This window comes from Mytilus trossulus, chromosome 12 (genome assembly GCF_036588685.1).
Source record: "Mytilus trossulus isolate FHL-02 chromosome 12, PNRI_Mtr1.1.1.hap1, whole genome shotgun sequence".
Lineage (NCBI taxonomy): Eukaryota > Metazoa > Mollusca > Bivalvia > Mytilida > Mytilidae > Mytilus > Mytilus trossulus.
The window spans coordinates 59,086,370-59,147,317 of NC_086384.1; the positions used below are offsets into that span (position 1 = coordinate 59,086,370).

Here is a 60,948-nt window from a genome sequence, read left to right on the forward strand (position 1 = left end):
TGAGGGTGGCTTTTGCTCATTATTAAAGACCGTACAGATACCAACAGTTGATAATGTCTCTTTCATTTGGGCACATGTGGAGAGTTGTCTGATTCGCAATCTATCACATCTTGTTTATATTTTATAAAACTTCATGGTAAGAAAATATCAGAGGCACGTTGACAGCATTAGTTATATGATTAGTACATAATTACCTCTACAAATGTTAGAAACGAGTGGTATGATTAGTTAAATTCAGTATTTTTGTGATTTTACTTTTTCATGAACTTATTACAGGAAAGAATAAATTCATTGTCCAATAAATAATTTCTCACGCATGAGAAACAACAACATATGTCTTTTGATAATTGGCATTTTTACAAGTACTTAATAGCCTTTGTTCGTCTTTTCCTTGATAACTGTATAAAACTGTATAAAATGGTATCTATATGCTTCATTATAGCATTGCTTGTTAATATTCGATGAGATTTTCAATACAAAAAAATGGTATTTGTATGCCCCTGTCTTTACTCAGAATTACATCTTCTTATTTATGTAAGAGAGAAACTTATAATTATAATACGGATAATTTGTGCAATAAAGAACTCGACAACAAACACAATAACACATTAAATATTAATACCAGTAGCAATAGTAAATAAAGGACATTTACTGAGATCTTGTAGAAGTAAAGAGATTTAATTTACAAAGATACAAATATTGATATATGGGCAGTTTTGCGTCTTTACGCAATTGTACATTTAAGTTTCGTATCTATTGTAAAATTGTTAATTGCTATTCGAGAAAATTTCCCAAAAAATGTGGGATAATTAAGATATATAATTTTTAACACGTTGGTTTTGAGCCAACAAGAACTTAACTATCACAAAACCACAAACGTAGAATAGAGATTAACTGATGACTTTAATAGGTACCAAGATATAAATTAACAAAGAATATTAATTAAAGTGTCTTATACTAGATTATTTGTAAACTTAGCTGATTGAATTATTGTGAGTCTTTTCTTTAATTTAAGTTTGTGATGATATGCACTGATGATTGATATATTAGTTTTGTTATTAAAACACAGATCGTTCTCTATGATTGTCAATCGGCATTCAAAGGTCGGTTGCAAACCGATAAAATATTTAAAGTACATAATAATTTATAAACCATATTTTTGTACACTATTGATTAAGCTCAATTGAAAACAAATGGAGTACATCTTCGCCAATGAGTGATTACCACGTTCTTTGGTCTCTAATGAATGGTTGCAACATTTGCAATTACATCGTTTATATGTTTACTTATATTCATATAATATCACAGATACATACTTTAAACCCTTTCTTAAAAACAACACACTACGAAGAAGATTTTAGAAAAATGGTTGAATTTGTCACCTTTGATACAATGTATTTATTCATTGATTGTTTGTTGTGAACGCCATTTGCAGCACTGTTCGGTTCATTGTGGCGGTCTGATGTTATTTGGGAAGAAGCCAAGTTGCCATGGATCCAACATGTTCGTCGAATGTTGTGCATAAGTGTATTGAACACAAACTTGCTTTTAAAAATATTACTAGTTGTACCTCACTTCTGACCAGCTTATTGTTATATCTGTATAAAGATGCAAAATGTGTATTTCTTTCAGATAAAAACGCATCTTTTTAATATCGCACCTGCTCTATCCCAAAAAGATTTATACAGTATAGTGATCTACTTTGGGACTTTTTTTCAAAATTAAAGGAACGTCTAACGACTTTAACTCACATTATGGACAATTTTATGTAGCGGGGTCTGTTATTAGTTTGACAGATTCAGACATACAAATTTATTAAATTTTCGAACAGGACAAAATCATGTATGTGCCTTAAAAAAATGACATAACTGTTTTACATGTAATTTCACTCCACTTACTATTGTATCCATAAAATATATAGAATGTGGAGTTTGTATTAAAAATATTGCAAATTTTACACTGACTCTTTTTGTAGACAACACCAATCAAAGGATGTTAACTGTGTCCCCCTACCATACGGGGTGAGTATAGCAAATTTGTATCAACCGACCTGGACATATGTTGACTCATCATTCATGCATACAAATTTACAAATATGATTATTTCGTTTAAACAAATACAAATATTAGTGTTTCGTATCTATTGTAACATTATATTTTGTAAATTATTCGAAAGCCATTTTCAATTATAAAAAAACAAGGTGGGATTGAAAAAATGATTTTCAAACGATGAACCTGTGCCAGAAAAACCTGATTACGACAAAACCATCAATCAAAAAACCAATAATAATCTAGAATAGATAATTACTGACGACTTTAAACAGTTAAAAGATTTAATTTAGTAAGAATGTTTAATTAAAGTGTCTTATTTCTCGATCATATGTTAATGTGGTTGATTGGATTATTGTGATTATTTTGTCTAATTAAAGTTTATAATAGTATTAACTGATGATTGATAAACATGCATTGCCATTAGACATGTTACGAAAAGGTCTATTCTCGACGATGAGGTTGACAATTAGACTTTAAATTTTGGGACGGTGTCAAAATATTGATTATAGATTTAAATAGGTAAAATTTAATTCCTGTGCGTCTTGGTAAATTCAAATCACATTTATCTACAACATCATTATGCAACATCCTATACGACAATTGCTTTTGTGATAACATTATTATTGGTGGCTAAAACCTGTCATAAGACATAAAAGGTGTACGCGCGCAGGAGTGGGTGGTCTAGAAAAAAATGGGACTGAGGATTATTCTAGATTGATAATATATACATAGTAAGCAAGTTAAATTTTAGGGTTAAGTTACTCATTCTGCCTTTTCGTTATTTCTGTCCTTCCCTGTTCAAATTTAATCATTATGTATGATCATCAATTGACATTCAGAGTTAAGTTGCAGAGCCATTGAACCGTGTATAATAAAGGATATTTGATATATCATATGCGTGTACCCTCTGTTACTATCGGTCTACTGAAGACAAAAATGACTACACTATTTCTCGTCAAATAGTGCTTATTATTTCCTTTAGTCTAAATGAAAGCTCATGGTCAAAAGTATATCGCATTGTGTACACTCATTCACAGTTGTTGGACCATACACTAGGAGACAGGACATCGAAATGATCGTTAAACTGATATGTACCGGTGGTAATGCAACTTTATATGAAATATCATGACCTATCACAAGTAGTTCCCATCAAACTAACTTAATACAAAAATCTGTTGACGCCACCACCAACGCCGTCGCCGGAAAAGAGTATATGTGTCTATCTTTCCACGACTTTAGTCGCAGGCAAAACGAAATAAAATCAAACTTTTTATCTACTATAATCATCAATGTTGAAGATGAATAGAAGGGATTTAAAACGTAATACCTTCCGGAATATATGAACAGATGTTGCCTAATCATTCAGACATTCAAATCAAAAAGATACAAATATAGTTATGACGTCCAAAAAAGCTGTTCCGACTACTTACATGTTCTATTTTACTTTTTTATAACTTGGTCTTGGCTCTTTGATCACATCTTCTGACATCAGACTCTGACTTCTCTTGAACTGAATTTTAATGTGCGTATTGTTATGCGTTTACTTTTCTGCATTGGTTAAAGGTATAGGGGGAGGGTTGGGATATCACAAACATGTTTAACCCCGCCGCATTTTTGCGCCTGTCCTAAGTCAAAAGCCTCTTGCCTTTGTTAGTCTTGTAGTATTTTAATTTTAGTTTCTTGTGTACAATTTGGAAATTAGTATGGCGTTCATTATCACTGGACTAGTATATATTTGTTTAGGGATCAGCTGAAGGACGCCTCCGGGTGCGGGAATTGAAGACCTGTTGGGGTCCTTCTGCTGTTGTTTTTTTTATTTGGTCGGGTTGTTGTCTCTTTGACACATTCCCCATTTCCATTCTCAATTTTATTCTTGTTAATATAATACATCTATATTATAGTGGTAAGGTTGCAATACACAGTTTAGTTTCGTATTTTGTCCCCGGTGGATTTTTCAAATATGAAGGTTATTGTTTAATAAAATTAATTTTTAGACAGCTGAGTACTAATCATTATCTGTTGCCATTGATACAACCAAAATAAACTATATTTACCATTGTTTTTAATGGATATAAAATAGATAAAAGAGTCTGATTAAATACATATTCACATATTTGACACAAATAGTAAGCTCAATATTGTAAGAAAGCAATGAAAATGGGATGGTAAAATTTATAAGGGCACATCTTGACATTTTTTCCTAACTGTATATTGCTACCTTACATCAAGTTACATCGTATATTATAAGTTATTATAACATACGTTCAAAACCGTAGATATGGATATTTAAACACCCTGCGACGAAGCCGAAATGTGTACAGGGTACTGAAGGGTGTTAAAATATCCATATCTACGGATACGAACGTAGATAACGAATTTATCCCCGTTCTTAGTCCAAATTGGGTGATTTTCAGGTACTGGTTGTACAATCAAATTGATATTTAGATACTTGAAGAATAACATAGCCTTCTTAGTGGGTTTATATGAACATTTAGATTGTTTTAGCATGTTTTGTAGAGTTTTTATCTGCTTGACAGGCAGTATTTTCCTATCCGTACCGCCCGCAGGTCCATAAATTATTGTAGTATTTATCAACAACGATTTGACGCTCGATCTTTTCAATTCAATTTCATGAAAAAACGAGCAGAAATGCATATAATTTTTTCGACCTCTTAATAGGTATAAGCCTATAGTTTCAGAAAAGGTATCACTGCAATTGATTGAAATTTTTCTTTGGGTCAAATTTTGGAAACTTTTGTGACATGTTCATCCCCTTTTTTGCAATATTTTGTATCAAATAAATGCAGATTGTTGTCATGGTTGCACCAAAAAGAGATTATATTTCATCATTATACCATTAGATATCAAATCTATGGAAGATTATCATTCTATAAATATACACATGCATAACATATATAAATATGAAGCCTTATTTGTAAGAAAAGAAGATAAAGAGGGTTTTTAAAAATTGTGAGTGTTAGTTTTTAAGTTTTTGTCCTAGGTGTGTATTGCTACCTTAGAAAAATTATACCGCAAAGAGTAACGTGAAAGTTATGGGTTTTTTTGGTTTCATTTTTAAATCTTTTATTGTAATTTAGGAATTTGACATATTTCTAATAGGGTATAGGGACAACCAAAGCACTTAAAAAAACACGTGTCCAATTTTCCGGTTTAATGGGTAGCAACGTCCGGGTTCATGGGTTAGCAACAACTCGGGCTATGGGTTTTGTAACGACGTGAGTTTACTATTCCAAATCCTAGTAATATACTTAACCGGGGATAATGTTGTTGAAATACACTCGCAAATATAAATCATTTAAGTTGGACAACTTTAATTATAATGTGGTTAGTTTATACCAACAAGAACATGACTATATACATGATATTTATTCGACGAGCACGTGTCGTGATAATAAAAAAGCAAACAACTAGAAACAGACTTATACTGAGGTTTCTTAGACCCCTTATACAATAGGACATATTTATTGATTTAATCTAGACCGGTTCACTTTAGATGGGTTTAAGGGCCAATGAAAAGCTCTTTTGGTCTATCTTCAATCGGTCTAAACTAAAACTCCCAAAATGATAGTTAAGTTTGAATCGATCTAAAGTAAACCGATCTTACTTTTAATGTGAACGCAGATATTGGTTATAAATAGTACGATTGAATCTATAATAACGTATGCGCATGTAAAGTGGCAAAAATATCTCGGTGGATCTTTTTTTAAACCATATTTTTCTGTAAACAAACCTTTTAAACATATGAAATCTTCGCCGTAGCATATTAAGTAGATTTGCAAAATCTTTGTATTCTTTTTTAATGTTGATTTTTTTTTTTTGGAACCGCAGTATTTGGTCATATTCTAACTTGGTTGCTACAGTTATTTGTTTGTGATTTAAAAAAAAACTGCAGTAAGAACAGTATCAAAATTTTGAGATTCAAGAGAAACAATAACTGTATCCATTTTTTTAAGTGTGTTTACAATGTATTAGTGTATCAACACATTAATTTGATCAATCAGTTCAATTTATATACACAATAGTAACAGTTTTACGGGTTAAAAGGTTCGATCGATTGCGTTTGGTTTTTTTTTTTATTTTAAGTGTGAACGCAGAAGTTCATATTAGACCGTGATCGTTATGGTTAAAGATAATGTGCATGTAAACTGGTTTAATTTAGATCGATTAAAGTAAACAAAATGCTAGAGTGATATGAACGGAGTCTTTTAGGTTAAAAGATGCAAATAACAAATAACATATGATAAAAGTGCCTTATGTGTCAATAAGGTGTTTATTAAGTTGATAAGATTATTGTAACTCTTTTGTTCATTCAACATTTGATAGATTATTAATAATTTTTATGTTAATGACTGATTAAATAATATTGTTATTAAATATACATTTTTTGTTATAAATGCCAATCTTCATTTATATTTTCGCCGTAAAAAGATAAAATAGGTTTTGATACAGTATGGTTTGTACTAAATTTTTATATCAAATAGTATAGCTGAGTACTTTTGACCATTAATCTACGTCATCGCGAATATCTTTTTTTATACCGATTCTCCCTATTTTTTTTAATTTTTACAAACAGGAAAACAATAGATCCATATTCTTGTATTTTGTCACAAAAAGCCCTACACTGTTAAAAAATTGAAAAGAGCACGTTTAATAATAACTTGCGTCTGAAGCGCTTTTCTGTGTAGTTTCAACATATGTTATTGTCTAAATATACAATAGGATTGGATACAAGTTATAACAACTTAAGATAATCTTCTCCATATAAGTAAAATATACAAAATTTCAAGATGACAGCAATTATATATTTCAGTACAATATGAAAAATATATAGTATAGATATATTATGTTTAAACAGTATAACAGTTGGATACGAGTAAGTTTTAAGATACAGAAATATTAATCAAAGAATTATTTTTTATGGCGTATATAACTGTGTAAATTTCTGAAAAGGATTGTGTTTTGTTCAACAGTTATTTCGTGTGTTCCAAATAAAATATGTTCTATGGAGATATCAGCTAAGAGTTAAATGTTTTTAAAGAGCTGATTTCTAAAGTTAATGAAAAGTGGACATTCTAAGAAAAAATAAATCGAATCTTCTAATGAACACGCACATTCACAACTTGGGTCATTAACTAAATTAACTCTGTATAAATCAGCTTTTAAAGGACTACATCTGTGTCGTACTTTTTCATGTAGTATTTTCCATCGTGTTTCCAATGAAATACTATGCAGGTACCAAAAACAAAATATCATTTCTCCGGATGGTGTTTTTGAAATTTGGAGATGATTGTATGGATCTAGTATATAATGCTATAAATTCCATGCTCGAATTGAAGAAGGGAAAAAAGATTAAGAAAACATGTCCAATCTACATTTCGGTACTCTATAGTGAGAACGGTTTCTAGTATTATAATAATTATCATCTGTATCATTCGAGATACAATCCATAAGATTTTTTGGAACATTATTGCTGTGTATTTTATGAAATAAACATAATCTACATCTATTTCTTCTAGAATTTCCTATTCTATTCACTTAGATTAGGGATTCTATACTTCCAAATTGTGGAAGCCAAGTAATAAGTATGTCTGCCTCAAACTGCAAGCGCACATTTTTTTCAATAATTTCTAACAAGACATCCATCCCGTAGCTCGCATGCATATTCGCAAAATGAATATGTATGCAAGATATATCTGATTAAGATTGTTTTGGTTAAGAATATAATTCAATTTTCTCAGAACAAAAAATTGTTTAGTGGCACTACAGCAAATGTTATTCATATGTACTGACCACTTGCAATTATTAGAAAAAAGTAACACCCAAATGTTTGTGGTCATCAACCTTTTTTATAAATTGTCCATACAATTTTAAATAAATAGGCTGTGAATCCTAACGGAAATTAAAAAAAAAAACATTTATTCTGTTTTCTGTATTTACCTTCATCAGGAATGCTCAAAGCCAAACATTTGAAATCCGAAGATGTGTAAGTACCGAAACCGTTGAAGATCTATATGTCACAAAATATCTAAAATAAATACCCAAATTCATCTAAAGACAACTTTGTCTGAGGGACTTGAAACCTTAGTTGATTAATAATTTCAAAATTTATAAAAGGGCATTTTTAATAAAGTTTGCTAATTCATGTCAAAACCGAAGCACTGACTACTAAACTGATGATACCCTCGGGGACTGATAAAAGAACAGCGTTGTTCAAATAACAGAAAAACTTATAATGAAATAAGCAAAATGGTTCATTGATGGTTTAATTATTGGTTGATTAATATGCAGTTGCAGATACATCAATACATAGACACGATGAGTCAGTACACGGACCTAAACGTCAATACACAGACTCGATGGAACAGCACACGGACCTTAACATCGATACACAGACACGATTAGTCAGTACACGGACCTAAACGTCAATACACAGACTCGATGGAACAGTACACGGACCGTCACATCGATACACCGACACGATTAGTCAGTACACGGACCTAAACGTCAATACACAGACTCGATTGAACAGCACACGGACCTTAACATCGATACACCGACACGATGAGTCAGTACACGGACCTAAACGTCAATACACAGACTCGATGGAACAGTACACGGACCGTCACATCGATACACCGACACGATGAGTCAGTACACGGACCTAAACGTCAATACACAGACTCGATGGAACAGTACACGGACCTTAACATCGATACACCGACACGATGAGTCAGTACACGGACCTAAACGTCAATACACAGACTCGATGGAACAGCACACGGACCTTAACATCGATACACAGACACGATTAGTCAGTACACGGACCTAAACGTCAATACACAGACTCGATGGAACAGCACACGGACCTTAACATCGATACACCGACACGATGAGTCAGTACACGGATCTAAACGTCAATACACAGACTCGATGGAACAGTACACGGACCTTAACATCGATACACCGACACGATGAGTCAGTACACGGACCTAAACGTCAATACACAGACTCGATGGAACAGTACACGGACCTTAACATCGATACACCGACACGATGAGTCAGTACACGGACCGTCACATCAATACACCGACACGATGAGTCAGTACACGGACCGTAACATCAATACACCGACACGATGAGTCAGTACACGGACCGTCACATCAATACACCGACACGATGAGTCAGTACACGGACCGTCACATCAATACACCGACACGATGAGTCAGTACACGGACCTAAACGTCAATACACAGACTCGATGGAACAGTACACGGACCTTAACATCGATACACAGACACGATTAGTCAGTACACGGACCGTCACATCAATACACCGACACGATGAGTCAGTACACGGACCGTCACATCAATACACCGACACGATGAGTCAGTACACGGGCCTAAACGTCAATACACAGACTCGATGGAACAATACACGGACCGTCGCATCGATACACCGACACGATGAGTCAGTACACGGACCTTAACATCGATACACAGTCACGATTAGTCAGTACACGGACCGTCACATCGATACACCGACACGATGAGTCAGTACACGGACCTAAACGTCAATACACAGACTCGATGGAACAGTACACGGACCGTCACATCGATACACAGACACGATGAGTCAGTACATGGACCTTAACATCGATACACAGACACGATTAGTCAGTACACGGACAGTCACATCGATACACCGACACGATGAGTCAGTACACGGACCTAAACGTCAATACACAGACTCGATGGAACAGTACACGGACCGTCACATCGATACACAGACACGATTAGTCAGTACACGGACCGTCACATCGATACACAGACACGATGAGTCAGTACACGGACCGTCACATCAAAACACCGACACGATGAGTCAGTACACGGACCTAAACGTCAATACACAGACTCGATGGAACAGTACACGGACCGTCACATCGATACACAGACACGATTAGTCAGTACACGGACCTTAACATCGATACACAGACACGATTAGTCAGTACACGGACCTTTAATAAATTCACTTACCGTTATCTTGATGATATTTTTTTCGTTAAAAACTCAAGAATTTTCAATATACTGCTAAAATCTACCCCAAGGAACTTACTTTAAATAATTCAAATGTATACGGTAACAACTGTTCTTTCCTGTATTAAGATATTTCGGATTTAATTGAGGAACTTCACAACGAATAGTACGACAAAAGGGACGATTTTTCGTTTACTATTGTCAAGTTTCAATTTTTAGATGGTGATGTTCTTTTGGAACCATCTTCCGGTGCTTATATTTTTCAGCTCGTTTGCCATGCCCGTGTTTGTTGTGACGTCTTTGATTTTAACTAATGTAATCTATGTATTACTGGTAAATTATAAAGCTAGGGATATCGTTACCATAAATTACTTAAACGCTTTACTAAATTTTTCCATAGATTTGAAGATTTGGTTTTGAAGTTTGTTTGTTATTTCAAACGATGTAACACATCCTCAATTTTACGGAAATGTTGTTAACCGTGCACGGAAATTTAGAAATGATCCTTGTAAACGTATCGCTCCTTAAAATAAACTTACTCTAAAAGGTTACCAATTCAATACTGTAATAAGATCATTGAATATTGTGTTTATTGGTATAAATATTAATTTTGTTATCAGTAAATTAAAAACAAACTTAATATTACTAGTATGCTATACACATATACACATTCATGGATCTACATTAACCTGTCGATATCTGTACCTTGGTATGTCACAAGTCACAAGGTCATGTTTTTCTCTGACTGTTTAGAAATGACGTCTTTACACTAAATCCAAGTTGACCTTATTATTTATACACAGGTTCGATAAAGCAGTACACAGACCTCAACATCAATACATTTACTCGACTTTATACACTACAAACTGCTCAGAGTCTGAATCGACCAGTGTTTGTGCTCGACAAGTAAAATCGAGCACACATTTTACTTGACTAGTCTCGACATTGTCTCGACTGGACTTAACTGTACTTAAGTGTACTTGACTAGGTCTCGACTTTACCTAATTAGTCTGAAATGGTCTTGACCAAGGCTCGACCTTTCTCTTTAGTTTTGACTGGTATAAAGAAGCCCGTCTAACTAAATTAAATATTGATCTTACAAAATTCAAGCTTATTAGGTAGTTTAATTACTGGCTGTGAAATAAAAAAACAAGTTTACAATAGGTAAAAATGAAAATTATTATATAATTCAGATAGGAATCTTTAATGTTTTTAATAATGTTTTCAAATCAACTTGGATTTTGATCAAACTATGCAGCTATCTTAGATATATATCAAGCTTACATAATCTCATTTCATTTACTTTTTTGTTGTAAAGCTGTAAAATTAAAGTATTTAAGTAGTGTAGGTAAAAAAAAAGCTAGAATTTGCAATTCGGACGAAATAGAGGTTGTACATTTTAACTTTTTTAATAACTTTTTCAAATCAACTTGGATTGTCATCAAACTATGCAGCTATCTTAGATATATATATCAAGCTTACTGAATCCTATTTCATTTACTTTTTTGTTGTATTGCTGTAAAATTTAAGAATAAACATATTCTAGGTAAAAAAGCTAGGATTTGCAGTTTTAACAAAATAGAGATAGTGCACTTTAATTGTTTCGTAACTTTTTGAAATCAACTTAGATTTTCGTCAAACTCTATAACTATCTTTGCAATATTCTTGCTAAATATCTTACTAAACCATAAGTTGTTATTTATTTTGGTGTATTTCTGTCAAATTTATGAATTTAATAAATCTACATGTAGGTCAAAAAGCTTTGATATTGGAAATATATCTTTCCTTAAATAAAAATAATACTAAATTTTTGTTTTAACAAAAAATAGGTGTCTTCTTTAAAACTTCATAATTTTTTCAAATCAGCTGAAACAAAATAAACATATATAAATATTTATCAAAAGGAATAAAACATTAAAGGAATTATATAACCAATTTATATATACTTTTTCCAAAATTATGAGGAAAGATATATTTCTAATATTGAAGCTTTTTGACCTACATGTAGATTAATTAAATTCTTAAATTTGACGGAAATACACCAAACTAAAAAACAACCTATGGTTCAGTAAGATTGATACATCACCAAGGTAGCTATATAGTTTGAATAAATCCAAGTTGATTTGAAAAAATTATTAAAATATTTAAGTGTACTATCTCTATTTTGTTTGAACTGCAAATTCTAGCTTTTTTGACCTAGATTAATTAAATTCTTAAATTTGACAGCAATTCAACAAAAACAAAATAACCTGGTATTCAGTAAGCTTGATGTTTATCTAAGATAGCTGCATAGTTTGATGAAAATCCAAGTTGATTTGAAAAAGTTATTTAAAAAATTAAAGTGTACTATTTCTATTTTGTCCGAGTTGCAAATCCTAGCATTTTTTACCAACATTACTCTAATTCTTCAATTTAACAGCAAAACAACGAAAACGTAAATGAAATAGGATTCAGTAAGCTTGATATATATATCTAAGATAGGTGCATAGTTTGATCAAAATCCAAGTTGATTTGAAAAAATTATAAAAAGAATTAAAGATGCCTATCTGAATTTATATAATAATTTCCATTTTTACTTATTGTAAAATTATTCTTTATTATTTCACAGCCAGTAATCAAACTACCTAATAAGCTTTAATTTTGTAAGATCAATATTTAAATTAGTTAGATGGGCTTCTTTATACCAGTCAAAACTAAATTTGAAGGTCAAGAATAGTCGAGACAGGTCGAGACTGGTTCAGACTGAGTCGGGACAGGTCGAGACTAGTCAAGACAGGTCGAGGCAGGTCGAGCCTTGATTAGACCATTTCAGACTAATTAAGTAAAGTTGAGACCTAGTCGAGTACACTTAAGTACAGTTAAGTCCAGTCGAGACAATGTCGAGTCTAGTCGATTAAAATGTGTGCTCGATTTTACTTGTCGAGCACAAAAACTGGTCAATTCAGACTCTGAGCAGTGTGTAGTGATATTTTTTTTGAATGAATCTTTATTGCATTAGCAACAACATTGCTTTAGCATAAAACAAGGTATATACAAATATGACAAATATGACAGAATACAGAGAACAATTATGAAAATAGGTTAAATAATGCAGAGATAACTTATAATAATATTAATTATATGATATTAATACACATACTCAATGGGTCAGTAGCGGGACCTAAACATCAATACACACACTCAATAGGTCAGTGCAGAGACCTAAACATAAGTACACAGTGTCTACTTGACAGCGTGTTATTATACAAAGACGTTAAAACGAAAGTGAATCTTGAAAAATTCTTAAGTTTCTGTTTGCATTTTGATTATGCAAGTGAAAATATGAATTTTCTTCTGTCATGTTTTTGCTTATTAAAATGACAAAAACGAACGAATTCACACTCAGATCAAGGCATGCTAAATGTGACGATATCAATCAAACATCAAAATCGCAGTAATTAATAATCCTCTAGGTAGCGTATAATTAGCATACATTTACACATAATACTGAAAAGATTAATTGTAAATTTAAATCACTTAAAAAAATTGTTGTATCTACAATATTAACCTATGTGGTAGAAGAAAAGAGTGGTTAGCAAACTATAATACCTATCATATAATAGTATATGACTCAAAGTTCATTCATTTAAATCTAGATACAGATATAATACTGACGTTCAAAAAAAACATATCTTTATCGACTACTCACATGTTCTTTTCTACTTTGTCTTTCAATATGTCCTTTGCCCTTGGGAATTGAACACTTCTATGTCACAATGGTAGCTTCATGTAACATTATATTGTTTATTTGTTAAACACTCGCAATTAACGAACCTTTGCTAGTATATGCCATCAAGAACATGACTACTGCAATTACACATTTGTCATGAAAATACCAATAGCAACAATGAATAGGCTATACATTAGGGCAGATAATAAGCAAACAGATTCCTTAAACAAAGAACATTCGATAGAACTGACTTATTTCTTAATTAAGTGTTAATTAAGATAATAATATCATTGTGATGGTTTTGTTCATTCAACATGTTCAGATCTGATTACTGATAAATGACTATTGCTATTAAAACATACATTGTTCGTTATGATTGTCAATGCATATGGTCATTTAAATTTATGTCGTAAAAAGATTAAATCATACTTTGTCAGTATAATTTGTAATCAATGCACATTATTCATATTAGGTATCGTAGAGTTTTTTACACGCATTTTCCTCTTTCTCATTTTGTATAAGTTGACAACAATTAGTCATTTATTAATGCACTTTCCGTCCTGGTGAATGCAACTCTCTAGCCATTTTGTTTGACCTGAATGGAAAGAATAGATACGCCTTTTTTGTAAATTGTCTCACTTTGTATCGATCTTATTATTAGATACACAGAAATCGCGTTTCGTCTACATAAGAATCATCAGGGACGCTCTGATCAAAATAGTTGGAAAGCCAAAGTGCAAAGGTGAAGAGCACGAATGTCCCAAAATTCCAAAAAATTGTTCCAAATACGACTAAGTTTATATATGCCGAGGAACAATTTTTTTCGGAGACACTGATAATAATTTTTAAAAAATGTTTGATAAATGTTTAGATAAATGGTTGCTTTATGCCCAGTAGCTAATACTTCATGTGTATTCTGCACATCATAAGGTTAACAGTAAATACATGAGATAGATCATGTAGTTTGAGTTTATCCTCTTTTGTTTCATAAAAACGAATGGCAAAATTAATGTAAATACAAGTTTTTACGGAAGGGCATAAAATATCTGTGTCTTCAGGGTGAATAGACGTATAAACGGGCGTGTAATAACATGAACAAAACGACGAGTGACGCGTGTGGAACAGTATATGCTTCCCATTTATGAGCACCTGAGATCACTCCAAGTTTAAGTTGGATATTATGTTGTCTTTAAATCTCTTAATTGTGTTTTGTGTATTTTTATTTTAGTCATGGCTTTATCAGTTAACTTTCAACTAATGTGTTTCAATGTCCCTCCGGTATCTTACCATCTTCTTTTAACAATACGACAATTGGTACCACGTTCATTCATAAGGAAGGATTTCATACAAAAACTGGCATCATGTTCGTTATTAAGAGAATTAGTTGAGCGGCAGAGAGGACAATTTTAGAAATTTAAATTACCTAAATACCTCATGCGATTTTAATAGCTCATTGGAAAGCTGAAATCTTGTACTTTTTGAAAATATGTGTCGCTAATATCAAATCTGGTACAATAATATCGAAAATCAAGGTCAAAGGTCATCACTTAAAAAAATTATACTTTCGTCTAGAGAAACAATACCATTGATATTTTTCAAAATTAATAATCTATTCAATAAATTATATGAGTAGTATTATGTAGAAAAACGTTAGTTCATACAAAATCTTTTTCATATTTGCATATGACGTCAGAACAACGTTTAATTTAACGTTTTTGAAGGTAGTCCATGGTATGCAAATTGTAATGCCTAATGGAAAACAGGAACATATTAACATTGATAATTGACATCGACAAATAGCATTTCTTGAATACTTTGATAGTTAAAAAGTTTTTCAAAGAGTATCTGAAATGCATAGTTAATAAATCAAACCAAATATGCAGCCGTGAAAAATTGTTTCAGTTTTCAAGGATTCGACGGGTCACTGAGTTTTCTTGAAATGAATTCAAACTATCTCAATACAAGATACCTTTTTATATAATATAGTTATTTGAGTTTGATATATTACTCAATTAGAGCAAGCGTGTTGTAGAACAAATTCCTGTAATTGACCGTTATGGTTTCTGTGATGAGTTTATTTTCATACCAAATGAAACGTCAAAAACATTATAGCAAATTAAAATAAAGTTACCAAATATTACAAGAACTATGTTCATGATATTTCATTACAACTACCTACATTTTGACAAAAACATAAATCAGTGCAAGGAAGATCCTGCTCCTTTCAACACGTGCTGCCTGGCATGTTTTTCCCCTTACATGAACAAATTAGATCTTATAGAAAATCCGTTGTCATTTGTCCCTCAAAGAAAACTGGCTCTAACTTGTCATTTTGCGCAGTTTTCCAACAAAGGCACATTGGGAGCCATTATTTCGGTTGGCTAGATTTGCCGACAACCAAACTTGGCTTTGCCACATTGTACGTAGTACGTGTTGCTTAAATACGAATTCACATGCCGAAAGCTTTTCGTTTGAATTATTTTACATTGTCTTATCGGGGCCTTTTATAGCTGACTGCGGTATGGCCATTTGGGCTTTGCTCATTGCTGAAAGCCGTAAGGTGACCTAAAGTTGTTAATGTCTGTGTCATTTTGGTCTTTTGTGGACAGTTGTCTCATCTGCAATCATACCACATCTTCTTTTTTTATATTATAAGACTTTTATCTTTATTTATAGCCAAGTGATTGTATTTCGAGTCGTATGAAGCAGCTTCAATCACTCTAGCAGCAACTACAGCACTATCAACATCATAGTGCGTTAAGGCTACAAGATAACCGAAACGGCTTGGTTTTGTCCTAAAGAGGTTGAATACCGACTTTTAACCGATTCCAAAACAAACTTGAAGTGGAGTCTCACCCACCCAGAGCATGAACGACCGGCATAAAAGGACTTTAAATGGAGTAGTTATGTTATTACAATTTGACACCAGGCACTCTGCGAGAGTAGCACATTTTCTCCGAATGTCATGCGAAATATCCATTGATACTGAAGAAAATGTTTCAAAAGACTTTGTCAAGAGACAAGTAACAAAACTTATCAAACAGGTTGACAACATTGATTCTGATATTTCCAACGATATGCATTTGCACTTGGTTATTTGCACGATAATATTCCCTAGATATATAAACATTTTCCATTTTTGTCATACAATTGAGGCTGCTTCATAAAGTACATGCATACCGATTTGTTCGTTGGTTTTTTATGGAGCTACATGTACTTAAGTCGCCTTTCATCTCAAGCGTTTCTAATTCTGCTTAGATGTTATTCGCTGTATTAACAGCGTCTCCAATGGAAATATCGCTAGCAAATACAATGCTAGATTTATATTGTCCTTGTTGAGCAAAAAAGGCAATGGCATCCCTGTAGTACCTCTCAAGTTTAGCCTTATGTTTAGAGGAAGCAGCATCTATAAGATTGACTAACCTTTCAGCAGATGAAATTGTATGTAATGTTTTCACCCTTTGATGAGATTTTTTATGCAAATAATACACTTGTATGTATTGTGGTCATTTTTTCAGGCACCTAACAATTAGATAAATCGGAATCTATATCTGGTGATTCCTTTTCAGCTGATACTGATTTTGAATTTTGCTTACTTGTGTAGCTTTTATAACATCACCTATGATATCTAAATACGGGTAATTCACTTGCTGTTTCATTGCAGAATTCGTTCAAATAACTGAACACTATCATCACGTCTCTTTGATGCAGCAGTAATCAGACTTTTTCTTCCAGATTCTGTTGATGTTATTAATATTTCATCAACAACATAATTGCATTTGTCAATACAATATTCCACTTTCCTTTTTTTTTGCATCTTGCGGTTCCAGTTTTTACGAGATTGTTAAATTGTCCATGTGATTGAATAAAAAAAAACCAAATCAAACACACCTCTAAACCAAACGAACCCTAAAATGAAATTCACTTTCCCAGTTCAATTCAACAAAAACGAGTATACAACAATACCAAACAACATAAATTAATCACACGGTTTTGGAAATTATAAAATGAACAAGAAATATGCTTGAAAATGACTTCAAATGACCTTCGCTAAATCGCTGAATGTGGGACTATAACTAGAAACCACAACAATATCGGTAAATCTGTGACAAATATTCGGACTTGAAATCTGGATTAAAATCAGATATTTAGCAAAATATTTATATTATTAGGAATTAACTTCAAAAGGTAAATCGGGTCGATTGAAGTATTATACGGCGGCTTCACTGATGTGTCTTTAAAATACACCTATACTGCACGTGCAAATAATGCTAGATGAAAAACGATGATTTTTACAGTGTTATTTTCAACCATTTTCAGATGCATTAAGCATTAAATTTAGGACTATTTGGAAATGCCCTTACATTGTATGAAGTTCACGAATAACTGTATTTACCAATTTCATTCACAAATTATTTTTTAGAACGGGTTTGTTGTGAAATTTGACTACCGAATCAGCAGTGGGGTATTCGATGCAAGTTGGGTAACGTCAGCAAAGGCTATTTTTAACGTCATTTGTACCACATTTGATATTGACGACAAATATTTTTCTAAAGCTGAATAATCGATAAACAATTTAAGACTTTAAAATTCCATGAGGTATTTAGGTAATTTAAAATCGTTAACTAAGCGACTTTTTCAACATTCGCAGCTCCACTAAATGGTTGTATACGAGAACTAGTATCACGGTCATTCGTAACGAAATGGTTTCATACGACTGTCAATAACCTTTTTATTGCCAACCGGATAATGATTTCATATAACAATTGGCATGATGATCATCCGTGAAATATAAAAAATGAATATTTGATTTGATTGCCAATAAGACAACTTTCCACAAGAGATCAAATGACACAGACATTAACAACTGTGGGTCACCGTATGGTTTTCAACAATGACCAAAGCCTATACTGCTTCATCAGTAACCAAAGGCTCAGAAAGAACAAATGAAAAACAATTGAAATGAGAAAATTATGGCCTATTTTTGTTTTTCGGCTTAATCTATTTTCCAAAAAATGTGACGTTTTCAGTTTATTATCGAATTATTGTATTAGTGAATGTCTTTCTGGTTTCTTTCGCTCATCTTTTCTCAATACGATAATCATGTTCTTTCGTAAAATAATCGTTTCATACTACAATTGGCATTTCTTACATTGGTTAGAGGATGGGTTCATACAACACATGACATCATGGTCTGTTGGAAGTTACGCACATAAGAGAACGTTAACGTAACGAGGCATTATTGTATATCGAACGTCGTGTTCTTATGATGTATCTTGTACTTTAGTCATCAATACCAATTCATACAGTTTAGACGTCTTTGTTATTACATTCTGTTTTTAGTAAAATCACTTTACGATATTGGTGCCGTGACCAGGATAAGATGACTTCAAAGCTGAAATCTATACGAGCGGGACACAAAAGTGCAGTTTCAAGGATTTTAAGAAGATTTGAGGAGAGAAGTGAAACAGAAGATAAACCGAAAGAGGACGAATTAGAAACAATTTTGGATACATTAAAGGAAAAGCACGATATATTCTAAAGGATTTTATATAGTGTACAAGAGGAGGATATAGAGCAAGAGATAATTGACACAGATGAGTATGAATTTAATTTAGAGACGAAAATACGCAAAATTAGTAATTTATTCATGCTCAAACATCAAATTTAAATGCAGCCGCTAGAAGTTTTTCGCCGCGCAATATTAATGAGACACTGCAACTCATTGAAAATGTTGGCCCCGTATATAACATGAGAGATTACTCACAAAATACTGGCCTCAATTTCACGTCTTTACGTTCAAATTCAAGCGTTAATAGCAGCAACTTTCATATAAACTACCGAAATTGAATTTACATACATTTGATGGAAACGTACTTGAATGGCAATCCTTTTGGGATTCTTTTGATTCCGCAATCCACAACAACAACACACTAACAGAAGTTCAAAAGTTTAATTACCTTAATTCTTTACTAGAGGGAGAAGCGTCATATACCATTGCCGGATTTGCTCTTACGCACACAAACTACAACAAAGCTATTGAACTCATACATGAAAGATTTGGACAAAAACATAAAATCCTTCACTCGTACATGCAAGCACTACTAGACATACCCGCACCAAAGAATACGCTAACGCACCTTAGAAGCTACTACGACAGGACAGAAACATACATACGTGGCCTTGAATCTCTCAGACAGGCTCAAGACTCATACGGCTCGTTATTAGTACCAGTCATACTCAACAAAATGCCTGGTGAAATAAGAAAAAAACTTAACACGTGAGCACGGTTCAACAGATTGGTTTCTCGGGGATCTTAGAAGATCTATCTTTAAGGAGCTTGCCATTTTAGAATCTGGTAAAAAAACAGAAACAATTGAAAGTCCGACCACTACCGCTACGTTTCATACAAATACAAAATCACGTAAAATCTGTCCAAAAAACAATTCAATCAATTCAACACAGAAATCTCATACCATAAGCTGTGCATACTGCAAGGAATCCCACTAATCGTCAGAATGTACTAAATATACTGATCCAAACGACCGCATAACAATTGTAAAAAAAAAAGAAAGATTATGCCTTTATTGTTAAGGGCGATACAGTGTAGCAGTTTGTAAATCAAAATCAAACTGCAAGAAATATAAAAGAACTTGTTTTTGAACAAGATGGACTCATAAGGTCAGTTATGTTGAGAACGAAAAACGGAATAACATCAAGGCCAATAAAGAAACTTTACCCTTTGATAATAAGTACGAATGAAGTCAATATGTGCGACATTAAGGAACAAGACAATGAGTCGAACACACCGAAAGATCGCAGAGCAAAACGTGTAGCAGTAGAACAAATCAGGACTTGGACTACAGGGAGAACATGAACAGATAATCGAACGTTACATGTAATTCAAAGTGACATTATATTAGGAACCGTGGTAAAAGTTTTGATTTTAATGATGAACTTTAAAGTTAATTTCATTTTATTATTTTAACAGAGAGACTTTAATTATTTTACAAGTTTTAAATTTTCACTTTTCGTGGGCCGGAGAATGTTGGAAATTACGCACAGAAGAGAACGTTATTGTAACGCGGCATTATTGTATATCGAACGTCGTGTTCTTATGACGTTAATATTGTACCGTTAGTCTTCAATACAAATTCATATAGTTTAGACGTCTTTGTTATTACATGCAGTTTTTAGTAAAAACCACTTTACGATATGGTCATTCTTAGAGCAAAAATGTATATGTCAAATACAGAAACATAAACACTTTCATAACTTCTCAGTTTATCGATTTAACATCTCAATTCGTAATAGATATGCTCATTGAGACTAGATTGACCAAATCACCTGATATGACGAAAGTTTTTACATTTCCAGATGATGGACAATTTGCGATGCATAAATGAAAGTCTAAAACACGATTCTCTAAAAATGATATAGATTGATCATAGTGTAATGTGTAATGTATTTGATCTGAATTATTTACTCAAAGTAACTATATATTCAGAGTACAATTTAGGGATTTTGAATGAGGGATTATATAGCATGTCTCTTAACTGAGGATTGATTTAATTAATGATTTTAAAGTATCGGATCTGTTTTCCCGTAATTTATCATACCGAATTGCTTTATAGTATTTGATCTTACAGTTAAAAAGCAAAAAATGTTATTTTCAACTGTAAATCTATTGCTACTATTGTAAACTTTGGATACAACACTGCTGGTTTTTTTCAACTCTCTTTCATCTTAAAATCCCCAACTAAGAAAAGGTATAAAAAGAAACGCCATTCAAGGGCAAAAAATCCTATAGGATAGCAATGAAGTGTATCTCTTTTTCATACTAAAATCGGTAGGGAATTGAATAACGTGGATCTCTTTTTTATTCCTAAATCAGTCGGAAATCAAATCAAAATTAAAAGGGAAATACATTTTTCCAGTAATTATAGTGTATCTACTATAATGAAAATCAATCAGTTTTTAAGTTCAAGATTAACGGGTTTCTTAAACGTGTTAAAGAACGACTAAACATTTGATATTTAAAATTGAAATTTGAAATTGGGAGTGTGTCAAAGAGACAATAACCCGACCATAGAGCAGAAAATAGCACAAGGTCACCAATAGGTCGTAAACACAGCGAGAACAAAAATCCTCTTATGGGTTTATCTAATGTACGCAATACGTTACATGTACAATGTACAACTAAACATAGATTATAACTGTTCACGGTGGTCGAAATACAATTTTAGATTCAGTTCATATAGTCCAAATATACATTGTTTTCAAGTCCAAATGTACATGCTAATCAGAAACACATTTCTGTGTGTGTTGCGTTTCGGTGTTGTGTCGTTATTCTCCTCTTATATTTAATTTCCCTCGGTTTTCGTTTGATACCCCGATTTTGTTTTTTGTCCATGGAGTTATGAGTTTTGAACAGCGGTATACTACTGTTGCCTTGGCTATACACTCTTTTTTTTTAGGACAGCTAAATGATATAAACGCTGTTCTAGAAGTTAAGTTATTCACTCTTTTGTTGAGAAGGCTCGCGGGGATAAGATTTTCAGAAAAAAAATAAACATTAATTTTTCATTACAAATTTTATTTATTACCTTTATTAGTTGTTACTTTATCATATGGTACAAAAATCGCTCCAAAAAAAATAAATTTGTGTTTGCCCCGGGTAACTTTTAAAATGTAGATATAATTTGAAAAACCGTCAAATTACCTGCCTTTGGTGCAAAAATACCATTTTTGGCATTAAAATTGAAATATCTTTTTTAACTCATCGGTTACCTATATTTTTATTGTTGTTTTCGAACAAGCTGTACATAAACTAAATAATTGTAAAATTTAATAGATTTCTGTAATTTAGATCTTTTTTTATTTCGATATTACCGCCATTTCTCCTATTAGTTTAACATAATAATAGAACGTTAACAAAAATGTAGGCCTCTTTCGAAGGGAGATTGTGAGCGTAAATGAACGGTATCCCATTTTTTTTATTCATTTTTCTATTAAAAATAAGATAGACTTCATTTATTAAAAAATATAGAAAAATCCTATATTGAATAAAAAAAAATATTTAGACCCGCTAGCCCCCTTAAGTAAAATTTCCTCCCGGATGTTATCATCAGCCAACATTTATGTGTTGAGCATTTTTGTGTGACATGATTTATCATGGGCATAATAATTTTTAAAACTTTCATATTTGCCTAATACTAGAGAGTTTCTTCCCTACGTATAAATTACCCTCGCTCTTTGTGGCAAAAAGCTTTCAAAAGTTAGGTTCTAGATGCCCGTTCATTTATTATTGTTTATGACATTTTTATTTTCAATTGAGCGAAAAGAACAAAAAGTTCCTCTGGCAAAAAATAGACAAGCAAGTCATCTTTCATAAGTTAATTTCTTTCCACTTTAGAAGTAAATATAGCTTTTTACTTCTAATGTGCCTTTTGCAATATGAATCTGATAACTAAATATAAAACGAACAGAAGCCACTTTATATATGAGAACATAGTTGCTTGAGTCAGCTACACAACTATCAAATTAACATAAGTAGGCTTGTTTTATTATGAACAATGTAAATTTTACACCAAGCAAACACCACGATATATACAAAATAAAACTTACTATATGATTTGCAAGTCACAAACAAATAGAAAACTAAACAATTAGTTTACTTTAAGATAATAAGACATCAAAAAACGACATCGGATTTACATACGGTGAACTTAGTTTCTTATTTAATCTAAAAAAAATAATTAAGAAAACAGCAAGAAGCAATTACATCATTCAATGGACATGAATCCGACATAATTCATGTAGCTAAGGAAGATGTGCAAATAGATCGTATACATGACATTCAATGTAAAAGAAATATGTCAATATTAAACATTGTTAGACTGAATAACTAAACTCTTCTGAAATACTGTAAACCAACTTATTTTCGCGGATACTTTATTTTGCGTTTAGCCCTTTCTAGCCCACTTCGCGGCGATTTATTTTCACGATTTTCTAATTCTCTTTATGTGTAAGATAAGGAAATAAATTTTCACGACGATTTATATTCGCGTTTTTACTATTCGCGAAAGTCACAAAATTAAATCGCGAAAATAAGTTGGTTCAAAGTATACGTCACGTTTCTTATTTTAGCCACTAAACTAGGAATAAACTAAGAAATATATTTAATAATCAGTAATACATTTTGTTAATAATCAAATATTGATTAATAAAATCCAGATAACACTGTATACAACAACAAAAAACTATCACTTTAACTTTTCACAGTTCTGTTTACTCATTGGACTTGACAAGGATCTTCAAGAACAATCCGTCTTCCTTCTGTTAAAAATATCAAAAACAATTAATTAAAATACTTATTTTTAGTTTAATTGATTGCTACTAGTTGTTAAAAAAGATGAAAGAAAAGTAGTGGACATTACATCAGACAACATTCACCACAAACACCCTTCTCTTCCGAAAATGCATAGACAAGGGTTAATATGTGCAATCAGTTTTGCTCATTTTGCTGTGTGGTTACCTATAGTTACTTTTACGTCATATGTTCTTTTTTGGACTGTTGTTTTATTGGCAATCATTTAACATCTTTTTATGTTAAACAAACAATTACGAAAATCACTTAGTTCAGATAACTGGTTTTTAACTGTACGTGTTTTTTTGATATATTTTTGTCTTTCTTTATCTGAGTTATTCGGAAAATATTTCAACAATTGTTTTATATATACAATATATAAGCATGATTAACCTTCTTAAACAGATAAGGGAATTAATCATTCAGTTCAATTTGAATACCAATTGCGAGTCAGTGGTCGCAGATTAGAATCAGAACAATGATAATTATGATGATAAACAAATGTCAAAAGTAAACATCAATTTAATGATTTATCTCACGATAATCAATTATACGACGGATGCGACATGTGGAGCAGGATCTGCTTACCCTTCCGGAGCACCTGAGATCACTCCAGTTTTTTTTGTGCAGTTCGTGTTGTTTATTTTTTAGTTTTCTATGTTGTGTCATGTGTACTATTGTTTGTCTATTTGTCTTTTTCATTTTTAGCCATGGCGTGGTCAGTTTGCTTTAGATTTATGAGTTTGGCTGCCCCTCTTGTATTTTTTTCCCTTTTTTATTAAAACACGTTATAAATTTCATGCATCCGAAGCGCTTTTCTGAATTAACCTTTATCAACAATGCTCAGAGCGAAATGCTGAAAAGCCGAGGAAATATATAATGCCTAAAACAGTTGACGAGCTATATGACCAAAACGGAATCTAACAATAGCCAGATTTATCTAAGTCAACTTGACAATGTGTTAACCTTATTGCAAAAGCCTTCTAGTCAAATCACAACATAACACAGTGTATATGCATCTATAAATACCAATATAAAGCGAAACTTACGATTATCAAGCCTTGCTTGTACTGGTGACCTACACTGTGGACACACATTAAATCTCAGACTGCACTCTTCGCATACTATTTTGTGTCCGCATGGTACAAACTTTGCATTAGCAACATTCTCTCTACAATTTGCACACGGCTTAACTAGCAATGCCGCCAGTAAGTCTACAAATGGATCTCCCGTTGCTCCCCGTGTAGTGGCTGGTTTCTGTTGTTGCGGTTGCCTTTAAATGACAAACAATAGATTTGGTAAGTTTAAATAAGGTGAAATATCAGAAAACATGTGACGAGTCATACAATTTTACTTTCAATCTAAAAGTTGAAGACTTTGTCAAAAATAAGATACCAATACTTGGTCTTTTTATCATTTAATTTTGATCAATATTCTTATTATCTTGTTTTGTCCGGTTGCTTGTCATCTGATGTTTACTCCACGAGTACATCGGTTTGTTGGTATCTTGATGTTTAACCGACGGTACATCAGTTTGTTGGTTTATTATTACTTATCAAACGGGTACAGTTGTTTTTTGGTGTCTTGATGTTTAACCGACGGGTACATCGGGTTGTTGGTTTATTGTTATTTATCAAACGGGAACATTTGTTTGTTGGTATCTTGATGTTTAACCGACGGGTACATCGGTTTGTTGGTGTATTGATAATTGCCCAATTTGCCGTTTAAGAATCTAGTGCATTCTGAGAAGCGTACACCGAAACGTTGTGAGTGGTTTTAAACGTAATAATCAATAAAAAATCCACTTATGACGTAACGATATTTTCATTTTGTATGTATTTTAATATTTATGAATGGTAAAACAACAGTACTTCAAATACTTGAAATACCTTTGATAAAAATGAATCACATGAAGTAATGTATATCTGTATAAACCGTTGTTAGATTAAAAAAATATATAAAGTAAATCCTATCTGAATATAACTGATAATGTAAACCCAGAAGAGATTTTTGGATGCACGAAAACTATAGTTCTTGCATTTCCCATTAAGGTTGACAAATATGACAATTATAGTTCAAAATAATTACTTTTGTCGTAGGTAGTTTTCAACTGCATTCTTTACTCTTTGGCTTCGACAAACTTGAAGAGGTGTTTTACCGTTGTTGTTGGTCGTTTGGATATTTGCTTTATTTTCCATTAATAAACAGGCTATTTTGAAACGATCATTGTCATCATTTGGCTGGGCCATCAGCATTAAACCAAGAAGCTATATATATATATATAAAATAGTGTTACTTCCTTTCTACGGAATTATATTCATCCAGTTTTACACATCAAGATCAAATAGCCGTATATGGCTTCTTTAAATAAGCATGCAAACTTAACAGTAGCAATATAACTCTCTTGTTTATATGATACGGCTTTTTTGTTAAAAAAAATTGTGATGGTTAACAAAAACAAACTATATATAAATATATATATGAATATAATTATTTTCTGTGACTGTATCTTACATTAATTTGTAGGATCCTTTACTATAGATAATTTAGCTGATCTGTAACAATAACATCTTCATGCCTTATATATCATGTACTGTAGTACGCCGTTAGATTAAAACTGACGTGGAAAGGTAACACATGGCCAGCGAAAGTTCTTTTTATGAGAGCCCAGGTGGTCGTGTGGTCTAGCGGGACGGCTGCAGTGCAGGCGATTTGGTGTCACGATATCACAGTAGCATGGGTTCGAATCCCGGCGAGGGAAGAACCAAAAATTTGCGAAAGCAAATTTACAGATCTAACATTGTTGGGTTGATGTTATGACGAGTTGTATATATATATATATATATATATATACATTGTTGGGTTGATGTCTAGACAAGTTATATATATATATTCCTTTTTAAACTTTATTTACATTTGTGTATATATAACATACCCCAGTCACCGGTGGTCTCTGTTGAATACCAAGAATAAGATGTAAAGGTGTATCACCATCATTATCCTTTATATTAACATCAGCTCCTGTAAGATATTTTATATTTCCTTTCTATAATTAGCCACTGTAAATTCATTGGAGGTGTTCTGCGGTTAATATGTACTATAATATTATTTGTTTTTTGTATTTCTTTGTGCAGAGTGTTATTGTGTTTGCTCGGCTGTTTTCATGTCACATAGTATTGTCAAATTAGCGGTGTATTTTGCATTTCCACATAAGCAGCAGGCTTTGCTAGCCATAAACCCAGATTCAACCCAGCTATGTTTTTTTCTCAAAATGTCCTCTAACTGTCAGGAATATGACAGCTGTTATTTACGCTTTTTATCAATGTATGTTAGCGTTTGCTTTTGTTGTTGTGTAGGATTAATGTTTTCCGGTTTCTTTTTCTTCTTATACTTGATGTTTCCCTCCATTTTAGTGTAACCCAGATTTGATTTGGCTTAAACGATTTCTTACTATTGAACAGCGGTATTATATTGCGACTTTATTTCAACAGTACGTGTTAAATCATTCGATAACATTGTAGTCATAATAGACTGATTTCTGACACATCCATATATGTATATTGTTGTTCCTGTTTGACTATTTATCTAGCTGTTTCTTTCCCCAGAATCCCTAACCATATTTGGAACATTTGTTTCGTTAACTTTACATTTGATTGGTTCGTTTTAGACCTTCTTCGATTCGATTTGTTTTATACTCTTTTCAAATCTACAAATGACCGATCAAACAAGTAGGTCTAAAATTAAATAGATAGAGAATATCATTTTTTTCTCAATATCACGTCCGTATTAACCCAAGACATCAATATTCTATGCTTGAGATTATTTTGGTTGAGCGTTGTGTGATATTGAAAAATCCATAGTATATACACTTCATAATATAAATCAACATGTAGATACATGTATGTGACATGACACGGGGTGAGGGAAGGGACAGAGGATAGGAGGAGTTTTCACGAACTGATTTTTTTCATCTGTTTCTACGCATTTTATTTTACATTTGACAAATGTTTGATTCTGGTCTTTCGTTTTGGAGAATAACCAGTTTCATTCTGTCAATAACAAAGTTATTATTTTCAGTTTTTTCCAGGCACCGCAAAACAAACAAAAAAAAAACAAATCAAAGATGATCAAATAAATGGCTCAAATTAAAATATATATTTCATTTATTTTTTATCACACCTTTTTAATTTATAACAATATCAATTAATCAATTAGTAATGACATTTCAATGATCTAAATAAAATCATCTTTATTTTTAATGACTTACCGTTCTGCATCAACAACTTGACCATATCAAAGTAAGCTTCATGGCAAGCTAAATGGAGAGGTGTCAATCCTTGTTTATCCTTAAAGTTCACATTTGCTTTACCCTGAAAGTTCATATATTGATTTGACATTTTTTTGTTTTCAAGTATATCTATTTATCGGTTAAAGCGTTTCGTAATGGAAGTTCGGCGCTACTGCTAGCGGTCGAGTTGGATGGAAGATGAATACAATATGATGAGGGGACCATCTCAATGAGCACAAAAACTAAATATGTGTGTTACCTGTTACATGTACGTGTTTGATACCGCTGTGATAAATCATAAACAATAATTAGAGTACACAGAAGACCAAATTAGTTTTTAAGGACCGGAAAAGTCTTGTGAATAATTCATCTCGTGTTAACATCGCGTAAAAATATAATAAAATGGTGTAAATTTTTTACATAAATCATTTATGCAAGTTTTAAATACGCTAAAAATTATAAAGCCACTTTTAATATGTGTTTCCTCTTCAATTTTTTTTTTATTACCTTATAATGACTGGTGGATGTTTCACACTGGACCGGGAGAGAAAACAATAAGTGAATTTCTGTTTGTGGATAAAAAAACACTGAGGATTTTTTCTTCCAGATAAGGTACATTATCGGAATCAAAACACGGTTACCTAGTCGTATATATAAGAAAGTCATAAAGGGACACACACAAAAATGTATTTCAATCGTCCATTTCATGTATCAATTGCTTTGTCTGTTGAATCCTTTCATATTTTTTGTTTGTATTGAAAGGGAAGTTACTCCGTTATGCAAACAATAATAACTTGTAAGCTTTAATTAGGTTTTATGAACTTATTTTAACCTTTCATTATTTGTAATGTCTTCGTCTTTCAAATTATTCCTCAACACCGTGTTTATTATTATTAAGGGTTATGGCATCTTTTGAAAGGGAAGCAACTCATTACTAACCCTTTTTGGTAACTAACCATGTATGGTAGCTAACCATATTTTTTTTAGGACCCCTATATCAAATATAAATAGTCACCACTTGAATCCTTTAACCAATCATTTCTCTATAAATCTATAGGAGGTAAGATGAAGTAATATATATATTCAGTTTGTAGCGGGAAATCATGTCTTCTGTTTTTCCTGGTTTTGGTCCTGATCGTCAACATATCGCACACTAAACCAGCATTTTACAACAAATCAACTGAACCGGTTGTAAACTAAAGCAATGTTTACCATTTACCCTTTATATTATGTTTTCAATGCACTTATTTATCTCTACAGTTGTTATAAACAAACCTTTAATATAAGAATAGACGCAACCTGTCGATGATCATTGAATGCAGCAATATGCAGTGCTGATTTCCCGTCTGACTTTGTCATCTTCATTAAACTTTGAGACTTTTCCAGAATCTTTTCTACCGCACTGTCGATATATTTGATAATAATTTGTCATCAAATTTATTTTTTAAGCTATAACTCTACTGTAAAAGTTACTGTAAGTTATAATCAAAAGTTTATATGAAAATAGTTTCGATGAAGTATTAACCCTTGATTGGAGGCTATCTTCCTCCTTACTTGTTACTACTATGAGACACGAATACAGGTTACAACGATAAAATTACCATTCACAATCGTCACGCTCAACAAAGGCGTCCTACAAAGAGCGTTGAATTGCAACTACTATAACAGCAGGCAAAGTATCGCACTCAGAATCAAATGTTTACTGAAGCTGTAATGAACTTGCAGTTGGAAGAGAACGCATAACATATTGGTACTGTTGGTCAGCTTTTGATGCCGAAGTGAACATATTACAAATAGGGATCAATTTACATTTTTGAAAACATGTTTAATGTTAAATCTTTCAATATGACTGTTCAAAATGCCAACTTGGTAATATTGCATCAATTGTTCCGTTGATTGATAGCGTTGTTTTTTGTCAGTTTCAATGAACTCTATCATTTAGTATTTTGCCTTAGGGTCAAGTATTTGTCATGTTTGTGTTATTTTTTGTTGTACTTTGCTATGGTAAATCAACTCACAATTCATTTTCTTTGAGAGCAGCAAACATAAGTGGATGACAATCTTTCTTGTTTACAAGGGTCATGTCGATATTCGGATGACTCAGTAGAATGTTGACTGCTCTATCGTGTCCTTTAGCAATGGCGTCGTGAAGAGCAGTATCACCCTCAATATCCTGAAATATTATTATTCTAGTACCTCACCACACACATTCATAATAAACTTTTAATGATTGATATATTCCAATTGTCAAAACCCATTCCCGTTCTCGTCCACTTTTCATCGCATGCAACATAACAAATAAGACTTATCACCGATCTTGTGGACAAGACGCGTTTTTGGCGTATTGAATTTTAAACCTGATGCCTGTTGTTATCTATTAATCATGTTTTTCTTTGTCTAATGTATTCTCCTATTTATTTGTATTGTAGTCCTGTAATATCATGTTGTCATTTCAATGTTATATTTAACTTTGCCATTAAAGTGCGAGGTTTGGCATGCCATAAAACCAGGTTCAACCCACCACTTTTATTCCACTGTAAAAGTGTCCTGTACCAAGTCAGGAAGATGGGCATTGTTTTAATATTGTTCGTTGCTGTGTGTGTTGCATTCTAACGTTGAGTCGTTTGTGTTTTCTCTTATTTTTGAGATATTGAGATAAGACGTGGCACGGTACTTGTCTATCCCAAATTCACGTATTTGGTTTTGATATTATATTTGTTATTATCGTGGTGTTTTGTCTATGCTTGGTCCGTTTTTGTGTGTGTTGCGTTTCGATGTTGTGTCGTTGTTCTCCTCTTATATTTAATGCGTTTCCCTCGGTTTTAGTTTGTTACCCCGATTTTGTTTTTTGTCCATGGATTTATGAGTTTTGAACAGCGGTATACTACTGTTGCCTTTATTTAAACCCATAGGCCAGATGTATTCTGGGTTCGTGTTGCTTAGTCTTTAGCTTCTATGTTGTGTTGTATAGATTGTTTTGTTTCATTTATTGTTTCGAGTTATGATATTGGCTAGCCCTTCTGTCGCTCTTTTATAAATATTCGTCATTTTATTTTTTCTATTGTCCTATCTTTTAAGCTTTAAATTAGGTCTCACATGAAATCTTGCAAATAAAAACCCGTTAAATCAAAGATATTTTGTATATCAAATCTGATTTAAATACAGATCATTTTGCATGTTCCAGGATCTGCAAATGCTGCATTTTCTATTCTGATATTAACTATTTCAAGACAAATGGTTTAATAATTTGATTTAAGTCATAATACATTACAACAAAATAAAGAGCCCTGACAAATTAATCAATTAGATTGTTAACTAACCTGCACGTTGGGATCACACCCTTTTTCTAAAACAGCTTTCAAAAGAGCAAACATTCCACAATAACTGGCGTGATGAGCAAGACTTCTTCCATTTTTAGCAATTTCTGTAACAGTTGCCCCTTGGGAAACCAAATACAATGCCAGCATTTCTTTCTTACTGCAAATAAAGGCAACAGTAGTATACTGCTGTTCGAAATTCATAAATCGTTATAGGAAAATCAAATCCGAGTTGCAAACTAACACTGAGGGAATCATATCAAATATAAGAATGCTACGACACAACAGAACACACAACATTAAAATGTAACACACACAGAGACGAACAATGATATAATGATGGCCATTTTTTCTGACTTGGTACACGGCATTTTTAGAAAACAAATGGTTGGTTGCAAAATATGTTGTGCATATCAGGTTTTTTAAAACAATTTCACAAACTGAAAGCATCGGATAATAATATTTTTTTTAAATACAAGACCTTTATTTTTTTTGGTACATAAATTTTTTTTTTTTTTGTTAACTGCATGCTGTATTGTGTAGCGGTTCTTAGTTAAATAGATGTTACACGATATTTTACGTTGAGATTGTTACGAAACATTGACGGTGGTTCGTTAGAAGTTTCCCTTTGCATCTAAGGCCGATTAAATTTAAACAAATACTTATAATTTGACATGAGCTGTCATACCAATACCAGAATCTGTGGCGATTTTTGATTTTGAAATTATTAATTTCCCCCACCTTAGTAGCAATACACAAACTTCACCTTTTTATAACAAAAATATCGAACTCTAATAATAATTCTAATCGGAAAGTCCCTTTAACGAATGACTGCAATATTTTTTCTGTCTATGAAGAAATAGCATAAACAATTTAGTGCACATTGAATAACACATTTAACAGTGTGCACTAATTTTTGTATGTTATTTCGAATAGACAGAAAAAATATAAGAGTCGTTTCTTATAATTTAATTTTAAATTCCATTTTAAAAGAGGGACGAAAGATACCAAAGGGACAGTCAAACTCAGTTAAACCGTAGAAAACCATGAAAAAACGTTGATGACGTCAGGGTCAAATGACTAAATAATGTATATGGGCTAATAACGAAATATCGTCAGCCAATCAGAAGACGCGTTACATCCAAAATTAAATCTTTATCAAATGGCAAAATCAAAAACTCAATATATTTTTTCTGTCTATGAAGAAATAACATAAAAAATGTGGTGCACACTGAATAACGCGCGTATGTTATTTCGAATAGACAAAAAAAATATTACAGTCATTTCTTATAATTTAATTCTTAATTCCAATTATCAAATGGCAAAATCAAATACTCAAACATACCACACGAATGGAAAACAACTGTCATACATGTATGCATTGGTACAGGCATTTCCTTGTGTAGAAAATGGTTGCTTAAACTATGTGTTATACCTAGCTTTACCTCTCACTTGTTTGACAATTTGAGCAGTGCTGACTGCTGTACCCTATGTTTGGCATACATTGTTATCAATATAATGGAGTTTTATGTGACTGTCTTACAAGTGAGACGTTTAGCTAGCTATAAAACCAGGTTTAATCCAACATTTTCTACATAAAGTTACGGCTGTATCAAGTCAGCTTTTAATTCTTCCATTTGAAAAATGACTTTTCGTTTAGAATTTTTCTTGAACTCGTTTTCATTTTACTTTTTACTTTGAATATGTCCATCGTATCCCTCATGTGGCGAAATCGACAAGTTAATATTGGATAAGACATACTCACCCTGCTGCAGCTGTAAGTAGTGCTGTATTATTTTCGCTAGTCTTTGTGTTGATGGTAGCACCATTGGCTAATAATAATTTAGCAATATCCATATGTCCTTCATGACTTGCTATCATTAATGGCGTCAAATCCTTAAACTTACAATTGACCTTTAATCAAAAATATACATAAAAATACAGATGACATTTATAACAACGAAAACAATAAGCTTTCGTAATACACTAAAGTATCACTGTAATTTGTATGTATGTTCTCTTTGTCTTTTTAATCGATGTTACTACTAGTATATGGATGTAGTTGGTGAAATGATGCATGTATTACATTTTTGTTTATTCAACGAGTGAAATCGAACATTAATTCCCGTTTTCTGATACACTTCCTGATTTTACCAATTACAAATGTACAAAATATAATATCCTATAGCAGGTACTGCTTTGATAGCTAGAGAAGCAACCAGTCTAGTTTGATTTAAGATTGAACTACTTGTATTTCCTTATACTCTGTTTATAATCTTGTTTTGTGTATTCTTATTAGATTAACGGTACCAATATTTCCACACAAGATACGCATATCAATGTATAAAGAACATGTGTGACCTATTGTTGCTTGTTAATTATAGTAAATATATCCTTTGTATCACCTTCACGGGCTTTTATGTATATACAGATTTAAGTGTTTACCAAATCTTTCTTCATTTTTATAAGTTGTTGCACTGATGCAACATCGCCTTTAGCACACGCCTGTATCATTTGCTCTGGACCAATTGTTTGGAGTCTTTGTTGATGACCTAACACCACCAGGTTAGCTACCAACCGAGCAAGGCTATCTGCAAGGTCATCTTGAACATTCTCTTAAAGAAAAAAGAATTTATGAGAGCGTTGGTTGATATTACTTTTCTTACAATTGTTTTTTTTTAATTGGTTGGGTTTTTGTCAAGGTCACTTTAACAGTAAAATACCACGATAGTTTTATAGCTGACTATGCGGTATTGTCCGTACAGTGACCTAAAGTTGTTAATTTATATGTCAATTGGTCTATTTTGGAGTGTTGTCTATTGGGGAGTGTGGAGTCACGACGGGTGCCGCATGTGGAGCACCTGAGATCATCCCTAGTTTTTGGGGGGTCGTGTTGTTTATTCTTTAGTTTTCTATGTTGTGTCATGTGTACTATTGTTTTTCTGTTTGTCTTTATCATTTTTAGCCATGACGTTGTCAGTTTGTTTTAGATTTATGATTTTGACTGTCCCTTTGGTATCTTTCGTCCCTCGTTTGTCTCATTGGCAATCATAACACATCTTCTTTTCTTTTATATCTATTGTAGATTATTAGACACCTCTTCATCAAAAACGTCTGTGGGATATTGTTGGTTTGTTTATGTAAGTGATGCACTATAGGTTGGACCCAGCAATGACTTAATAACACACACATTTACATTGACTAAATATGAATAAGTATGAAATATTGATGCAATTGATCAATGAAATATTCGCTGTTCGTTTTAAACCCCTTCGCTTTTGATAAGTAGGTATAAATTTAACAATTATGCGAATTGAAGGCCTCACAATGATTTGAAATTAACCACGTTACTTTGTAATTTGTCCTTTAAATATGTGTTTCTAGAAAATCCTAAAATTGATTTTCAGCTTATATAATACTTATGTTATTAATAAAATCATTTGTGCATTATGTATGTTATGTTTGTTTTTTTTTATAAAAAACAGACAATATTTTTTTTTTATAAAACGATACACGATTTCTACTTTGCCATTTTCCCGATACACTATTTTTTCGGTAAGTGGAATCATATTTAAAACAATATACTAGTCTGGTGTAGAGTGATGGTATATTATCTACATGTTTACTCCATATTATAAGTTACTTCATACCAGCACCACGTCTTGAAGTTGCAAAAGATGTTTCTTGTTTGCCTTCAAGTGTATCGACTTTCTTTCCTGGAGCAGGTATCATAGAAGCGGGGCTATAGACCCAGACTTGCTGACCAAACTGTACAACAACATCACCATCACTGTCTATCTTCTCGACCTTTCCAACCTTCCCACATGCCTGATATATAAGTATAGTAAACAAGAAGGACACCAATGTATGTGTTGTCGGTGTATTGGGAACGAATTTAAAACAAATACATACAATTAATGGTATGAAAGAGAAGGATAGTATGCAAAAATAACAAAGATATTTTTTTACTAAAAAATTTAGCCGACAGATTGTTAATATACATTTCATTTAAATATGTTTGATTTTAAGAGAAAAGTCGACCGTAAGTCATTTTTAGTCCCATGAAAGAGTCAATTTCAAGGATCTTCTACATACACACGGATTACAATTTTAAAGACATGGTTGTGATTTGGTTAAAGAGAACTACAACACACCAAAAAAAACAAAGGCTTCAATTTTCAATTGTTAGAAGACTAATAATCATATTGTGAAAATCAAATGGAAATACAATATTACCAAGAAAACATTGTGCCTTACCTTTATCATTGCATCTTCCCACCCACCATGACCTTTCTGTAACAATTCTACAGTATTTGGTTCACTAAGGATTTTTACTGTGTCTCCCGGTTTAATGTCATAAACCTACAAAAAAATACATAAATTATATATATCGACAGATGATTGAGTACGTTGTTTGTTTTGTTGTTTATATCGACAGATGATTGAGTACGTTGTTTGTTTTGTAGTTTATATCGACAGATGATTGAGTACGTTGTTTGTTTTGTTGTTTATATCGACAGATGATTGAGTACGTTGTGTGTTTTGTTGTTTATATCGACAGATGATTGAGTACGTTGTTTGTTTTGTTGTTTATATCGACAGATGATTGAGTAAGTTTATATCGACAGATGATTGAGTACGTTGTTTGTTTTGTTGTTTATATCGACAGATGATTGAGTACGTTGTTTGTTTTGTTGTTTATATCGACAGATGATTGAGTACGTTGTTTGTTTTGTTGTTTATATCGACAGATGATTGAGTACGTTGTTTGTTTTGTTGTTTATATCGACAGATGATTGAGTACGTTGTTTGTTTTGTTGTTTATATCGACAGATGATTGAGTACGTTGTTTGTTTTGTTGTTTATATCGACAGATGATTGAGTACGTTGTTTGTTATGTTGTTTATATCGACAGATCATTGAGTATGTTGTTTGTTATGTTGTTTATATCGACGGATCATTGAGTACGTTGTTTGTTTTGTAGTTTATATCGACGGATGATTGAGTACGTTGTTTGTTTTGTTGTTTATATCGACGGATGATTGAGTACGTTGTTTGTTTTGTTGTTTATATCGACAGATGATTGAGTATGTTGTTTGTTTTGTAGTTTATATCGACAGATGATTGAGTATGTTGTTTGTTTTGTTGTTTATATCGACAGATGATTGAGTACGTTGTTTGTTTTGTAGTTTATATCGACAGATGATTGAGTATGTTGTTTGTTATGTTGTTTATATCGACAGATGATTGAGTACGTTGTTTGTTTTGTTGTTTATATCGACAGATGATTGAGTACGTTGTTTGTTTTGTTGTTTATATCGACAGATGATTGAGTACGTTGTTTGTTATGTTGTTTATATCGACAGATGATTGAGTACGTTGTATGTTTTGTTGTTTATATCGACAGATGATTGAGTACGTTGTTTGTTATGTTGTTTATATCGACAGATCATTGAGTATGTTGTTTGTTTTGTTGTTTATATCGACAGATCATTGAGTACGTTGTTTGTTTTGTTGTTTATATCGACAGATGAGAGTACGTTGTTTGTTTTGTTGTTTATATCGACAGATGATTGAGTATGTTGTTTGTTTTGTAGTTTATATCGACAGATGATTGAGTACGTTGTTTGTTTTGTTGTTTATATCGACAGATGATTGAGTACGTTGTTTGTTTTGTTGTTTATATCGACAGATGATTGAGTATGTTGTTTGTTTTGTAGTTTATATCGACAGATGATTGAGTACGTTGTTTGTTTTGTTGTTTATATCGACAGATGATTGAGTACGTTGTTTGTTTTGTAGTTTATATCGACAGATGATTGAGTACGTTGTTTGTTTTGTTGTTTATATCGACAGATGATTGAGTACGTTGTGTGTTTTGTTGTTTATATCGACAGATGATTGAGTACGTTGTTTGTTTTGTTGTTTATATCGACAGATGATTGAGTAAGTTTATATCGACAGATGATTGAGTACGTTGTTTGTTTTGTTGTTTATATCGACAGATGATTGAGTACGTTGTTTGTTTTGTTGTTTATATCGACAGATGATTGAGAACGTTGTTTGTTTTGTTGTTTATATCGACAGATGATTGAGTACGTTGTTTGTTTTGTTGTTTATATCGACAGATGATTGAGTACGTTGTTTGTTTTGTTGTTTATATCGACGGATGATTGAGTACGTTGTTTGTTTTGTTGTTTATATCGACGGATGATTGAGTACGTTGTTTGTTTTGTTGTTTATATCGACGGGTGATTGAGTACGTTGTTTGTTTTGTTGTTTATATCGACGGGTGATTGAGTACGTTGTTTGTTTTGTTGTTTATATCGACAGATGATTGAGTACGTTGTTTGTTTTGTTGTTTATATCGACAGATGATTGAGTACGTTGTTTGTTTTGTTGTTTATATCGACAGATGATTGAGTATGTTGTTTGTTTTGTTGTTTATATCGACAGATCATTGAGTACGTTGTTTGTTTTGTTGTTTATATCGACAGATGATTGAGTACGTTGTTTGTTTTGTAGTTTATATCGACAGATGATTGAGTACGTTGTTTGTTTTGTTGTTTATATCGACAGATGATTGAGTACGTTGTTTGTTTTGTTGTTTATATCGACAGATGATTGAGTACGTTGTTTGTTTTGTTGTTTATATCGACAGATGATTGAGTACGTTGTTTGTTTTGTTGTTTATATCGACAGATGATTGAGTATGTTGTTTGTTTTGTAGTTTATATCGACAGATGATTGAGTATGTTGTTTGTTTTGTTGTTTATATCGACAGATGATTGAGTACGTTGTTTGTTTTGTTGTTTATATCGACAGATGATTGAGTACGTTGTTTGTTTTGTTGTTTATATCGACAGATGATTGAGTACGTTGTTTGTTTTGTTGTTTATATCGACAGATGATTGAGTACGTTGTTTGTTTTGTTGTTTATATCGACAGATGATTGAGTACGTTGTTTGTTTTGTTGTTTATATCGACAGATGATTGAGTACGTTGTTTGTTTTGTTGTTTATATCGACGGATGATTGAGTACGTTGTTTGTTTTGTTGTTTATATCGACAGATGATTGAGTACGTTGTTTGTTTTGTTGTTTATATCGACAGATGATTGAGTACGTTGTTTGTTTTGTTGTTTATATCGACGGATGATTGAGTACGTTGTTTGTTTTGTTGTTTATATCGACAGATGATTGAGTACGTTGTTTGTTTTGTTGTTTATATCGACGGATGATTGAGTACGTTGTTTGTTTTGTTGTTTATATCGACAGATGATTGAGTACGTTGTTTGTTTTGTTGTTTATATCGACAGATGATTGAGTACGTTGTTTGTTTTGTTGTTTATATCGACGGATGATTGAGTACGTTGTTTGTTTTGTTGTTTATATCGACAGATGATTGAGTACGTTGTTTGTTTTGTTGTTTATATCGACGGATGATTGAGTACGTTGTTTGTTTTGTTGTTTTTTTCGTTACATTTAAATGTACATTGTATATTTTTTTGTCATCTGAGACAGATTACAGCTGTAGATTGTGATTACAACAACAGACACATTAGATCGATGTTAGTCCTTCTATTATTATTTGGCAAGATATAGAGTTACATGTACCATGTATCTTTGATAAACTACTATGTGTTTCAATCTAATTAAATAGTTAGTGAGCCTTGGTAGAATTGTCATGAGCTCCATCATAATCTCTTTTTAAGGGATTCATATTTGAACTGCAACTTGGTGCTGTCATACTGACTTTTCTTAAATTCTTAATTGTAGAGTTGCCATGGGTAACCATCATACTAACTTTTCTAAGTGCTCCTTGGTAGAATTGCCATGTATTGCCATCATATTCAACTTCGATGATTTCGTCTGATTCTATATTCTTCACTTTTCCTATCCGTCCGATACACTGCAAAAGACAAATATACTAATTTAGGTCAACACTCAACTTAACTGATACGTACTATTGAACTATATAGTATTAATGTTGATTATTGTCAAAGGCCTTACGGTGACCAACAATTGTGCACATACTTAACTTATGTCTTTCTTGTTAGTTGTCTCATTGACAATCATACCACATTTCTTTTTTATACAAATGATCAACCATCGCTGCAGTTACAAGAAGATAAGACACTGCAAACATTAACCACTAAAAAGTATTAAAAAAGGGAAACGTCATATATAACCAACTGCTTACTCGAGAGAGAAAACAACATGAAGAAAATTAAAATTGAAGTAGCTCAATGCTCAGAATATCCTCTCAGAGTGTTGACTTTACTTAATGTCCCGCATCGTAACAATAATGAAAGCACAAAATTTGCTTGTTGTTAAAGGTCGTATAATGACATCAAAATTCAGTTTTGGAACCATTTATAGCTTGATGTTCGATGTGAGCTAATGTTCCATGTTGAAGGCCGTGTCTTCCCCTGTAATGGTTTACTTTTACAAATTGTGACTTGGATGAAGAGATGCATCATTTAACCCTTTTGTCAATTTGCAAGACTTACATCCGAAGTGTGCCTGTAATGCAATGTCTCTATGTGAATGTCACCTAGTACGTCTGCGTACGCAGAGTGCAAAGGCTTTCAACGTTTGTCTCTAGATACTGAATCCTTATATTCTAACAGTACATGGAACTTAGGGAATAAAGATAGATCACTTTGTATCGTTTGTGATTTAATCTTTGTTGCTTAATTCGGGTCTGATTTAGCAACAATATCATGCTATATACCTCAGTCATACGCATGCTCCATCCACCACGTCCACGCTGCACTTGTTTTAAGTCTTCAGCAGGAATGAAAACGCACACCCGATCTCCTACGTGTAACACTGTGTCTACAGAAGATGTCTCCGCTTCTTCAGTGCTACTCTCGTTCCCCTCAAACGTACTTGTCTCCCTTGTTATTCTGGCGGACGAATCTGTAAGTTAAATCTACTAAGTTCATACTTTTTCAATGCAAAGTTCGAACAATATGTAGCATTATCGTTTAAATAGATTTCTAATTGACAGATGTACCAAAACGCACTGCGAAACAAATGTGAAGTATTAAATCTGAATTAAATTTCTACTAGAGATTTGTTGGTTGACGTTGTTTTGTTTATCAGCTCATAGACATAATTTTGTCATCCACGTTTTTTCATGATTTACCCCGGTTTAAAATGGAATTAAGAATTATATTATAAGAAATGACTGAAATATCTTTCGGCCTATTCAAACTAGTATGCAAAATGTTGAGCACACTTTAAAATTATGCGGGTTATTGAGTATGCACAATACTTTTATATTATTTCTTCATAGACAGAAAAAATATTACAGTCATTCCTAAAAGAGTACCTAAACAGCAATACATTTTACATAAATTTAACATCGTATCTCCCTTTAAGAATAATAAAATAAAGAAAGTTGCAGATATAAAAAAAAAAATAGAGGCTCTTAAAAGCCTGTGTCGCTCACCTTGGTGAATGTGCATATTAAACAAAGGAATCAGATGGATTCATGACATAACTATGTTTTGGTGGTGGTGATGTGTTCGTAGATCATACTTTACTGATCATTATTGCTACTTACAATTTCCTCGTTCTGTAATGAATTTGGCCCTGTAGTTACAAAGGAAAACATTTTGTAAAAACTTACCAAAATTTACCAAAATAATGAAAATTGTTAAAATTTGACAACAAAGGGTAATTACTCTTAAATGGGTCAACTAACCACTTAGGTCATGTCAACTTTTTTGTAGATCCTAATTTGCTGAACATTATTGCTGTTTACAGTTTATCTCTATCTATAATAGTATTCAAGATAATAACCAAAAACGGATAAATTTCTTTAGAAATTACCAACAAGGTGGCAGCAACCCAACTACCAGTGTTCCAATTCATCTGAAAATTTCAGGGCAGATATCTATTTACTAGATAAACAAGTTAACCCCTTGTAAGATTTGCTTTAAATGATTTGGTTTCAAAGTTATAAGCCAAAATCTCCATTTTACCCCTATGTTCTATTTTTAGCTATGGTGGCCATCTTGGTTGGTTTGCTGGGTCACTGCACAGTGCTTTAAAACAATATACCCTAATAATTATTGTAGCTAAGTTTTGTTAAATTTGGTCTAGTAGTTTCAGCGGAGAAGATATTTGTAAAAGATTAAAAAATATTACAAAAAATTGGTAAAAGACTATTAAGGGCAATAACTCCTTAATTGGTCAACTGACTATTTTGATTATGTTTACTTATTTGTAGATCCTACTTTGCTGAACATTATTGCTGCTTACAGTTTATCTCTATCTTATTTCAAAATAAAAACCGAAAACGGACAAAATTTCAATAAAATTACCAAATCAATGGCAGCAACTCAACAACTCATTGTCCAATTCATCTGAAAACTTGAGGGCAGAAAGATCTTGACTTATTAAACAATTTTACCGGTGTCAAATTTGCTCTAAATGTTTTGGTTTCAGAGTTATAAGCCAAAATATACATTTGTCACCTATATTCTATTTTTAGCCATGGCGGCCACCATGGTTGGATTGGCGGGTCACCGGACACAATATATAGACTAGATACCCCAAATATGATTGTGTCTACGTTTGGTTACATTTGGCCCAATAGTGTCAGAGGAGAAGATTTTTGTAAAAATTAACGACGACGGACGACGGACGACGAGGACGACGAGGACGACGGACGACGGACGCCAAGTGATGAGAAAAGCTCACTTGGCCCTTTTGACCAGGTGAGCTAAAAAGGGGAGATTCAAATGTAGTGTTATCTTAACAGTATACAAAATCTTTACATATCTTCAATATTTGGTAAAGATCATCGTGTCTTTAACCATTGCTATCGAAAAATATCATTTTTTGTGAAGAAAGCGCAGCAAATTATAAGAGCGTTAAACATTATGCCGCTGATCTTTTACGCGTAGAAAAACCCGAAATAATTAGTGGTATTTTTCCTCAGAAAACGCGCGTTTCATCTACAAATTACTCACCAGTAACGCTCGAATCAAAAAAATATAAAGACAAAATAAAGCACGAAGATATTAAGCAATGAGGACCTAAAATTGAGATTGATTTGCAAAATACAGCAAACGTTATTGAAAAGGTCACGTGTTGTGTGGTTACTGTGTCATATTTTCTTTCTATCAAACTTAATTTAACAAAATATAGATGTTCAATCAATTTTTAAAGTTGGTATGGGGTGTATGTCATTGATGCAGCAACCAAGTGATTCGGAGTTATCCCGTCTGAATAGTTTTTTTGGTGGCCTTTATAGCTTGGTGTTTGGTGTAAGCCACGGCTCCATATTGAAGGCCGTACCTTAACCTATAATGGTTTACTTTATACATTATTTTTGGGATGGAGAGTTGTCTCATTGGCACTCATACCACATATTCCTATATCTATTGGCATATAAAGAGAATAACCGTCGGAACTAGAATTGTAATTGCACGCTTGATCAGAAGTGACCCTGGTTCATCAGTTGCATGCTACTTAGCTGTAAATGAATGATTACAGCATGCATTTGTGTTAAACAATTTTTGTATAACAATATGTATATTTGACGATGTTAAGTTGGTTTAGATATTTCGCAGAGTTTAACAGCGGTCATTATCAAATTCTGATGTCAACTTCCCACATAATTCATGACCATCAGGGACCTCAAACCAATCTCTACATCAGTTTCAGTACGATTTTGCCCATACATTGGAATTTTTTTAATAAAACTTTAAAAACTTATAATCACATGACTGATTTGTTTAAATATACTGTATTGTTTGAAATGACAAACGGAGAGACACAAGTTTTACAACTTTGTATCGTCTTCGCCAATAACGTGATGCAGCGTGCTGAGGAAAGAACCTGTGTAACATGCAGTGAGGGAGGCTTAAAATCTTAAAAGCTATGAACAAAAATAATTAACATAGGATAAAGTGTATGCAGGGAAGTGATCCGAAAATCGTATAAGATATCAACTGAAATCTGATGAAAATGTGAATAAAGTTTGACCAAAGAGTAAAATGTCTGATATATAAAAGAGCAGTAGTTATATGTTCATTTGTACCTGCATATATACAAGTGTAAGTTGTGAGAAACAGTTGTAAATAAGTATTGACTTCATTTTGTACGTCTGAGAAACTATGAATGAGTTGTAAAGATCATTTCACAAAATCATATTGAATTTTCACATTTCAAACCCTAATTAGACATTAAAGAGCAGAAATATTTCATTCAAGCTTCCGAAGAAATGAAGAAAAAAACACAAACGAGGATAATTTGTATAAACCCGTTTGAGCAAAATTTTTATATTTACCTGTTTGTGTAGAAGGTACGTCCACTGAATCTATATTTTTGTAAGACTGATATATACTATATTATATGAGATTTTTAATAACAATATACTGTAAAACTTGAATCTCTTTCATTTGTTTCCAAAACTTCAAATATTGTTAGACGATCAATATAATTTAACCAGACTCAAAATCAATGGACAAATTTACAAAAGAGCCTTCTAACGGGGTTTTTGATTATGATTATGGCCGTTTACAATAGTGATTACCAGACCACATATTTCAAGATTTTTTGTTTAAAAAGAATTAATGATTATGTCATAATATTGGCAAAACATTATGTAAAACTTGAACACCAGCCCTCATGAGGGACCTCACAAAAACAAAACGTGATTATGTTTATGACGTACTTACCAGGTATATCCAAATGATCCCTGTAATAATCTGTTCCCACTCCTGGTGCCATAAACTTAAGATCCACTTTTCCACCAGCTCCTAATTTATAAACATTAACTTCTCCATTTTTCCATGTGACCTTGACCGCATTCCTTGCACCAGTGTCGCCTCCATAATTTCTTATTTCCGTGACCTTGCCTTCTGATCCTTGACCACCTTATGTAAAAAAATATACATATTACGTTATAAAAGTAAGGGTATGTGGTATTTATCCATGACAGAAAAATCACTACATGCACAGCAAGAAGAAAAAATAAGTTAGGAATATCTCTGTGGGTTCTTCTTCTCCAATACACATGAAGGATGTTCGCTGCTCAGTTTAAAAATAAACAACTTTTCATAAAACTAGTATGTATTGATAGGGAATAAATTGAGAAATCAAAAAAGCCAAAAAAATATAGGGGTCAATGTGCTTGTTTTCGAAATATTAGCCATTGGAATTTTAGCGGGAAAATGTTCTCTCTTGATTTTTTATAGCTTTATCATTGACCAGTTGAAGTTCTCAAATACTATTGAAAAATAAATAAAATGTTATAAGACTTTGACAAATGATTAATAATTATGCATGTAAAAGATTTATAAAAAGAAAAATGGGTGTTCATGGGGAATTTTTTAAGGCATTCAAATGGATAAAACCAGAGGATTCTGAAAATCTGACAAAATTTCCAAAACATGACAAGCAGACATCCTTATGGCCTTCAACACGGAGTAAATCATTTCACCTCATTGCTTTGAACGACCCCTATCTATGGTTTGTGTGGTGTGTTAGAGAGTATTTGGGTGATCTGTTGAATTTTCATTTGTTTCTGATTTCTTTTCTGTTTGGATTATGTATCTGTCCAAAACAAGAAACAACAGCATGTGTTAATTTGGCTTTGTCTCTGTGTGTTGAATTTTATATGTAATGCAAGGAATGCTGTAATATTGAAATTATTTTAAAATCTTCAATTAGTGGGAGAAGATATAAAAGGGAAACGTAGTGTTCGTACAAAACTGTATCACCCTTGGGCGATTTAGAATTTGACATATTGAGTTATTATTCAGGCGTTTCAGACGTTCTGGTTTTTATGTCGTTAAGCTGTGGCATTATATGTCTATTTTCATTTCCTTTAAATCGTATTTTGTTGAAATTCACTTTTTTAGATAAAGCCACAGATCAATATTGTCTCCACACTGCAAATAAACACAAATAACAAAGTATTTTTACAACTTCACAGATTCCATATATAATGACTCATGATCCTTATAAGTACAAATCAATGACTATATTTATAGCAGGGAACTTTTGTAGTCTGTTAAGTACTGTGGTCTCATTGTTTATTGTTGATCATTGTAAGCCGAGCGTGTTTAATTTGGGATATTCTAAAGAGTACATCTGACATATACAATGTATAGGCAATATGTGTAAGTTCAAAACTATGTTAATATACAATAGACAAGAACGGGCACATACATGACATACATCTGATAACCTGCTATGTCATTCGGTCAACGATGCAGAATTGTCTCACTGGCCATCACATCACATCTTCTCAGCAATAAGTTAAAAGTGTAGATAATACATTGGCGGACCCAGGGGGTCCGGGGGTTGGAACCCCCTTTTTTAAGATCAATGCATTTGAATGGGAGCAGTTGGAACCCCTCTTTACTCAGGGTTGTGAACCCCCCTTTTTAAAATGGTTGGATCCGCCCCTGTAGTACTTACCATCTTGTGTTCCATAGGACCAATCTTTACCCCGTAATACCACAGCTCCTGGAAATATCCCCAAGGCTCTCATTCTCTGTGACGTTGCTCTCTTAGGAAGCTTTATTCTAAATGTCAAAATAAACTAATAAAATGGTTATAAGGCGCAAGTGGGTTATTTTCTAGAGTGTTGTGTTGATACCTCGGTGCTGACGAAAAGTCACATATAACCCTCCGAGAGGAATTTGAATTGAAAACAGAGAAACTGAAGTTTGTTAATTTTTCAAATGTTATTTTCGTTTAGATAATGCGTTGCGTAGTATTTTCTCGCTTATATACATAAAAAGAAAGGAAGGTGTGGTATGAACATGATTACAACCTTCCATTCAAGTCTCAATGCATTAAGAAATTCTATAAAACAACGGACTTCATAAAAGCATAAATCAAATATGTTGGATAGAAATAATCTATACTTATACAAATGTATCAAATCATGTCTTGTGAATAATATAAGATTTTTTTCAAAAAGTCTAAGATAAAATTCTTTTGGATTTTTAATTTTCACGTTACAAAAAGGTTATCAAGTCAACCATTCTTCTATCGTACATTCTCTTGTTTACCAACTCTGTCTAGACAATGGCTTATCTTTTCTACTTATTATTATGTTTAATGATAGAAAACCCTATTCATAACTTTGCATAGTCTGATATAAAAGGCTCCGAAATGACAATGTAAAATATTCAAATGAGAAAACTTACAGCCTTATTTATGTACAAAAAATGAACGAAAAACAAATATCACTGAACCATATTGAATAATAGGCTCCTGACTGGAATGTTCATAATACATGTACACTAAATGTATTTTCATAATGAAATTAATAGAAAACCGTGAAAAAATGGGAATTTTGGAAATAAAGGAGGAGGGTTAAAAAAAACATTTTCCTGTCCCCAAGTACAACACTTTACATCCTTTCAAATACGCTCTGAATGCCCCCGATTTCGCGGGTGTTTTCTAGTTATGTTTAATGATAGAAAACCCTATTTATATCTTTGCATTTGCTTTGCAACTGAATATAATTATGTGAAATGCTTACGGTTTACTCGACTGCTTGTTAATTCTCAAAAACTGATGACTCAGATTGTGTTTGTCACCATAGTAACAAATAGTACACAAATCGTAGTCGTCACATACGGAACACTTCCAACGTGTTCCTATTACAGTCCTCTGTTTACATTCGTCACATTGTACACCTAAGTGCTTCACACCTGAAACGTTACATATATTTGTTGTACATTGTCTTATAATTCAACCATCAATTACTAGGCTGAGCATTGCGTAAAAATTAAAACAAATATTTTGCGATCTATAATACATTTTGTGATGATGAAAATTATTTGACAGTGTAATGGCGGGAAATATACGTTTCTTTCAGGGCTTCAAGAATCTGGAAACAAATCTTGGCAGGAATATTTCACAGTTTCTGAAATTATACGCTTTATTCTGTGCTCTCCTAGTTTCCAGAAGAAAAACACCATTAATGTAAATATAGTTTAATATACATATATCACCTAACTAGCAGTATGCAGTGCAAAGACAGTAAAGTTACACAATAATAGCCAACATCCTGCAAATTCCTGTATCATACTTGAACATTGACCTATAATGGTTAAATTTACTTTTAGAAATTGTCATTTGGATGGAGAGGTGTCTCATTGGCACTCATAACACATCTTACTATATCTATTAACCGTCATTAAATTTGTAACTGTACATCCCTACAAATGTGTAACGCTTATTCGGCATATGGACGGACAAAAGGTGTCACAAAAACTTTAATTTTATAAAACATTTAATTCAATTTTGCACTTGCGATTGTGTGACTATTTTCAACCCCATTTGTTTAATTCAAAACCATTTGAATCGCGTCGAATTTAAAAAAAAAAAGTCTTTTAGAGTTGTTATCAAAACCTAAAACCATTTCATACATTTGATCACACTTGTTTGCTCTTCAATAGTTCTGAGAAAACCATTAATTGTAATGTGTGTTCATGAGCATGTCTATCCTGTACAAGACAAAAAGTGTAAAGAATGAGGCTTTAATGCCAAGCATAGGCTTAGTTTTTACAAAAATAAGGCTGTTAGTTTTCTCGTTTGAATTGTTTTACATTCTCTTATCGGGGCCTTTTATAGCTGACTATGCGGTATGAGCTTTGCTCATTGTTGAAGGCCGCACGGTGACCTATAGTTGTTGATGTCTGAGTCATTTTGGTCTTTTGTGGATAGTTGTCTCATTGGCAATCATACCATATCTTCTTTTTTTATATTAGTTGCTTATTTTTGTCATTGGTAATTTATCCATCTTCTTCAATACATCTACCTGCTGGTGCATTGTCAACGACTCTCAGATCACGTTTTCCTCCTTTTCCGATGTTACACTTCATTTCACGGCCATTGTCCCATACTACGTCACATGTATTATCTTGACTGACAGCAATGATTGATCCTACGTGACCTTCTCCTCCATCTTTGTCGCCATAATTCCAGTCTGGACCACGAACAACTCTAATGCCGACTGACATGACTCACATTGACAACCTGTTGATTACAGAATTATCGATTACAAAATCTAATTGTAGAACCGTTTTATAGGTGTTTAAATTGGCTGTTTTCTGGTATTTGGTAAGACCGTTTACATTTTCTATCATATTACTTATAAATGTATAATGATGTTAGGGTGGCTGAGTGGTCTGAGTAGTTACTACTGTAATCACTACTCGGTCTAAACTGAGGTTGTGAGTTCGAACCCCGGTCGTGCATTTGCACTCGACTCCAAGCCTAATAATTGACTAGGATTGTCAGTTTGCCTATCGGAGGTAGATGGTTTTCTTCGGACACTCCAGCTTCTTCGACCAATAAAAACAAAATGGCCAAAACATTGTGGCGTTAAAACACAAAAAATCAAAAGATAAATACTGACATTAATCGGTTCGACAATTTTAATTAAAGTAATAATTAATCTGTGTTCTCCAATTATTGCACATGTTGAAAACTTTAGAAGACTTACATGTAAATTAAGTATTTTTCTTCTTACCTTTAAGTAACATTGTTTTAGTGAATGTGAAGATTTTTTACTATGATGTATGCCCTGTAAATAATATTCAAAACTTTCTTAAAACTTTATTAATAACCTTAAGCTATAAATTGGGACACATTTTTAATGTACATAGAAGTTATTATTATTATTTTTGCAGGGATTTAACTGTATATATATATTTTTTAATGTAATTTTTAATTAGTTATGTTTTCACTGAATAATTAATTATATAAGGGTTTAACCAACTTTAATTTAGTAAGGTTTAAGGTTGGTGTACTTCAACTATTGGAGGAAGTTATAGAGGAAAGTATTGACTTTCGTCTTTGTTGGCGACTCAATATTTACGCATATGTTTTGCTAACTGGTGTTTTGTGAAGAAGAAAAATTATAACAGATACGTAATTCAATGAGCTTTGATTTACTCTTAGTTCTCTATAATTTGAAGTATGTAGGGTTATCAAGAAATAGGGGAATGTTAATATGCAAGTTTCCAGTTTTTTTCACAAATAAACATTAATTAAATCAGCGTGTGAATCAACGCTGATCATTACTGTTGTAAACAAGTTATAAACAGTGTTGCAAATACAAATGTTATTTTAATGTCAAAGCAAAAAAAATATATCAAAGGAAACTAATTAGCCCAAAAAAAATATTTAAATCTGAAATAAGATATTGTATAGTTACATTTTAACAGACGTCGTGAAGATTTACATTAACTGTGCCAACTTTACTGAACCAGAGGACCTTTTTAACATTTAAATAATTCTGTTCAGTGACCTCGAAGTCGAAATATTTTTAAAACATTTAGAAGTTTATCATTCTATCTTTTGATTTGAAATATTTATAATTCTTATATCGTATTAATAATTTAGACACGACGTATTATATTGTAATAGTAATAATAGCAGTAACACGAGACGTCTGTGACAGTCTATATATAATCAATAAGATCGTGTTTAGTTTATAGGAACGCCACATGTACTTGGTTAGTACATGTACCAAACATAAACATTTAAAAAACTTGAACAAAGCTTACAAAATAAATATTTGTTTCAGTTTGAGTTTGTTGGTTGGTGACAAAAAAGGTATTACAAGATAAGTGACAGACGCGAAAGACGAAGTCCGGTTAAAAACAAATTCCTTGTAAACTCAGCACCAATATACGACTTGTAATCTTACTATAAATTCATGTATCAGGGGCGGATCCAGCCATTTTAAAAAAGGGGGATTCCCAACCCAGGACAAAGGAGGAGGGGGGTTCCAACTATATGTCATCATTCAAATGCATTGATCGGCCAAAAAAAAGGGGAGTTCCAATCCCCGGACCCCCCCCCCCCCCCCCCCCCCCCCCCCCCTGGATCCGCCAATGTGTATTTACACAATATAAGTCTATATTTATAAAAATTATAGTAAGATAAGTGTTAACTTTTACTTTTGCCATTTCATTTACATATACATGTAACATGTTATGTTACAATATCGATAACGTTCTTGTTGTTTAAAATTCTTATTAGATGTAATTTAATGATCGATGAAAACGTCATGGCTGGTTGATAAATGTTTTACGGAATATAATCTAATAAAGATTCAGTTTATTACCTTTTAAATTATATTCTAAAATTACACAACTCTTGCATATAGATTTCTACTTAAATTGCCACAATAATAAATAAATCTTGAGGATATATTTTAGCGACTAAATAAAAGAAACACAAGGACTTCTTAACTTTTTATAATAATGATGAAACAGAATAATTGAAATTTATATTTTACCCGACATTATCCCAGTCAAATAAATTTCCGTCATATAACAAACATTAACTTTGTTGACAGTTTTAGAAAATAAGAAACCTTAGGCTTTCCACCACTGCATTTTCTTCTACTTTGGCGGTGCCAAGCCTGGTTTGAAACAACTAAAACAACAATCGTACAAGATATAACCTCAAAACAATTACAACTGTTACAGCAATTGTACAATTGTTTAATTAATCCTAAAACAATCACGAATAGCAAGCAGGGAAAAATAGGTTTATTTGACAATAGACAATAGACAATACTTTATTAATAAACCTCAGACACATAGGTGTACAAGAGGACATCGTATATACACGTATACACATGTTTATACTCTATACATTCACACTAAACATAATAATGCTACATACATGAGAGAATATAGCAAATGTCAATTTACAAACTACCATAACTTTCAACTAAAAACCAACATAAATCACAAGTATCGTGTAAGAATTTTTTTAAATATTGCTAAGTTTTTGTAAAGTTCAACATGACAAAATGTTAAAAGCTGTTTCAATTTGTACTCCGTTGGATTTGCAGTATAATATTGTGGAATATATTTATTTCTAAGCAGATCTAAAGACAAAAAATTATAAGCAAATCAAAAGCGAAACTGAAAAACAATAATTGTTAAAGAAAATGTACAGATGGTTTGTGTTGCATTACTCATGTTACTTCTTACACCATGTATTTAATGTCAGTTTGAAGCCTTTACAGGTCTCAGTTACAGGTAACAATATTTTATTAAAAGGTACAAATCTGTATGATTTTTTTTGATTTTTTTGTGTAAAATTTGCTTGTTCATATCATCCAAATTTATAAAATATATCTAATATTTTTAATATTTTTTAAATTTACCTTTCTTTGTGAAGTTTAAAATTCAGAATAAACTTAATCCAGCATTAATATAACATTTTTTAAAACGAAAGCAAAAATTGGAAAACCAAAAATGATTGAGGAAGTTAATTGGCAAGTATCCAGTTTATCTATTTAATACCCTTGACCCGGAAATTATCCTTTGTTATTTATACAATTTTAAATGGTAAGATAAATTGTTTATTTTAATACATTTGTAGCGAATGTAAGGGTTTGTTTATGATTTAAATTAGAAAGTGACGAGACGGTAATTTTTTTGTCACACTTTAAATATGTCTGTTTTGTTGTTGGGATGTACAATTAGGCAGCAACCATTTGATTGTTTTTGGGGGGGGGGGGGGGGGGGGGGGGGGGGGGGGGGGGGCTATGGATTTTTTTCCCGAACAAAACAATCTATTTTTTTGCCACATGTGGAGCAGGATCTGCTTACCCTTCCGGAGCACCTGAGATCACCCCTAGTTTTCATCAGTGACGCTCTTATCAAAATATTTATAAAGCCAAACAAGTAAAAAGTTGAAGAGCATTGAGGATCAAAAATTCCAAAAAATTGTGCCAAATACGGCTAAGGTAATCTATGCCTGGGATAAGAAAATCCTTAGTTTTTCGAAAATTCAAAGTTTTGTAAACAGGAAATTTATAAAAATGACCACATTATTGATATTCATGTCAACACCGAAGTGTTGACTACTGGGCTGGTGATACCCTCGGGGACGAAACGTCCACCAGCAGTGGCATCGACCCAGTGGTGTAAATAGTTATCAAAGGTACCAGGATTATAATTTAGTACGCCAGACGCGTGTTTCGTCTACACAAGACTCGTCAGTGACGCTCTTATCAAAATATTTATAAAGCCAAACAAGTAAAAAGTTGAAGAGCATTGAGGATCAAAAATTCCAAAAAATTGTGCCAAATACGGCTAAGGTAATCTATGCCTGGGATAAGAAAATCCTTAGTTTTTCGAAAATTCAAAGTTTTGTAAACAGGAAATTTATAAAAATGACCACATTATTGATATTCATGTCAACACCGAAGTGTTGACTACTGGGCTGTTGATACCCTCGGGGACGAAACGTTCACCAGCAGTGGCATCGACCCAGTGGTGTAAATAGTTATCAAAGGTACCAGGATTATAATTTAGTACGCCAGACGCGTGTTTCGTCTACACAAGACTCGTCAGTGACGCTCTTATCAAAATATTTATAAAGCCAAACAAGTAAAAAGTTGAAGAGCATTGAGGATCAAACATTCCAAAAAATTGTGCCAAATACGGCTAAGGTAATCTATGCCTGGGATAAGAAAATCCTTAGTTTTTCGAAAATTCAAAGTTTTGTAAACAGGAAATTTATAAAAATGACCACATTATTGATATTCATGTCAACACCGAAGTGTTGACTACTGGACTGTTGATACCCTCGGGGACGAAACGTTCACCAGCAGTGGCATCGACCCAGTGGTGTAAATAGTTATCAAAGGTACCAGGATTATAATTTAGTACGTATAACCGTTTCACAAATGATATCTGATATGTTCCTTACGTCGTAAGTGTAATCCCCTTCCCTTTCATGAATGTGACCTACCGAATTAGACTATGTACCGGATTTGTTATCACATAAGCAACACGACGGGTGCCACATGTGGAGCAGGATCTGCTTACCCTTCCGGAGCACCTAAGATCACTCCTAGTTTTATGTTGGGTTCGTGTTGTTTATTCTTAAGTTTTCTATGTTGTGTCATGTGTACTATTGTTTTTCTGTTTGTCTTTTTCATTTTTACTCATGGTGTTGTCAGTTTGTTTTAGATTTATGAGTTTGACTATCCCTTTGGTATCTTCCGTCCCTCTTTTAAATAATAACTATATTTTTTTTGTAATTTAGTATGAAAATATCGAGATACAAAATGACAATGATAAAACAACCTATTGACATAATTTCAATGGCTATATGCGCTATTTGTGCACATGAATTTCTGCTGTTCTCTTTTGACACACTTCATCCTGTATCAACATTAACCTAATTGCATGTTCAGCGCTTTCAAACAGGTATAATTCACTAAGTGTCTGTTTTGTTGTTGGGATGTACAATTAGGCAGCAACCATTTGATTATCGGGGGGATTTTTTTCCCGAACAAACTTTTTTTTGGCGACAAGTCGACAACAATTTTTTTCTTTCAATTTCAGCATTACATATAGTGGCAGCTATGGGTGAAACAAACAATTCTTTTTTTCTCAGGGTTGAAAACAAATTATTTTTTTCTCCAAAAACTGGAAACAAACTTTTTTATCCAAAAAAAACCATAGCCCCCCAGAAAATCAAATGGTTGCTGCATTAGTACCCGGCCACGTCCGCTCTGTGTTTTTGTTAGATGTATTCTTATGTGTATCCATTTGATGAGTGAAGCCTTTTTCAACTGATTTTTATAGTTTGCTTTATGTTGTACAGTTACACCACTGATCCATGTTAGGGGAGAGTTGGACGCCCACTGACATGTTTAACCCCGCCACATTCTGTATGTGCCGGTTCGATGTCAGGAGCCTATAATTTAGTGGTTTTCGTTTGTTTGCTGTGGAACATATTTGCTTTTCGTTCATTAACTCGTACATGTTGTACATAGTTTAAGTCGTTAGCTTACACGTTTGATTTTTTTTAACATTTGTATAATCGAGACCTTTTATAGCCAAGTATACGGTATGAGCTTTTCTCATTGTTGAAGCACTACGGTTGTCTTTAATTGATTATATCAACATCAATTGAACTTTGGAGTTAATTGTCTACTTGAAAATTATACCACCTTTTTTTTTTAAATATTTGCCACTGAACGTTAAGCAATGAATTTCTACTTAATATGCTATTGAATGTTTTTCACCTCTCTTGAAAGCTGGAATGTTTTATTTTGTTTTATTATTTTACTGTAAATATGAAGAAAATGTACATGAAAAATAACACAGTGACTGTAACAATTTCATTAGCCAGAAGAGCTTTTCTTCTACCTCATTGTGTACGCTCAAATCACGTCAATTGAAATACAGGGGTGTTTGAATACGTAGACACTTTGTAAGTTTTACTGTTGCTGTCAAGTATGTAAGGTTTTGATTGAGAATAGCGCTTTTATATGTGTTGATTTCAAACCTGATATAATACATTAAAGGAAGCAGTGTAACCGATTTTGTAGATGATAGCACAAAAGCACCACTACCGCCACCACCCCTACCCAAAGTGATTAAGGGAACCTGTGGAATAGAAATGTGTGTGCTCCGTCTGACCAACCCTGCCAACGTTGTGCGTACGTTTGTCTATTGCGAATGTGCAAGCCCGGACAATTGGAACTGGGACGTTAACTCCGATGTTAGAGATTGCCAGGTTCTCTGTTCGTTAATGGATATTGCAATAACTCTATGAGCGGTCCGCAGTTGGTCTGTTGCAATTATTTATTTTTATATATCTTCTTCAGAACCGTGGAACAGAAGCAGTTACTTCTTACTTTTCTACAACACCTGATTATTATAACAGACGGACGTACATACATGTTTCTCGTTTCTCGTTTTTATATAGATTATAGACCGTTGATTTTCTCGTTTGAATGGTTTTACGCTAGTAATTTTTGGGGCTCCTTTATACATGTAGCTTGCTGTTCGGTGTGAGCCTAGGCTCCGTGTTTAAGACCGTACCTTAACCTATAATGGTTTGCTTTTATAATTGTGACTTGGATGGAGACTTGTTTTATTGTCACTCATACCACATCTTCCTATATCTATAAATGTAAATTAGTGTGACCTCTACTTTAGAATCCTGGAATAAAATCAGTTACTGCCTATCTTTGTAGAGCACATGAGGGGTGTTCTGAACCACGGACACACAGTTGAAAATGAGTATGCCCTCTTATTTAGAAAAGGGGAACAGAAACAGTAACTACCTACCGTCCTACCTCACCTAATTTATTTTGTGGACGGACGGACGGACAACTAAAAACAAGTATGCCCTATACTTTAGATCCGTAAAATAGAAACAATTACTGTTTGTCAAGTTCTGTAACAGACAGACGGACAGCTAAAAATTAGTAATTATAGCCTCTACTTTTAAACAATGGAACAGAGCCATTTCTGATGTTGACCGATCTACAGCACCTATAGATATAGGAAGATGTGGTGTGAGTGCCAATGAGACAACTCTCCTTGTTACGGACGGAGAGCCGTTACTGATGTAGACGAATCCCTTCTAGAACACATTACATTACATGAGTTGTGTTACGGAAGGATATATTATATAGAAATTAGTATGCCCTCTTATTTAGAGAATTGGAACCGAAATGTTTACTGCTGATACTTCTGATTTCAATACGGTTTTCGTTAACTTGGGTTCATTTTAATGAATACTGTGTCGTCTTTGATGAGGTCTATATCATTCATGTCTGTCTATTTACAATGTTGTTGTATGAAATTTGTTTTTCATTGTTAGTTTTGATGGACCACTGTAGCAGTACACTGTGCATAGATATGACAAACGAACTGAATAATTGAGGGTCTGGATGGGGTTAACATAATACAGAATAATGTTCAGAATTAAGGGTCAAAACAAATAAGAATAGAGAAAAATAGGCGGAATTCATTAAAAATAAAGAATAATGGCATTAAAAATGTAAGATTACTCTTATTAAAGAACCCCATATCCCAAACCTCACGATATACATGTATCGCTTTTTTTTCAACTTTGAATATTATAATACTAATAAGACAATAAGATATAATTTTATTTGCTGAACTTTATTTTTTATTAATTATATTGTTGAAATAGGCTAACTTCCAGTTGTCTTATCTTTCTTTTAGTCTTTATCTGAATGTTTCTCCTTTCATGGTTCACCAGTTACATCACCGCTTGAGCCATATCAATCTGTCCGTAGGGTGTCGGCACTGTTACCTGGATCTGTTTAGTTATATTAAAACCAAGCAGCAACAGTTCGTGTGACGTAATGGTGGCTTTGGCACACTTTCCACTACCTGGTATCATCACAACTTGTTTTGTGAGTTGAGATGTAGAAAAGGGACCCAGTCCTGTGATTGTTACAGGAGTACTATGATCTATTCCGGAAACCACTACAGTAATTGGTTTTCCTGTAGTCTCAGATTCTTTATTCAAAATGCCTTCTGAAAAAAAGGAAATAATACTTCTGTTTTTTAAGATTATTTTACTTTTATTTTTAATCATTTATTTCTTGGGATATTGGCAGTGAATATATATCTGTGGTCCCAAAATATTCTAGCAATATTTATACAACTGTTCAAAAGAATGAATATCAAAGGATACATGCCTTGAATAAAAAATAAAATATGAAAATATGAAGAAGAATTCTGAAGATACGACTAAATACCCTTCTGAAGAATTGTAATAAGCTTTGATGTGTCCAAGTTATAAATCAGAATATTTCTAGAACGGTAAATGACTTACAAATTTATCTCTGTCTTCTTGTGATGGTTTTTGTCATTGTGTATGATTTTGTTTTAATTTTGATCACGCAAATCCAAGTGAAGATACAAACATTGGACGGATGGACGGAAAACAGACAAAAATGACCTTGAACGCCCCGGCAGGGTCATATTACAGCACCCAAAAGTCAATCATTACCTTAACAACAGTTTAAAATCGAGCAACAATAACCAAGAGGATGCATATGAGGTATAGTAGCCAAATGATCAATAAACCAGACATACTATTTTCTTCTGAAAGTGTCCCTACCAAGTCAGTTACATGTACATGGCAGTAGTTTTAACTTGTTCGGATAATTGACAGCCTTTTATTGTCGGGTTGTGTGAACTATTTTTGTTATCCTTGTTTTACTATCATCTTTCATTTGAAAACTAATGCATGTACAATGTATCTATATCAGAAAAATAATGAACTGATATTTTTTTTAATTTAGAACAACCATTGCCGTATAAGAATTCTTTATAAATTTTCACACATAAGAAGGCAAATACAATGGCCGCATTAAAGAAAGTGTGAAATAAATGCTAATGAAATGTCTACAAAAGACCAAATGACACCGAAATGAAAAACTATAGGTCACCGTACGGCCTTCACAATGACCAAAGCCAATATCGCATAGTCAGCTTAAAAAAGCCCCGAAATGACAAATGTAAAAGAATAAAACAACGACCATGTTCTTCATCAGCATTGCCTTATATGAATTCTCAAGAAATTTTCACACACTATTTCTGTTTTCTATTTCATACGTCAAGCTTAATCAAATATAAATATCGGTCTAATGTTTACAGAGATGTTATAACCAGTAAAGGCAATCAAGCATATTATCAATTTCATTTATTGTCAACCAAAATCTCAAAAACCAAGACTTTGAATCATTGTATGGTATTATTTAGGTTTTAAATTTATTTGCCTAAACTTGAAATAGGATGTTAAGATCCGATATCATTTTCTAAAATAAGAAATACAGTTTCTGTTCGATAAAACTATATGTATATTCCTACACCTAGGTACAGATTGTATCACCAATATTTGTAACTAGATTTCGTTTTATTTTTCATTTTCTCAACATTCCTAAATAATTTTGTTTTAATTTCAACATCATTTATTCAATCGCAACAAATAAATCATGTGTGGACAAGACGGGCGTTCACATAAAAGCCCTTAAAATGTTTGCAGTTCTGATTCGTTTTTGTTTGTTTGTTAGATTTTATGAAAAACATACATATGCTTTGCTATTGATTGTTTTTTCTATCTAAAGTCTATTGTAAATTATATAAGAATGTAGTACTTACCTTGATCTACCAGAAGAAATCTTTGGGGATCCCCACTATGATATAGTTCCATGGCCAGGTTTTTTAAGCAAGGTGAGAAAGTATTCTGTCCTCGGTAACTGTCGTCTCTAATGCCCTGTACTGTTTCACTTCTTTTTACATGTTGCCAATTCCAAGCTAAAACAATTAGATTCATGTTGCTTATTCTTTACCTTTCTATGTTGTGTCAAGTGTACTATTGTTTGTCTGTTTGTCTTTTTCATTTTTAGCCATGCCGTTGTCAGTGTATTTTCGATTTATGAGTTTGACTGTCCCTGTGGTATATTTCGTCCCTCTTTTATATCAATCTTAATATTCTATTGTAAGTAAGCAATTGACCTACGGATTTTATTTAAAAACATTTTTGGTACCAGGAATCAAATGCTAGTATCACAACACTGACGATCCAGTATACAGTACTGCAAACAAAAACAAAACTGGAAATCAATATCTAATATCCGGCAGACATACTAACCAACAACCAACAAAACTCCAGAATCAAGTTGATACAGGAACTGGTGTTATCACCAACACAAACCTACTGATGTTTCATTTGTTGCTTATAAGTGGGACATAATCGTGTCAGCTGAGATACACAAACGTCATTAGATAAGGGAGACAGAACGTTCATTCTTATGAATGGAAAGTTTACAGGAATAGTAAACCATCAACATTATTACATACCCACAAATCATGATTGATCAATATCTTACAAAGACCATCAACATTATTACATACCCACAAATCATGATTGATCAATATCTTACAAATCCTTGCATACAAATAGTAGTATAAAACAACTCATTGTAAAGGTCGAATTGTACGCCAGATATATGTTTGATCTTCAAAAGGCGTGTCAGTGACATCAAATAAAAAAATAAAGAAAAAGCCGAACTATGTAAGAAATCGAAAAGCATTTAGAACCCAAATTGAAAAAGAGAACTGTACAGTATATGAAATTAAATATTTGTGAAAATGAAAAAGAAAATATAAGTATTTCACATTTAAATCAATTGTAAACTACTTATTTCAATAATTAAACATTAATTAGTCCGATAATAGAAGATGCGGTATGAGTGATAATTTTCCATCCAAGTCACAATTTGTAAAATGTAAACAAAAATAGGTAAAGTACTTACATGGATGTAAATCTCTATTCGTCCATCGTGGTGTTCCCTTACTTTCCTTTAAAAGTACAAGTAGAACTAAAGTACTTACATGGATATAAATCTCTATTCGTCCATCGTGGTGTTCCCTTACTTTCCTTTAACAGTACAAGTAGAATTAAAGTACTTACATGGATATAAATCTCTATTCGTCCATCGTGGTGTTCCCTTGCTTTCCTGTAACAATACCAGTAGAGTAAAAATTACTTACATGGATATAAATCTCTATTCGTCTATCGTGGTGTTCCCTTACTTTCCTTTAACAGTACCAGGAGAGTTAAAGTACTTACATGGATATAAATCTCTGTTCGTCCATCTTGGTGTCCCCTTACTTTCCTTTAACAGTACCAATAGAGTTAAAGTGAGGATCATCTTTACACATTCCATGTTTATCTCTTCCTATATTCAACTGTCTCCCGTGGACAATGTTTAGACTTCATCATTATATATAATGGAGCGTTTTCCATTTTTTTGGTTTATGTTATCCGTTGGCGTCACTAGAGACTAGGATACTAGACACAGTACAATAGAATTTATAACCAGTCTTTTATTTCAAAATAGAAAATATCTTATTTTCAGACAATAAACACACTGAAGGTGGAGTTTGTATGGTTGTCTTTTGTTTGGCCGTCTGAAATAATTTTTCATTCATCTAGGATGAGTTGCTGCACATGCATTTGTGTTAATAAGCACTAAAATAAAAATATGTACAGCGTGCTTTGTTTCCAATCAGTTGATTTACGACTTCAAACTGCAGACCCTTACTGAAAATGTTGATGTCAGCTTCATGTGTTTAGAAAAAAGAACGTTATTGTCCATATTTGCTTTATTTATGTTTACAAAATCCCGAGCATATTTCTTTATTCTGACGTTGAATTAAACTACAATTAGGTGCGGGGATGGTAAGTACGCATCAAAACGTTAGTGCAAAACCATTTTACCATCCCTTTTCATTACTTGTATTTTTTATTAAGATAACTCATTTCAAGTTTGCACTTTTCTCCAAGTCGCA

The 60,948-nt window shown here is 32.8% G+C and overlaps 2 protein-coding genes across 2 annotated transcripts; both read right to left on the reverse strand.

Annotated features, from left to right (window-relative positions):
* Positions 1–22,389: 22,389 nt before the first annotated feature.
* LOC134692947 (E3 ubiquitin-protein ligase MIB2-like) lies at positions 22,390–52,078 on the reverse strand. Its single transcript, XM_063553593.1, has 19 exons — positions 51,966–52,078; positions 48,594–48,811; positions 47,310–47,481; positions 46,235–46,341; positions 44,488–44,685; positions 40,524–40,711; positions 39,594–39,698; positions 36,046–36,150; positions 35,439–35,616; positions 34,234–34,403; positions 33,554–33,702; positions 31,792–31,948; positions 30,490–30,644; positions 29,747–29,873; positions 28,451–28,553; positions 27,119–27,204; positions 26,272–26,450; positions 25,233–25,456; positions 22,390–24,152 (listed from the first exon to the last, which is right to left on the reverse strand). Exons 2-19 carry the CDS (start codon positions 48,793–48,795, stop codon positions 24,109–24,111), a joined length of 2,649 nt encoding a protein of 882 aa, XP_063409663.1. The 5' UTR covers positions 48,796–48,811; positions 51,966–52,078; the 3' UTR covers positions 22,390–24,108.
* A 4,658-nt stretch (positions 52,079–56,736) lies between these two features.
* On the reverse strand, positions 56,737–60,400 carry LOC134693792 (uncharacterized). The gene is made up of 3 exons (XM_063554704.1): positions 60,227–60,400; positions 58,753–58,908; positions 56,737–57,120 (listed from the first exon to the last, which is right to left on the reverse strand). The coding sequence occupies exons 1-3, from the start codon at positions 60,321–60,323 to the stop codon at positions 56,840–56,842; spliced, it is 534 nt and encodes a 177-aa protein (XP_063410774.1). The 5' UTR covers positions 60,324–60,400; the 3' UTR covers positions 56,737–56,839.
* Between the last annotated feature and the right edge of the window lie 548 nt (positions 60,401–60,948).

Excerpts from the sequence above, each read along its gene's own strand:
- LOC134692947 (XM_063553593.1), bottom strand. The coding sequence starts at position 48,795 with ATGTCAGTCGGCATTAGAGTTGTTCGTGGTCCAGACTGGAATTATGGC. Across the intron at positions 36,151-39,593 it reads ACCAAGGAGCACTTAGAAAA|GTTTATGACATTAAACCGGG; the intron begins GTTAGTATGATG and ends ATTTTTTTGTAG. Across the intron at positions 30,645-31,791 it reads GGTGTGATCCCAACGTGCAG|GATATTGAGGGTGATACTGC; the intron begins GTTAGTTAACAA and ends ATAATATTTCAG.
- LOC134693792 (XM_063554704.1), bottom strand. The coding sequence starts at position 60,323 with ATGGAATGTGTAAAGATGATCCTCACTTTAACTCTATTGGTACTGTTA. Across the intron at positions 58,909-60,226 it reads GAACAGAGATTTATATCCAT|CTTGGAATTGGCAACATGTA; the intron begins GTAAGTACTTTA and ends TAATTGTTTTAG. Across the intron at positions 57,121-58,752 it reads ATTTCTTCTGGTAGATCAAG|AAGGCATTTTGAATAAAGAA; the intron begins GTAAGTACTACA and ends CCTTTTTTTCAG.